We start from the raw sequence: 72,089 nt of genomic DNA, 5'->3' as shown, positions 1-72,089 counted from the left end.
CTGAGAAAATACCAGGTGAAGCTGCTGAGGCACTCAGCCCTCCTGGTGCTCCTCTAAATCTGTCCAGCTGTTCGCTTAAATTAGCTCCTTCTGGGTAACACCTCAGAATTTCAGCTTTGTCACAGTGCTGACGTAACTGCAGGAGGACATTTTCCTGGGAGAGTTTGCAACAGTGGTGAATTCAAGCCAGAGCAAGCAGTGAAAAGAGTTTCCTGGGACTCTTCCATCACAGCTGAAGTGGAGCCTGGCCCAGGCAAGGGGTTAGCAGAGGGAGAACAGCTTAAACACCACGTGGAGCGCTGGGGGGGCTGGGGAAAGCACCATCTCCTGATGAGGGGACCTCCTCCATGTCCCAGTCTTACTTCATGTAACATGAGGGCGGGGATCTCTCTGGTCACAAGCTGGGCATGGTATGGGAGCCTGGTTACATTAGCTCAGAGTCATTCAGCTGTTGCTTGCGGAAAGCCTTCCAGGAACGTGGGTGGTTATCTTTAAAATTGTTTTCATCCAGCAGAGCAAGGCTTTGGTTAAGTTTTGCAAGTGTGGAATACTCCCATAACTTTAAATCGTATCAGGATTTGATTGTGAGTTTAAATATATGTAGTGAACATTTAAGTCCTGTGCAAACAAAGACCAGACATGGGGCCAAGACAATGCGATGCATGAGCAGCCATGTTGTTCCCTCTCCAGTCCAAGAACTGGATTCTTCCACAAAGCCCTCTGTATGGCAGTGATAAAAAGATGAATATTTGACATAGTTGTAAGATGACTCTGACACCCTAGTAAACGTTAAGTGAATTAGTGGTTATGAAAGATACCCTATAACAGGGGTCCTCAAACTGTTTAACCAGGGGGGCGGCGCGCGGATGCAGTGGCAGGCAGTCATCTGTGGCTGCTTGGTTTCCCCCCCCAACCCCCGGCGGGGGGGGGTGGGGTGCGGGGGGTCTGTAAATACCGGGGGCCGGATTGAGGACCCTGGGGGCCGTATCCAGCCCATGGGCCGTAGTTTGAGGACCCCTGCCCTATCACGTGGTTACTTGCAATAGCAATGGGTTGCATGTCATGCCCCAGAAGGCAACCTTCCAGCCTGGTCTTATCCTTTCTGGTACAGATTCATAGGAAGATGTTCAAAAGAATTTGGGCTACTGTTTTGTTTATAGAAAATCTCTACCCTTGCTATATAATGCACTCAATGTGTTGGAGCTACACTTGAAAGAATAGGTCTGGATGATAATATCTCTCCCTTTCTCATCAGACCAAATTGTCACACTGCATTAGTAATCCCCCAAAGGTCAGTGCCGCTACTTGTGGAACAAGCAGTGCTCAGCACCCTGCCTTCGGCTCTGCTGAGCATCCGGGAAGCACCGCTGCAGCTTAGTGGTGGTATAGCAGCTGCCAGTGCCGGTGCACCCGCCTGCTGAGCTCAGGGCCCCACCGGAGAAGTCACACTGGTGTTCACCAGGATGCCAGAGACTAACTGCATAGTCAGGAAAACTGGAGAGACTTTAAATCTCTGCAGGCTGTAGCTCGTACGATATTAATAAAAAGCTCAGATGGGAGAGTTTACCAGCATACGTCCAATTTGAAAATTGAAATAGATGGAATTTCTGCAAATTGGCATATCAGGCTCTTACAACAGCTTTCACAGTCCTTGTCCCTCCTGCAGCATAGCTGGTTCTTATTCCCTGAACTTGATTTGTTAGCATGTCTGCTGTCAAAAGGTCTGTTTCTTATTTTTGTTGAGTTATACCTTAAATGTGTCTTTCCTTGGCTACTTATGTTCTTGTTTCTGCACAGCGGCAGCCAAGCAGGGGCCCAAGTACTCATTCCTGGCCCTCAGATTTATTCCCATCGCTTTGATGGGTTGAGTCTGGTGCTGCCTGTATCACAGAGCACCTGGATGGGCTGATCGCAGACGTTCGCTGGCACTGCAGTCTCAGCTGTGGAAACAATTTTGCTGGCAGTGGAAGCCCAGTTTCGCCTGGGAGGGGCCCATATTTCTTGTTTGAAATGTGTGAAGCCTCATCACAGCTCTGTTATCAGACCTGCTGGAATGTTTTTCCCCTCTCTCTCTTCTTGGTCCACCTTCTCTCACCCCTCGAAATCTTACTTCTGCTTCTTCTCAGAGTCCCTAATGTATCTCTTCTGGCTTCTTTTGCTGTAATCTCTCCCCTCATTTTCTCTTCACGTATTAGCTCTTCTTTCACTGCACTTCTCCACTGCCTCCTCCGTTTTCCTTGCCCCTCCTGTTCATTTCTCAGGAGCCTCCTGTTTTTCTCCCATGTCCCCACCTTCATCCCTTTTCCAGAAGCTCCGTAAATGATGATTCCAGTAATAGGGCATATTCCTTGAAAAGTCAGCTGTCTCGGTCCTCAGAGACTCTGTGAGGTGCAGGTCCGGGTGGTTAATATCGTTAATTTTTTATTACCAAGTGATGCTGGGGACCTGTGGTGCCAAGCATTGCATAGCTGGGCAGTAAAAGACAGCTCTTGCACCAGATGTCTTCACATGCTCCACAGGCATAAAGGGATTACAGCCTCAGTCTTACACATTGGCAACTGAGGCTTACAGAAAATAAGGATAAATGTACTAAGCTGTTTAGGCACGTAAAGTTGCAGATACATATTTTCTCCTCAGCCTGACCTCCTTATGCATGTTAACTGTCTAATGCCATTTAATCTTTTGATTTTGCTGGGTATAGGAATGACACCTATCTAGAAACCACAGAAAACTTCGCTCATGGTGACCAGGGTCAAGGTCAAACAGAAAGTCCAAACCCATCCATATATTTATATGTTCTCACGGGAGAATGAAAGCTCAGCACAATTTTAGGCAAGAAAAGAGAACAGGGGGAGAAAACCCAGTGAAACATTATAGTCTGTGCTCACTGTGCTGTATCTGACTCTGGCTCAAGGGCCTGGACTGAGGAACGAGAGCTGAACACTGCAGTATGGTCCTTGTGTTCTGTGATATTCCAGTACAGCATTCATGAAATGCTGTGTCAGCTTCACGTATGTGTTAAGATGGAAGACTGCAAAGATCTAAGCATCAATATCATGATTCACATTCTTCTCCTTTGTGTCACTCTGATGTTTAGACTTTAGGTAGTATCTTCTAGTTAGCAGGTTTTGATGGGCCACAGGCTTTTCTATCAACATATGGTTATATTGTTTCCTGTTACTTGGAGGTCAGTTGGTGCTTGGCCAAGGAATAAGTGGACCTGTTAAGTTTGAGAGCAGTGAAATGGTTAATATGATAACATTTAACTTGCCAAATCCTTAACATGCAGAAGCAGCGTGCTCAGGAGTTGAGCAGGGCAGTGTGATCTCTCTTAGCTATCATTTCAGGATGCCTGCAGAAGCAGGAGGACTGTGTATCAGTTTACAGTCAGCTTGGTAATCTTGCATGGGGCCTGCTTGTGTCTCTTGTGCTGATTGCTGAATGTAAAATGAACATTGTTAGCCAAGAAAGCAAATAAAGGGAACAATTTCCCAAGGCATTTTACTCTGTTTATTTAACGCCTCTGAACAAACCCCTTTCCACATCCTCTGAACCTACTGGCCACTTCAGATAGCTCCATTTCCTGCTGGGTGAGTTTTTTCTAAAATATTTATTCAGCTCCAGGAAATGATGATTTCCTGAATATTCTGAAACTTCATATTTTTGTTGTATCCCTGTTTACTTAATAGTCTTACTTGTTGTGCAAGTGTGCAATGCACAGCAACACCTCTTGCAACGTAACTGTGAGGAAGGAGTAGAACTAGACGTAGCACATCAAAAACCAGCTTAAGCGAAACTAAATCTGGTTTTGCTAATTTATGCACTAGCGTATTTCCATTAGCATGAGCAGTTACCTCTTATTTATACTGGCCTTAAAGGGTTCAGAAGTAGGCTTTTAAATTTAACCTGCTCTTTAAGGAAAAGTACCTACAAACCCAAACTAGTGAAGGGGAATTAATTAACTTAAAGCTCAAGATTTTATAATTCACAGTTTATATTAATGTCTTTTAGTTTTCTTTAAGCAGCAAACCAGCGGAAAGGACTATATGTTTTCCTCGCCCTACACTGGGACTAAAAATAAGCAAAGCTTATTTTGTTAGGTTGAAGTTAATCTACAGCCAGCACTGCAGTCTGACATGGATTTCACTAAAGAGAGTGAAGTTTGTGCACAGTCTTAATGAAAAGGCCATAGTACTTATGCGCAAGGACAGGAACCAGAAGTAACTACTCTGAAATGAGAAGAGATTTTTTTAAGTAGATCAAATGGGATTGGTCCCAGAGGAAATTCAGGAATTGCATAGCCTTGCCATTAACCCTGGACTGAGCCATGTGTGTCTCCCTGCCATGCTTTTCTTTTCTCCCTTTGTGTCTACTTGTTCTTAACCTTCATCTGCTGACATTATCGGCTGTGACTCCCTTTGGTTTTTTACAGGCAGAATAGATAGTTCACACCTCTACTGAGTCTGAAGAGAAAGGTGATGTGGGCATACTACATTGCCATGCCCCTGAATTACAAGCTCTTACAGCACCCAAGTACAACTTGCCCCATACTTACCTAGAAGTTCTACCCTCACAGAAATTACATCCTTCAATGGCTACCATGTCTCCATTTGGAAAATATTTTGAAGGAGGAACAGACTGAAGATTAGACTTTCCTTTTCTCAGGCATCTGGTTATCTACCTTGCTCCATAAACCAGCCTCTTCCTCTCCTGTGAGTCATGTGTTGCTACTCCTATACTGTCTGTGGTGAGGAGGCTGGTTGCTTTCCCCCACTTTCAAATGCTCTTTTTACACTTTTAAGTATTCTTTTTAGAGTTTCTCTGTTCCCTTCCCTCCCTCCTTCCTTTCTTCCTCCCTCCCTCCCTCCCTTCCTTCCTTCCTTTGTGCTTTATTATGCATCCCATACTCATCCACTATTTTTCCCCATTTCAGGTGGAAACATGCTGATGCTGATGCCTCTATCACCAGACATTGCCAGCATGTCCCTGTCTCTGGCAAAGGCTGAACCCTCTGCAGGCACCAGCCTCTCAAACAACCCCTTGTGAAGCAATGTGTTACCACCGTGCCCCTGTCTGAGAGGCATTCTTGCTTTTGACACCAAATATTTGAGATCCACATTGCTGAGCTGAGTAAACTCTGAGGATGTCCTTTCTGCCGTGTTACCTCCTCCCTGAGTTCATGTTGTGTAACTTTACCACCAGGGTGCAGGACCATGACCGATTTTTGAGTGGGCTTGCATTGTTTTTAATTAATCTCTGATTAATTCACCTTAATTTCTTGTGTGACCTGCTTTGTGTTTTTGCAGGATGACACCTCCCACTCTTCCTCCTGTCTAACATGGTCAGGCAAAGCCACAACACTTTTGCCTTTTTCTTTCCAGGAACCTTTGTCTTCCTACCTTTTCGGCTCCACCATAGCTCTGAAACCAGACCATCAGCTCCAACAGCTTCTTCCCCAGCTTTAACAGAAATTTGCATCATCCTGAGGGATTTGTTATGTCTTAACTCTCTCTAGGCTTGGTGAAGTTTTCAGAGGATGTAGGGGACCCACAAAGAATGTTTTTTACCTCGTAGAGAAGTTTTGGCTACTTGGCCTCTGTTATCACTTCAGCTGCTGGGAATCATTTGCAGCACCATGTTTAAACCTGGAATTTCATGAGAAAAATCTACCCCAGGCTACTATTGTATTTGTAAAGTAAGCTGCTAGGTGCTAAGAAAGCAAGAGAATCACACAAATAAATAGGTTTAAATTAACTCCAGGTCCTATACTAATGCATGATGACATTTACAGCTGCCTTGGCTTACCCTGCCATCTTCTGGTGATACCTGCTGCAAGATCAAAAGTTAGAGGTGAAATGAGATGAAATATTTTATTACTAAGAACACAAGGGTTGGCTTCAGTCCAACAGAACAGTTTCCTTAAATAACCATTTTTAATATACAGCACCATATAAGATTCCTGCAATAAATGTTAGGATTTTAGATTTTGATTTAACTTCTTTCAATAATGTATTTATTTTACTGAATGATACTTCACTAGGCTAAAGAAACATTTCTGGCCTGGCAATGCCTGTCCTGGCAAAGGCAGATAAAAACCCGTGTACCACTTATTCCTCTATCATTATAAAGCAGCCAAGGATATTGAGGCAGTCAGAGCCATTGACTGGCCAAGTATTCAAGACTGTGACTACTCGGTGTCCAAGTCTTTAGATGTTCAGTTACAAACTGCTTCTTAGCCATCCACGACTGGAATATTTGACACTTCCCACAACAAAAAAAACATTGACCTGAGCCCCAATTGTCTCATTGTCGCCCAGCTTAATAACTTCAATGATTTCCTTTTTTTTGGTTGTATTGGGTTTGCATGTCAAATATTGGTAGTAGGGGTGAGCTATAAGGGTGGCTTCTGTGAGAAGCTGCTAGAAGCTTCCCCAATGTCCAAGATGGACCTGCTGCTGGCCAAGGCTGAGGCCATCAGTGATGGTGGTGCCTCTGGGATAACTTATTTAAGGAGCGGAAAAACCTGTGCAACTGCAGCCAAAGAGAGAAGTGAGAATACATGAAAGAAACAACTCTGCAGACACCCAAGTCAGTGCAGAAGGAGGGGCTGGAGGTGCTCCACATGCTGGAGCAGACATTCCCCTTTAGCCTGTGGTGAAGACCACAGTGAGACAGGCTGTCGCCCTGCAGCCCATGGAGGTCCATGTCCATCTGCAGCCCCTGGAGGCCCCACGCCGGAGCAGGTGGGTGCCCGAGGGAGGCTGTGACCCGTGGGCAGCCCACGCCGGAGCAGCTCCTGGCAGGGCCTGTGGCCCCGCGGGGAGAGGAGCCCGGGCTGGGGCAGGTTTGCTGGCGGGGCTGGGGACCCCGGGGGGACCCGGGCTGGAGCCGGCTGTGCCTGAAGGACGGCGCCCATGGGGGGACCCGGCTGGGGCAGGGTGTGAGGACTGCAGCCCGTGGGAAGGACTGGCACTGGAGAAGTTCGAGGAGGACTGTCTGCCGTGGGAGGGACCCCACGCTGGAACACGGGAAGAGTGTGAGGAGTCTTACCCCTGAGGAGGAAGGAGTGGTTGAGATGCATGATGAACTAACTGCAACCCCCATTCTCCGTCCCCCTGTGCTGCTGGTGGGAAGGAGGCAGTGAAAACTGCGAGTAAAGTTAAGCCTGGGAAGCAGGGAGGGGTGGGTGGAAGGTGTTTTAAGATTTGGGTTTATTTCTCATTATCCTGCTCTGATGTGGTTGCTAACAAATTAAGCTAATGCCGCCAAGCGGAGCCTGCCCCGCCCGTGAGGGTCACTGCCGAGCGATCTCTCCCTGCCCTCACCTCGACCCACCGGCCTTGCGTTACATTTTCTCTCCCTGCCCAGCCGAGGAGGGCAGCAATAATGCTGCTTTGGTGGGCACTTGGTGTCCAGCCAAGGTCAACGCACCATGCTGATTTTCCTGCTTCTTTCCATTTCTGTTTGCAGGCTGTCGAGAACTAGGCTGTTTGTCTGCTTGGTTTTGTCCTTTGACTGGCCCCCAATACTCTTTCTTTACATAGACCTCAGCACTGGCCATCCCTTAAGGCTGGAATTGAGCTTGCATATTATTTTTTGACATTTAAAGTGCTGCTGGTTTGGAAAGTCCCCCCACCCACCCAGAGGAAAATCTGGACTTTTTATTGGAAAACCAAAAAATATTCAGTGTTTGGCAAGAAAGGGATTAGTCATGTCTCAAAACTACAGGCCATTCTTTAATGCTCACCAAAAAGGTTCATCTTTTTTTTTGTCTGAAAATGTCTAGTTGCCATAAACAGAGGGTTGGGTTTTTTTTTTTGGTGTTTCCACAAAATGTTGAAAATTTTCATGGAAAGCAGCTGTTGTGGGTAAAAAAAAAATTAGAAAGAGGAATCATATAAAAATACTTTCTTTACTGTTCAGTAGAGAAGTTTTGATGGAAAATTTTGACCAGCCTTGCTGTAAGACCTCTTATGGTGCTGTGTTACAAAAGGGTTAGACTTAGACACTGGCTACTTCACCTATTTCTGTTTATACCTCAGCATGTCAATCTCTTCACTATTCTCAGGTCTGTAATCCACTTTTTTTTTTTTTTTTTAAAACATTTACAGTATTTACTCGCTTGCTTTACTTAAAATGTTTTGCCTACCTTTAGTTTCATTTAATGAACTGGGCATCTTGGTTACAGGTTTGTTGCTAATCTGCCTGATTTCTTCCTGGCTGCCCAACTCTGCTGCATCAGGTTGCTCCCAAGGGCTGCTCTACTGGCATGGCACCAGGTCTTTAGGGCACTTCATTGCTGTAGATCTTTGTGGCTCCTTTGATGTGCCCCAATGGCACAAGGCTCCTTAGTGTCATTGCAGCATCTCTATCCTGGGACTTGGCAGCACATTCAGATTCCTGCTGTCCTTGGTGTTTCGCTACTGAGGAACTTCCATTTTATAGCAAAAAATGTTATTACTCACTAACTGAAGGAGTGCCTACTTGGTCTTATTGCATTATTGCCCATCTTCATTGCGTTCAAGTTGTGTCTGCCGTTCTCTCTGCCTCCTTCTGCCTCAGCTTACGTTACCCGTCCTGCCCTGGGACTGCACAGTACTCCCACAGTAGCAATAATCAGGGCCCTAATTATGGAAAATTGCCCAGGCTAATTCCAGATGATGTTGACTTCTGGTATCCCACAGGGAAAAGCGCCCTGGCGATGCAGGACCATCACTTTTACAGGAATGTGGACTTCAGAAAAACAGAGATGCTTTTGAATTTCTCCATAAAAAGCCAATAACAGTGGTGTGTAGAGAGGGTGTACAGAGTTGTGTCAGTGTCAAAATTGCATATTTTTTTTCTTTAATGCACTGAAGGTGTCCAGGGAAATGGCAAGTTAATTTGGCTGATTGGTGTCATCTCCCCCAAGTGTGTTTACCAGAACCAAGACTAATTAGCTCTCCAGACAGTATGAGAATGCAAACATATTGGCATTTATTTTCCTTCCTCTGACTTGCATCTGATCTCACTCAGTTGCATCTTTGGGCAGTGAGCATGCTAGGAAGTCTGTTGTCAGTCTCTGGAGCTCAGGAGCAGGGGATGCAAGGGGTGCAAGGGAAGGGTGATTCACTGCAATTTGCAAGGTCATGGTGGACAAAGCTGATGCCCACAGTATGCTGCAGTGGCAGGTCTGAGTCTCTGCCACCCATCAGCTGAGGAAGTTTTAATTCTAGCTCAGAAACAAGTGTAAAACCCAATCAAGTCAAGCTACCTATACTCTATACCCCATCTGTACTTCTAAGGCTTTGAAGAAACTGTCACTTTTCTCCCCAGGTAGTCAAAGCCCTAAGCCCACTGTTGCAGACAGAGCAACCAGCTTACGTGGAGCATTGGTTCAGATAAAAGAGGGAATTTCCTGCATGAAACTGGACAGCTACAGGTTATGAGGGCTCTGCCTTTCTCTCCAGCCTTGCCAGGATCCTTGTGTGCAGGCTCAGGCAACATCCAGGCTGAGCAGTGACCCAAAATATTCTGCCTGCAGTGACACTGATCATCGTGGTGCTTGCTTCCTTCCCCTGTGCTCCCTGGAGCACCCGATGCTGCAGGACCCTGTGAATTTTGCAGAGGTGATGGTAATATTTGAAATAAGAATGACCAGATGGTTAGATGTTTCTAATAAACAAGGACATGCTCTTAGCCAGTGCCTGTACCTGTGAAAAGATATTTTTGGCATCTTTTCCTAAATATTGTTCTTAAAACAGGCAGAGAGGCAGAGTTTGATCACAGTGGCACTGGTGCAAGTCCAAAGTACCTGCCGTGAGTGACTGAATTATGCTAGATGCACAGCAGGGTAATGAGATCAGACCCTGATCTGCTGTGACTGCTCTGGTCTGCAGTAGGTGTGTGAGATTCCTGTTTGAAAGTGGCAGGGGCCGCAGGCATAAAGGCTGGTCATGATTATTAGTGTGTTTTGCAGGAGAGGCAACTGTCCATTGAATATCTATTATTAGAAAAGCACAAACCCACCTGGTTTCTGTCTCATTTCAGGGACCGGTGGCACATTGCAGGTGCTTTGCTAGGGTAGCCACAGCAGTGACCTGCTGGAGGCTCTGATGCGCACAGCATGGGGAGCGGGCAGCCAGCCAGAGCATGGCAAAAACTGACACCGTTTCATGCTGCAGCGCCACAAAGAAAAGCTTGATTAAGAAAAGTTCAATTCCTTAATTTTTTTCTGTCTTACGGGAAAGATGGCACAGTCATCTCTACATCAAGAATTCTCATCAGACTGTGTTTCCAAGATATCATACACTTACTTAGTCCTGTTTGACTAGTTAGTGTGTGATAGGTGGATTTTAAATCTCTGCATGCTGAACAAAACAGCTGTTCAATGAAAGTGTACAAGAGATCAGAGCTTGTGAAGACTGTGCTAAAATGCCAACAGACTGTATAGCCTTGCAGCACTTAGAGAAATATTCTTTAAAGGAAACATAAACAGCCCCTCAAAAAAGCAAACTGACCATGGCTGAAAACAAGTCAGCATTGGGATATGCTTATCTGAGGGAGGCATGAGTAGACGGCAGTGAGGATGGTGGAGGATGGACAGACATTGCTGAATATGGATCAAAAGAAATTTTTAGTTTAACTTTGGTAATGGCATTTTAAAATAAAATTTTCCTATGCTGACATTTTCAGAGTTTTCTTTGCTGTGCTTCCTAAGTAGAGAACTTGCATTCTGGTGCACTTAAGAATAAATAACCCCCCAAAAAGATTAATTGATAAAAAGGGAGGTGTTTGTGAGAAATGTATGTTTTTAATCATAGCTTGTGTTCTGGAACAGTCCTTCAACAATTCTGCCTTCTGGCTGTGGATTTCCCCATCCTATCTATGACAGGATCTCCTAATAAATCCCAGGTTTCAAGGTGAAAAGCCTTTCTGTATTTTAGGTGGGCTTGTTTTAAGGGAAAAATGCAGGCAGATTCACCCGATCTCCACATCTGGCTTCTGCCACACCGTCCCATCCTGTTTGAAAAATAATTAACAGCAAAATACATAAGTTTAGCTGAGACAGTGAGGGCTTAGCGTTTGAGCCTGCCTTTGACGTCCTGTTGGGGCTAATGAGAGAGGGTATTCAGAGCTCTCAGTTGTGGTTTGGGGCTGTGGCAGGCACATACCACAGTCCTTATGCCTGTTTGATGGCTGGAAAATTATGACTACCTAGAAGGTCAAAGGCTCAGCTTTAAAAAATAAACAGAACTGGAAAATGGAGTTTCTGTAGCATCCGGGCATGCCAGGTAGACACAGCAAGGGACTGGTGAGGCCCAGGCACTTCGTGCTGCCTGCTGCCCGTGCAGCGTGGGCTGAGAGCCTGCAGCCCCCGGTGGTGCGGGAATGCAGGCACGGACAGCATCTGACACCCAGCCTGGAGGGGGAAGCCATCGCCTCTTTGCTGGGCTGACACAAGCAGCAGATAGGATGGGAGGTGGATTTGGCATGGCCCCTGCCAAGTGTGAGCTGAGGTCTCCACTTGGGCTGGTTGTGTCTGGGACCAGGAAATTGTGAGCAAGGTTTAGGGAGCAAATACTTTGATGACATGCAGGGTTGCACCTAAGGAAAGTCCTATTATAAGGACTTGAAATCAAAATGTTAACCTGTCAGACAAACACTGAAAAACTAGGTAATAATTCTAACTTTTCATTCCTTTCCCCCTTCTGAAATAAATTATTATGAAATTTACATTCAGTAGATCAGTAACTGAAAGAACTTTTTCAAAACGGGATTTAAATGCCCAGATAAATCTGGTAGGACATTAACCTTCTGAAGTATACAAGATACTCCTTGGCATGCTGTTTGTTACTTAACACAACCATTAAAAGGTGGTTTATCTGTGGAAGGGGAGGGGGAGATTAATGAGACCAGCAGAAACAACGAATGAACTGACCATGATGAGATGCACTGGCAGAGTGAGCTACTGTGGCAAACAGTTTTGTAAAAACAAGAAATATTAAAGCTGGATCTCTGGGGAGGATCAAAGTGTTATGGCTATAGACAAGGTTTCTGCTACAGGGGCTGCAACGGGCTCTTTCCATGGGAATGGGAAATGAGCTTTTTATAGGACCCATGGAAGTCCTGTAGGACTCAGAGCTTCAGGGTACCTGTACGATCCTAAGGTATGACATCTCTCTAATGCTGGGCATGATACTTTGGCAAACTACTAAGCATGTTTGTTTCAAATGTAGACTCAGCCTTTTCCGAAGTTTCTTGGGATTTCTGAATGACTCACGTTCGACAGAGCATCAGAGCCTTTGGACACACTTGAAAAAGACTGAATACAGGAACGGAGCACTGGCCTGAATAAAGTTAACTTAGTTAAACAAATTTAATTTGCATGAAATAGACTTTAGAAGATATTTTAGTGACACCAGTGCATAGCTGTGAATATGCATGGGTGAACACCGGAGTCTTCCAGAAATGTGAGCAGGAGTATGACAGAGCCAAAGTGCTCAGGGAGAAGGAGTGGAGGAGCTGGGGGTAGCTTAGCTCCACTAAGCTCCTGTTTCCTAACTGATTTTGGACACAAGGCTAAAATTACTGTTAACTCCTCAGAAGCACCGGCACCTGGAGGTGAGCAGTGTCAAGACATAAGTGGGTGCTGCATGTATTCAGTGCTGTGGTGCTGCCTGTACCCCACTAGCTGTGCAGCCGCTCTACCTCTGGTTTGAATGACATAGGCTTCAACGCTCTGAGATCAGATCTATCCCCAACACCAGGTTATTTAATTTTGGGCATGATTATTTGTGTTATAAAACCCACTATGGCACCATGTTACAATCTGCTTGCAAGAGAGAGGTTGAGACCCCATGGTGAGGTCAGCTGAGTGACTGCTTTAAATTTTTTTGCAGGAGGAAGCTAATAAATGTGACAAATGTGGTTAATCCAAAAAGAAACTTTGAACGTAAAAGTGGAGAATCATTTTTTTTTGAAACACAATTGTACCGTGAATATTTTCAAAACAAGATGTTTCACTGAATCAGGACACAGGGAAAAGGCTTTTCTTTCCAAAATTAGAATAAAAAATTCATACTGGGTCAGATGTAATGGTTTGGGCTGACCCAAAAGGGAATGTGCCAATTCAGCTTATACTAATGCTTTTTTTCCCAGCTAGATCACGATTGCCCAGCTCTGCCTATGGCTGGTCTGTTCCTCCCAGGTGAGGACCTGGGGGAGCTCAAGGATGGCCAGCAAGGACTTGGATGCCTGACCCTATTGTGAGGGCTCTGATGATGCCTTCAGAATTGTCCCAGGCATCACTAGGCTGTCCCTGTCCCAAGTTGCCTTTAACAGCACAGGTAAAAAGTGCTGAATGTCTAGAAAATGGTTACAGCTGCATGTTGGCCAGTCCTTAGAGGCACTGATACAGAAACCCCTCCTCTCAGCGGCCATCCTTGACCTCCTACATTCCCCTCGCTCCCTGGGAGGGTTCCTCTGTAGCTGCCAAGTCTTGAGTTAGCTCTGGGCACACGGGGCCAGGGTAAAAGAGTGTTAGGACATGGCGGAGAGGCTGGGAGGCATCCTCCTCCGGAGAGCAGACAGGAGAGTAGAAGGGATGACAAAAATCTGGCTTGATTCCCAATAGAGTGTACTGGGTGTTGGGGATGCTGTGCCATACTCTGCGGGAGAGAGGAAGGACTTTGTTGCCTCAGTGTTTACATGTTATACCAATGAAATAAAGCTGAAGTCCTAGGAAAAACAAGTGCGGGCATGATTCTGCAGGAGGAGTGTATGGTAGCAGATATAGGAAGCACCATGCTGGGCCGTACTAAAGGTCTCTCAGGTAACAAATTTTTGGCTGTGGTCAACAGTGGCTGAGTGTCTATGGTGAGGGTCCAAGCATACATGCCGCTTGCCCGAGTGCTGTCTCAGCATCCAACAATTGGCAGCTTGGGGGCTTCCTGAGACAGAAGCGGCTGTAGTACACTGAACCACTTTCAGTGGATTTTTACTTCTTCAGTCTCCCCTTGAGCCCATGTTCGGTCTTAGCATCCATGGTTTAAGTGCCCACTGTGCAAAACCAATCTCTTTCACTAGTTTTGATCCAACCACCGACTGCAAGTTCCACAGTGTGCACTGGAAGAGGCAGTGAATGGGCATTTCCTACTCACCCTTTCCATGCTACTCTTGATCACTTGATTTTTGACTATATTAAATCCTTTCCTCCACTCCCTGGTCTTCTGTTTTCCAGGCTGAAGCATTCTAGGGCATTCAGCTGTTCCTTGTGTGCAAACCACTCTGTACCTTTGACCCTTCTTGCTGCTTTTCTCTGAACCTCCTCCAGATTCCACTATATCTTTTTTAAGATGTGGGGGTGGAAGAACAACCAGGACTGTACAAAGTGTTCATGATGCAAGACCATCATGGCTTTATATGATGGGAAATGCTGCTGAGTTGGCTTTTGGCTCAGCTGCACCAGTCTGAATGATACTGCAAAGAGAGATGGACAAAGGAGCAGTGTTGGGGACAGACCATCTGGGAAAGGGCAAAGTGCTCCCCAACAGTGTGGGAGCCATGTGCCCGGGAGGCCCCATTAACCTGGTGGGCAGAGCTACCACAGACTGGTCCTGGAGGAGAAGAGGAGGAGAAAACAGTCATGAGGCATCTGTTCCTTCTCCTCAGAAAAGCTAAAAGCCCTCCAGCTTGTAAGCTGTGATGTGCAGTTCCCCATCAATGGCTGGGTGCTCTGTGCAGGAGCAAGGGAGATAGGACACAGAATGGGCTGTTTGCCAATGGGCACGGGCTCAGACAGGGCTGGTTTGATAAAAGCAACAGACTGAGGAGGGGTAAAGACCTCAGAGATGTCTGGAGGCAATAGAGGACAACCGCTTGTCAAGTAAGTGGTCTATTACGGTCTGGTGCTGGAGCCTAAGAAAGGGACATTTATACAGGCCACCCAGGAAACAAGTCTTCTGCTGGGATTATGTCTTTTCCAGTAAATGGAAAACAAAAAGAAGGGGGTGGTGGGGTGGTGGGGGTGGAGGGATTGGGGTTGGGGGTGGAGGTAAAGAAAAAGAAATGGATGCAAACAGGGTCCCAGTTGCCAGGTACTTCATTGCTGGAACTGTTCATGCCACTGCAGTTAGTGGTCCATATTCTGTGTATAAGCAGAACTGAAGATAGCTCTGGAAACCTGTCTTGTTTGAGGTGTCTCTGCTGTAAGCAGCAATCTCTGCTATAATACCAGGTTAAGGAACAGAATTGCATTTTAACCTCATTTATTCCCCCCAGCACGTGAAACACATGTTGAGGAGCTAGAAATCACTCGTCCATTGGATGCAAAGTCTTGGTAGTTGCCTATGAATAAATGCTGTTAAAGTCTACCTAATTTTAAAATGAGTGAGGTTTTTGAAGGATAGACACCAAGTATTTGCCCCTAAGCTTGAGACCTAAGGACACTGGGTCTCAGCTGCTGCTGTTCCAGCTGTGTCATCTCTGCCTTCAGCAAAAGCTACACCGATATATCCAGCCAGGGAGATGCCCCCCCCCCCCCCCCCCCCCCATTTCATCCGCGCTGCATTTGCTTTACAGTATATGGTTTGCCAACAGCTTTCGCTCTGTGTTTGTGGCTCAGTTTATCACAAGCAGAGCCAACGCAGGCGGTTCTAAGGGTGGGGCCGTGTGCTGCAACTTCAGTGTGTACAATTTCTGTTTCAGATTAAAAAGAGATTAATTTCTGCTTTTCTGTGTTTTGTTTTGCAGATGGCAGGTAGCTCTTATTTACTTGAAGATGTTTTTTACATCTTCTGTTGGAGTGTTTGGAATAGGGTAGGTGGTATGAAGGAGAAGTGGGAAGAGTTAATCCAAGTAGGAGAAGTTTTGACTGCAGCTGTGTGAAAAATGGGCCAGAAAGTGTTTTATACATTTATCTTTGTTTCAACAAAGCCTATTTCTTTTTCATAGTTCAAGTACATGAGAGGGGGTAGTCAACCTGAAATAGTTTATTTAATCCAAAATAGAACATCTTGGTTTTGGCCTGCTTAATCCTAATAAAAGAAATAAATAAGAAGAGTCAGTTTCTAACTGAAAACATCTTCTCAAGACCAATTTGAGAACATTTCAGTTTGAGAATGGTGAAAGAATACATATTGGCTGTAAAAAAAGAAGACGAAAAAATATATTATTATTTCTGATCAGAAAAATCTTGTTTAAAAATAAGAAAAAACTACCTGGGGAGAGAGATGGACAGAGAAGTTCACTTTCTGGTGCTCACAGTTAGCTCAAAGGCAAGGCTTGCTGAGCAGGAGCCTTTCCTGTGTGGAAGATCCAGAGATGTGCTCAGTGAGACAGCTTCCCCAGCCATGTCACCTGCAGCTCACAGATTTGGTGTTCTTGAGGAGCTGGGGCCTTTCAATCTGCCTTTGGTGCTCCCCGATGCATGATCTGACTGATTTGAGGATGTCTTGGCAGTACCACCCCACCACAGTGGCAAAGAGGCCGCCCAGGGTCCTGGGGATCTCTTTCTCGAGCCTATGGTTTAGGTAACCCTGTCCTGCATCACCTTGGTGTTTTCCTGCTAGGCATAAAGCTCTCACCTGGGGAAATCTGCTGGGTTTGGCTGTTTGGTGGCGGAGCAGGGCCACAGACCCTGTGTGCATTCTGCTGCCATCAGCCCGGTGCAGGCACCAAGGCTTGGGCGGCCGAGCTGCCTTGGACAATTATTGCAGCATGGAAGCCAGATGAAATCTTGATTGAATCTAGCTCATAAAGAGTAACTCACTGAAAAGTCCTTGAGTTACTTGCACACATTTTTCTAATAAATGAGCCATGCAAATACTTAACCCTATTATTGCTTCTTAAGAGGAAGACATTAATAGTTCATCTTTAATAGTACACTTACTGAAAGGTTATCTGCAGTACATTAAAGTTCATAATGAACAATTTAAAATCAAATAAATAATCAAAGGAGGCCAAATAGGGCAGGTGAGAGTGGGAATAACGCACCAATAAACTTTCAGATTAAACATTTGGAGTGGGGGAACAAGCTTTTTCCTGCAAACAGAGTCTTGAGAAAACCTGCAGGCATCCCTGCATTTACAGGCAGGTTTCTGTCGGGGCTCAGACCCATTCCCTGGGAGCTCACAGCAGCCTGCTGGATTTGCTGACACCTTGGGTGCTGTGGCAGCTCTGCTGGGCACCTTGGACCCTGTGGTCCAAAAATCTGGGAAAAAAACTCAATTAATTGTTCTGGAATAAATCAGTTCCACATCTTTTTAATTTATTTCCTTTTGAAGGATAACCTGTGGCAGTCTTGCCTCTCTAGTTCAGAGGAGAAACTTTCTATTTAGTATCAGAATTTGCATGCAGTGTGGAAAATCCTCTTTCACCAACTGTTTCCACAATGGAGGCAGCAATGCAAAACCATGCCCTGGGCTTCTTACTGATTGTTGGGCAGTGCCGGTGTGTGGAATGTGCTCATGCACTGGTGGAAAGTGCAAACAAAAGGTTGTCTGAGAGCCTGGGCATTGCTGGCGGGAAACAAGGAGGCAAACTGGGCAGCATCTGCCATTCACAAGAGATGCAAACTGCCACCATCAGTTCATCCCTTTTCTGTCTTTTCATGGTGCACTCAGTGTGTTTTCCTGCTCACCCAGCCCCTGTTTCTTCCCATCTATTACAATCTACCATCCAGTAAAGCACTTTCCCTGTTTCTCTTCCCCCCTCTGTCTCTGCCCTGGGTGGCTTTCCCTCTCCCCATGAAGGCAGGTGGTGAGAGCCTGCTTGCTGCTGCCTGCTTCAGCTGCAGGGAGGGATGTTCTGCCCGGCACTGGGTGAGTGGGGCAGGAGAGGAGCACAGGCGCTGTTGCCCAAACCTCACCCCTGCTTGAGGCTGCCGCAGGAAGGTTTCCACAGTAGCTGGGAGTGGGGGGAAGGCAGGCAAGCAGCTGCTTTTACAGGTCCCAGACTCCTGCGTAAGTGTTGTGTGTCTGTAGCTGGGCATGAAGCTTGGGGAGTCCTGGAGTCACATACTTCCCTTCTCCTGCTCCCTTGCTGCTTATCTTCTGCCTTCCCAATTTAGGAGACACTGACTTAGGATCTCCCCCAGCTTAAAAGAAAAAAGGAAAAAAGATTGTTCTGGCTTTTGAGGCATGCGATGTAGTGTGGGAGCAGAAAACCCTTGGCGCGGCGGTCGCAGAAAGCAGAGCTGTTTGCTGAGTCAGGTCCTTGATGAGCTGGCAGCTCCGCATCGGCCGTCTGGTATTCATTGTCGGCAACTTGCAGTCTCAACTTCCTACATCATCTCTTAATCCTCTAAAAGATGTGTTTCTCTGACTCAGAGCTGAGCGCGCTCTCGCTCCCCGTCCGCTGAACATGTGCCTTTCCATGCAGTCACAAAGCACCGGGCTGACCTGGCCCATGGCACCGCTGCTGTCACTCCTGGGTGATGCCTGTCTGTCCTGTGTTTGGACCATCCACCACTGGCCTTCCTCTGGGTGGTGGGCAGATGTCTGCAGTCCATACCTGTCCCTGTGGCTGGAAAGTTTTTCCTACTGGATAAAGTATATTCCCTCTGTGCTCTTGCTGCTGTATGCAGCGTGGCATGGCGGCATGGTTTCTTTGTGCTGTACTATTCCCACCAGTCTTGTCTTCTTCAGACTAAACAGTACCAGGCCTTCAGTCTTTCCTCCAGAATAATTTTTTCTTGACCTCCTTGCTTTCCCCTTGGGCTTTCTCTGCTTGCTCAAGATTCAGCGTGCTAGAAGACATAGTTATTCCTTTAATGATCAGTGTTTTCTCAGGGACCCAGGAGATTTCATTGCAGGTGGTAAAAAACCTTTACATTTGAGCCAGATCGAGCTTCCTTGTTACAAAATATTGCTGTTTGCCACCATGTTCTTGGCCTGGCCTGTAATTTTGGGTGGTGGCTGCATACGCAAAAGTAAATTAATGGAACTGGCACTAACCAGCATGAAAAAATAAGAGGGCAATGAGTTCTTGAGAAATAAATGATGTTTCTAAATCAGTATAATATCTTGGTCATTGTTTAAGAACTAGCAGATCTTCGTAGACTAGAAGGTTACATGACAGACCTTCAGTTAATGTAAATAGGTACAGCTCTGTGGTCGAGTTACGCTGATTTACATCAGTGGAAAATTTGTCCCTGTGCTGACATTTGGGGGCCTTTAAAGGAAGACTATCCAGTTTAAAAATAACGGTTGTTTGATTATTTTTTTTTCTTTAAATGAATGTTAATGTCCCAAGAAACATAATCGAAAGACAGCAGGGAAAATTTTTCTTTCAGGTTTTTAATGTTTGCTTGTTTGCTGGTGTGTTCAAACTGAGCCTTTCACATCTCTGGTTATTGTTATTCACTGCATCCAGATACAGAGCATTATTATTTGTGCAGGTCTCCCTGTACCTGGAGGAAGGAAAAGCCTCTTTAAAATGGAGAAGGCAAGAAAAGAGCCCTAAAGCTGCATGAGAGATTCAGGAGAAGTGCAATGATTGAAACGTATTTAACTAACTTTATTTTTAAAACTGACTTTAGGTGGGGAACCTGCGGAGAAATTACGAAACTGTCATCATCCTTGAGGACATGTTCAAACATGCCTTCTTCTCACAGGCCACTTACTGCTGCTCTAATCATTGGAGTTCAAGGTTATTCTGAAGAGAGGAATTAAAAGGAAGGTTCATTTAAATACTGCTATGGATAAATAAATGCTATTAGCTTCCCCATTCCCTGAGGTGTATTTTTAAATCAAAATACTGCTACTGTACTCTTTGCTGGTCCTAATTCAACCATACACTAAGTAGAAATAATGCTATTTGCACTTACAGACTTGCACAAGCAGTAGAAATGCTGTATGAATATTAGCTACAAAAATTAGAATGGGGTCATTTTTATTGCTAATTAAATAATCACTTTATGCAAAAGCAGTGTAAAATATGTTTAGTAAAAGCAATTACCACATTTAATAAACAGTTTTGTTAGAGGTCTCTTCCACTGAACTAGAATTAATTTGAAGTCCTTTAAGTCCTTTCCCTATATTTTCTCACAGTACAATGCAGCAGTTAATTAGTGGCACAGTTGACTGATTTTATTGTACTCTAACTTAAAAGAAAGTTATGGAATTGTAAAGTAGAAAAGTGTGCGTGTCTATATATTGCTACGGTAGCTATCATTGAGATTATAACACTTAGATGTCAAGAAAATCAATTAGGAATAAGCACTGAGGAGAGTGATTTCCAGCGATGTCTGGGTCTTTTTTTCTGTTTTCTCTATGTGGGAGCACACAACAAAGTTGTTCATTGCTTTTCCTTCTCCCACCCTGTTGTTATAAACTGTTGTGTGAAATCCTGTTCGGACATTCTCCTTTTCCCGTGGCATTTCAATGAGAGTAATTGATCTCCTGGCCTTCTCTGAGGCGGACTGAGCTAGCAGAGCAGGCTCTCCTCATGTTATTTCAGGAGAATTATTTATGGCGAAAGAGCTAAGGAAATAGGGTTATTACTAAGGACTTGGGAACAGAGGAAGATGAACAGAACTGGAGGTTGTAAATTAAATAAAGAATGGGACCGAAGAAAAAAAACAACCATGGCAAGTCACGGGATCCGGTTCTGCTCTTGCTTCACACCAGTTTGCTCTACTGACCTAAACAGCTCTGAGGCGAGCTTCAGAGTCTGTGTTGTTACTGTACATAATAGATCTGAGCAAAAAAATAGATCTGGGGGAAAAAAAATAAATAAATTGCAAAATACATGTGCATCCCAGGACAGAACCCCAGCTCAGGGTAAATGAGATAAATACCAGAGTTCAACAGAGCTGATTTGAGCTTTCGGAGGGTCTGGTGTGTTTCATTTTTCTCGCGTTATGAATAATAGCTAATTATGCAAACTGTTACTAAACTTGTTTCGCCATTTGGTGTACGGCTTGCTATTTTTTTGAGGGAAAAAGTACTGTATGTATTTAGCTCAATCCAATACAGAAATACCCCTCAGATTGTCTCCATTTGCTGGATTTATGCTGTCACAGAGTGAACGCAAATCTCAGTTTGGTGTTCAGGTGTTTTGAAATAAATCACTGAACTGCATCCTTCATATCTTGCTTCTCTGACTCACTGCACAGCGGACACCCTAATTCAGCAAAGTGGCTTTTTCAGCCTGATGCTCTTCGTTGTCTTGTGGGCAGGGCAGATGAACAGACACTTTTGAGGAGAAATCTTGGAAGTTACAACTAATTTCATGTCAGTCTTTTCTTGAATGTTTTGGAAACCTGCTGTAATTTGCTGTATCTTTTATAAATCATCCAAATGATCATTGAATGGGAAACCGCAAGAGCAAGTAATCCAGCCACAAATTAACGATGAAACATAACGAACTGCCACTTATCTGTGCAATTGATATTTTCATCTGAAGGGTCCCTTCTGTTCAAATGTCTGGCTGAATTGCTTCTCCAGGATTTCTTTCAATTATTTGAATCTCTTGTTGGCCAAATAATTTTTGCTTCCCGTAGCATTTCAGATAAATGAGATTGTACCAAGAGAAAAGCAGAGCTAACACCATTCCAGTGGAGAATTTCTTGGCTCCGCAACTTGTCTTTTCTCACTTCAGAGACTCTTGAAGTAACAGAACATATAATATAGCCGTTTAATGTGTGCATTGTTTCCAGCCTTCTGTCTAATGGCAATGCTGTAAATTGAACTAACCGTTCGGTCATGTTTTAATAATTAACACTTTAACACAAAAGAGTCTTTTTGGTATCCTGTCATTGAGTGAAGTTTCATAGGTGATTTAAAAAGTCTGTTTTGTCAATCTGCTCTTTTGCAGATTGTTGCAAGGAAAGAGATTCTAAATTAAACCTAACGGGCCGTAGTTTTTTTTTAAAAGGGCCTCAGCCTAGACTTAATTTGTTCCTGTAATACCATGATATGATATGTGTGATTTTACTGCCTCTCTGTAGTAATGGCTTTGCAACAGTTGCTGTTCCTGTTGTAGCTGAAGGAAAAGCTTTGCCTCAGGTCGCGTTCCTGGTGCTGGAGGCACAGCCTCTGCTGCCAGGTGGGATGGCTGCCCGGGGTACAGCCAGAGACACCCCCTACCCCCTCCTGATCTAATGGGAAACAGGTTGGTTTGGTAGATTTGCCAGACGTGTTGGTGTAAGGAGTTGGTTCACCAAGGTGTGACCTGATCCACTGGCTATAAGTTGCATTTCGCAGGGTATGACCAGGACACGTTCAACAGGCAGGATGCCAGTGTAAACCTTGGGGCACTTGCCTAGCACCTTCTTGCAGGAGGTGTGTTTTGGGGTAGCAAAGGCATTCATACCCTGAAATCATTCAGCAGTGCTTGATCTAAAGATACATTCACATCACTACCTATCGGGCACATACCTGAAGTACCAAAATTCAGAGGCTATTCTTAGCTTCATATCCACGGTCAGCTGAGGGAAAACATGCTCCAGTGCTTATTTGCATTCTGGAAAGTGAGAGAATCTGCTGTATAAACAGGGAGAATCTTTCCCAACGTAAACACCTGCCACAGGAGGTCTGGATACTCCCCTCCTCGTGCTTGCTTCTGCGATTGACCAGAAGTAACGTTTCTTTGCTCCCTGTGTGACCATGAGGTATAGAAAGGATACTTTGTGTGTGGCACCTGCTACAGACAGCTTTCCATTGCCACCTTCTGTGTCCTTCCTCTTCCCTGTTTTCTTACCCCAGAGCTACAAGAGACACTTCGGCGTAGGTAGGTTTATGGTCCACAGTCAAGTGCTCTGCAGAGAGAGATAACCTTGGCTAGTTTTGGACAGAGTACTGAGTTCTGGAAGCAGTCTAGGAGGGTGCCAATGGATGGGGAAACCAGCCTGTGCAAGGCTCCGTGCTGCTGCTTCTGGTGGGTTATGGTGGTAGTTGAGCCACTAGTCCTGAGGAGGACCCAGGGCTGTCCCAACAAAGTGTAGCTGGTGACTCAGATGAAATAGGTGATTTGATGACAAAATGGGAGGTAAAATAAAATCCTGCCTGGGAGAATGGCATACTGCTCACTGGTGTTCTACCAGAGAAATAACAGTTTGCAAAGATTTAATACAGAAGAAAACTATCTACAGGGACCACACCCACAATATGAACCTAAATTGCCAAATAACCCGCTCTCTTTATGAAATAAATACATAACCACAATGCCGCAATGAAATGGAAAAAGCAATTTTGCCCAGAGAATATTGTTCCTAAAGGCACACAGGGCAAAGCTCAGAGCCCACCACACCCAAAAGTCAGGACAACAGCGAGAAATCAAATGCCAAAAAAATAATGCAATCTTGTAAAAATACCCCAACACACACACACACACACACAAATTACTTCTCTCTTTCCTGCCTTCCCTCACTTCGTTCTGTTTCTCATCCTAAGCAGATTTCCAGATAGCTCTTTAGCTGTATGGAATTTGTGAATACAAATCCAGATCCTGGACATGTACAGCACCCCTGCTTGTCAAAACCCGCCCCAATCCCTCAGCAAGTAGCTCAGCACCCAGCACCCAGCACATAGCCAGTACTCAGGGTACTGAGTGCTTTGAAGGAGTAGTGTAGACTTGCATGCTTTGTTCAGCTGAAACTCTAACAAAATGATCTGCTCTCAGCCAGCCCTCTTGCATTGCTTCTGGCTGCTCACCCGCTTCTGCCAACATCTTTCTCTTGTAATCATGGAATAGTAGGTTTATTTTTTTTTCCCAGCTAGCCAGGATTTTTCTTGATCTGAGGTTATGTTACTGGTGTTTTTAGCATGTAAACAGTCAAAATATGCTTGATGGCTGGGACTTCTAGAGGTGTTCTCCACTGGCCTAATTCTGCATGTATTAAGACAGCAATGAAATTCTTATCAGCTTCATCAGGAGTGGAGTTGAGATAGCAATGAATTCTACTGGAAATCCCAGTAGAAAAAATGTGTTGGCAACATTTTTTTTCCCCTTTCCTTCATAATCTGAAATAAAACTGACACTCCTGTCCCTCTTCTTTTTCATAGCCAGTCATGAAGGTAGAGTGGGTCTGTTGCTATTCCAGTATGCTTCAGTGGACATACGACCACACCTATCTTATGCATTTAGTGTTAGTATCACATTTTTAATGCTTTTATGCCCTTAATTAAGAGGTTATTTTAAAACAGGGGCAGTCTTTTTTCCTTTTTTCTTTTTTTAATATGAGTTTTGTCAGGAGGCTGAACTCTGTGTAAAGGCAGCGAACACAGATGGATACTCTCACTTGGGTTATTTTGCTCGGGGCCATTAATGGAGGAAGTTTGTGAGCAATGGTGGCATCGAGGCTACCACAGCCAACATCCATGCCTTAGGGGAGAGATCCTGCTGAATGGGCTGGGCAGAAGGAGCCAGGCATCCCTCTGAAGGGGCTGACACATGGACAAAAATGTTGATGCAATATTGCTTAATGCCATTTAGGAGGAGGAACGAGGCACCAGGGATCTTCTCTATGTGTTGCACTGAACACAGCCTTCTCCAAGGGAAGTTTGTAAGAGGAAGGAGGACAACTGACTGACACCTTTCCTCAAAACCAAAACATTTTGCTTTGGCATCCATTCCAGTGAAGAGTGGCATCTTCCAGAGCAACAAGACAGTTGTAATAATGAATGAGGCTCCAAAGTCTCAAATTCTGCTCCCGCCTGGCCAGTGTCCCAGCACTGTGATCCCCAGGTAGCAAAAATCATGAGTCAGCTCACTCCCTCTTCCCAGCAGCCCACTCAAGCGCAGTCAGGTCATGTTTTCAAGTTTTCCTCTGCAAACAGGAGGGATGGAAACTTCTCCTGCAGGAATGAAAGTTGAGGTTTGTGTTCAGTCTCTCCGTTCCAAGCTGGGACTCGAATACCAGCTTTACATCTGTGAAATGTTGGATAAATCAGGAGAGCTGGCAGCAATGGGGAGTGTTTTTATGCTGGTTTTTGTGGGGATGGAGTCCAAACTACACCCCAGGATCTGAACGCTTGTGGGTTTGAAATTCACCCTCCCACTTTTGAAGTTCTTTCTACTCTGAAATAAATTTTGAAAATAAGAAAATAGTATAAAGTGTATCTAAATGGCATAGCACAATGCCATGAACAGAGAGTTAAAACCTGCCCAGGACTTTTTAGCAAAATTCACTAAGTGTAAGGTGGGAAGTAGGTTTTCTTGAACTACTGGATACTTCTTTCTCTTACCCTGAAAAGTAACACTGAATGAAATAAAAAATAGGCTTTGGATGCAGACAACAAGCTGATTAGGAGGCTAGCAAGAAGTAAAGTTGTATGAATGCTCACAGGCAGGTTAAGTTAGATTTTGTGGCACACTGTGCTAATGAAGCTGCCTAGTTTCCCAGATTTGAGCAGGCCTGTCTAGAGGTAGTTCAGGTATCTTTGTCAGCAGAAAGAAAAAGCAAGGATGGGTGCAGGGAGGCTGAAATGCATCACTTTCCTTTCCTTGGCAGGGGCAGTCTGCAATCCACTGTTCCCTGAATATTCCTGTCTTTGACTTTTAAATGGAAAGGTGATTGTGTGGTTTCCTTTTTAACATAATTTTTTAAAGAGAGAAATGAGGGAGTGAGACTCAATGCAAAACCTGTGCACCTCGGAATGAATGAGTAACGGAAGAGCACCATCGCTGCGGCCACATGTGGCATTGTTTACTCATGTCACTGTAAATGATTAATATTGAAAAGCTGCATTTGAACAAGTGAGATTGATGAGAGCTTTACAGGCTATTTTTGTGTAATTTAAAACAGTGCCTATACTGGACGGTAAAAAGAAGAGTGAAGACGAGACCGCCAGTGCTGTCAGCTTTTCTCCCTCCTGATTCAGGCTTTGGCCGTGCCCTGCCTCTGCTATAGAAAGCCAAGACTTCAGATGAAGGATGGAAGGAGAAAAACAGAAGGCTGGGGGAAGATCTTGGTCTTGACCACACTGGCAGATGTGGAGATATTTGAGCTCACTCTTCCACATTAACGCTGGAGCTTGTAGTATGAGGAAAGTTTTGTGGTGGTGGGTGCAGAGACACTTGAGCTGGCTGCATGTGTGCTGGGGGGAGAAGGGGAGTGCCCAGATGTAATTTAGCCATTTGTCCAGGTCCAAACTAGAAAGTTCACAAGTGTTGACACTGTCTTCTACACAGTGTCCAGGCTACTGAGGTAAGTTCCATCATGGACACCAGCCTGTTAAAGAGGTAGGTGCTATGCTGTGTCCAGGGGTCTCTACTAATGCACCTCTCTGTACTCCAGTTCTTCATAACTTGCAGGTATGTTTTTAAGGTCGCTTAAATCTGAAAGCCCAGTTTTCATATAGTTATTTGAAGCAAAAGACAGGTTACAGGTAAAGGTCTTCTATAGCCCAGCAACAATTTCTAGGGAGATAAAAGGAGCTGTTCCTTAAGCATCTGTTAATAATTTGTATGAGACATGTCAAAAGGCAATCAAGAAACTTATCATGGATTACTTCAACCAGAGGGCCATTTGCTGCTGATCTCCTGTGGCCAATAACAAATTTCCTTAGTGTTTCTATAAATAATGATGTTCTCCCCTCAAGACAGGTAGTCCTGTATCCAGTACAAGGTCACTTTATATTGGTCTCAAGTCTGCTGAATGAGAAAGTGTTACAGACCCCAAAAAGCACAGTTGCTGAGGTACCAGAGATCACAGTCAATTTAAATTTCCTTTATACTAATGAAATAGGGCATTGACCAAAAATCTGCACACTTGGAACTTTAATAAGGACAATTATCCAAAGCTTAAAGCATTTGCTGGCATAAATGACTGAGCATATGCATTTTAAGTGGGAAGGCGCTAAGAAAAAATCAGGAATTTTTCAAGAATATCTTGCTAGTTTTTCCAAGTCCCATGATTCCATCAACGAAAAAGGGTTATGTAGAAAAACAACAGTAAAAAAATTCCTTAGCTAAACAGAGGAACAATAAAACACTAAAGAATATACCAAGAACAAAAAAAGATCTGATCCCAAGGGTTGTTAAAAAAGATAAGGTATTTTTTTAGCCTGTTAAGAGCCATGGTAAAAGTTAAGTTCTAGATACATATGATAAAATCATGAGTGCTGATACCAAAATGCAAAAAAGACTGGCAAATACTTTTATTTGTATTTATCTGTGCCTGTCTGAAATGCTGGATTGTGGGATTGGAATTTTATTAGCTGTAACAAAAAGGGATATGAACAATTTGCTAAAATTAACACTTATCTCATGCCATGGAGATGTAAATTCATTACCTGAGGAATTATCTAAAGCATTATTATTAATTTCTAGCATAACTTTGAGGATGAGTAGCTTCTGAAGTCTTGCTGTATAGTCATTGTCATTTTGTTACCTGTAAGTGAACCAAAAGACTACAGAACACTAGCTGTTCCCCAAAATGCTGTGGTTAAAATGTTCCAATTGGGGGGGGGGGGGGGGGGGGGAAGGAAAAAAAGAAAAAAAGAAAAAAAAAATCAAACCTCAAAACTCAGGCTTTGGTCAGTGAACATAAGGCCCATCAAGGGAGATTTTTCACAGAAGGGTGGTTAAATACTGGTGCAAGTTGCCCTGAGAGGTTGTGGCATCTCTGGTCTTGGAGGTGTTCAAAGCCTGACTGCACTGAGCAACCTGATCCAGCTGGACCTGTTGTGAGCAGGTTGGGCTAGATGGCTTTCAGCAATCCAACCTAAATTATTCTGAGTCAGTGGTTAAACTGATTGTTCTGTTGTTTAAACCTACAGAAACGCAGAGAGAAACAAAATGAATGACAAATGAATTTTAAAATAAGATCCAGTATAGAAAGGGAAAACTTTATTAACTGTGGTTTCTTAAATCTGTAATATCCCTTTAGCATACTTTCTATATTCTCTCCATAGTGAAGGTAATCAAATATGGGACTAAAATATTGGATGAGACAGGAAACAGTGCTGCTTGGGGTCTTTTAAAATCAGCAAATCCATCCCTAATGTAGCTGCTGGCAGAAAACATAAATCATGGAATCATAGAACCATAGAATTGTTTAGGTTGGAAAAGACCTTTAAGATCACCAAGTCCAACTGTTAACTGCCAAGTCTACCACTAAACCATGTCCCTAAACACCACATCTACACATCTTTTAAATACCTTCAGGGATGGTGACTCAACCACTTCCCTGGGCAGCCTGTTCCAATGCTTGACAACCCTTTTGGTGAAGAAGTTTTTCCTAATATCCAGTCTAAACCTCCCCTGGTGCAACTTGAGGCCATTTCCTTTCATCCTATCACTTGTTACTTGAGAGAAGAGACCGACCCCCACCTGCCTACACCCCCCTTTCAGGCAGCTGTAGAGGGCTATAAAGTCTCTCCTGAGCCTCCTCCTCTCCAGGCTGCACAGCCCCAGTTCCCTCAGCCGCTCCTCACCAGACTTGTGCTCCAGACCCTTCCCCAGCTCCGCTGCCCGTCTCTGGACACGCTCCAGCACCTCAGTGTCTGTCTTGCAGTGAGGGGCCCAACACTGAACACAGGGTTCGAGGCGTGGCCTCACCACTGCCCAGCACATGGGGACAATCTCTTCCCTGGTCCTGCTGGCCACACTGTTCCTGATACAAGCCAGGATGCCATTGGCCGCCTTGGCCACCTGGGCACACTGCTGGCTCCTGTCCAGCCGGCTGTCAACCGGCATACCCAGGCCCTTTTCCACCAGGCAGCTTCCAGCCGCTCTGCCCCAAGCCTGTGGCATTGCATAGGCTTGTTGTGACCCAAGTGCAGGACCCAGTGCTGAGCCTTGTTGAACCTCATAAAAACTAATCTCAGCCCATGGAGCCATGATCTGTTCTTGGTTGCACTGGGTCTGTGCTGGGTGCCTCTGTACTTTGGATACCTCTTTAATTCTTCCTGCTCATCCCCTATTCTGACGACCTTGCAGGAACTGGACTGTGTAGCCCTCACAATGTTGAAGTTTGACACCTTGCATATTTACCTATTTTGCTCAAAAATGCTGCAGTCCAGCATGGTAGAATGAGATGCACCATTGTCAATCACACAAACACTGTCTGAAGACAAAGGAAAGGGAATAGAAGATTATTCCTGTATTGAAATATTAGTCTTATTTTTGTACATGTGACTGCTTTCTTATCACTCAGAGAGTCTATACCTTTACAAGACTGTGATGGGACCAGCTTGACCTTATCTCCAGGCTTGGGCAGGGAGGTCAAGGTAATCTATTCTATCTTAAATACAAGCTTACTTGGCATTTGGGGTACCTACATACTTCAGCTAGTAACACAGCATGCATGTTAAACCAATTGCTTTGGCTTTGAAATGACACACTAAATACGGGGTTATCTTCATGAGATGTGACTCAAGGAATTTAATGGCAATCTCTGACCATGGTGACAATTCTCTTGGTTTGAAGAGGTAAGTATTTGTCTGTCACCAGAGGTGACTGAAGATTTCTGAGCAGATGGATGTTGCAGAGTGTACCGTTAGCACTCTAGACCTTGCCCATAGTGAAATCTGCTAATTTCAATCTCAGATTCATAAAGCTACCTAGCAAACTAACCCAGAGTATTGGTTTTCTGGATTGCTGCTACCTGACAGTTTTTAAGGTGATTGTCTTGTCATAGCAGTAAGATAACCCTTCTGAACAAGACGGATGTGTTGGCACACTGTCTGAGTGAAAACACTCCTGGAAATATTTACACCAGACCCTCCAAGTCAGGTTCAATGGATTTGTTTCCCTTTGGTTAAATAAAAATAGTCTATCTCTTCTCAAGAAAAGCAGCACTGGGCAGAAATCTGTAGTGTATAAAGCAAAAACATGCAGGTCAAGCCCATCTTTGTTCTGTATCAGCTAGTATTAACTAACGAATACTTCAGCAGTGAAAATTTCCATACATTATTAAACTGAACCAGACTGAACTTGTGGTTTAGGCACAAAGTGTCTGAAGCCCATCAAGCACATTACAACCGCTTCAGCTAGTCAAGACCTTCTGTATTTTGTTGATCAGTCTGCCTTTGATTTAGATAAAGGCTAAACTGATTTGGGGTTCTTGTTCCATTTCATAAGAGCACACAGATTAGGAGAATATATGTGGCATTATTTGATCTGTTCAAACTCAGAGATTTGAAAAATCAGCTGGAACATTTTCTGAGAAGACTTACTTCTTGGCTCTGTTAGATTTCCAGTATTTTGGGCTTTATCTTCGCTTCTCCAAGAAAATAACTTTCACCATGCAAGAATGCAAGCCCTCATCTTTTTTCCTAAGGACTGTGTCTTGATATGTTTGCTATATACTACCACAGTTTCTCAAGGAGTAACGTGATAGTTTTCAGCAAAGGACAGCTATCCAAGCTTTGCCCAAATACGGCATTTGGAGAAGTAAGCTGTACAACGTTTCTCTAAATGAGACAAAGATAATCAGAATGCAATTAGCTGGCCTTCTTAAGCTTCCCTGAAAATTTCACAGACCGTTCAGATCAATATGATCTTCTTCAGCAATCTGCTTATTAGAGTACAATGGGATAAAGCCCTGCAAATTAAATCTGGCCAGGGATATCAACAGCAACCAGAAAAGCTTTTGTAGGTATGTTGGTGATAAAAGAAAGACTATGGAAAATGTGGGCCCTCTCCGCAAGGAAACAAGAGACCTGGTTACTGGGGTCATGGAGAAGGCTGAGGTACCTAATGATTTTTTGCCTCAGTCTTCACTGGCAAGTGCTCCAGCCATACTGCTCAAGTTGCAGGAGGACTGGGAGAATGAAGACCATCGCTACAGGAGATGATCAAGTTTGAGACCATCTAGAGGAATCTGAAGGTGCGCAAATCCATGGGGCCTGAGGAGATGCATCCACAAGTCCTGAAGTAACTGGCAGGTTAAGTTTCTAAGCCACTGTCCATCATATTTGAGAAGTCATGGCAGTCTGGTGAAGTTCCGACTGACTAGAAAAGGAGAAACATAACCCCCATTTTTAAAAAGAGAAATAAGGAAGACCCAGGAAACTACAGCTGGCAGTCTCACCACAGTGCCCAGCAAGATCATGGAGTAGATCCTCCTGGAAACTATGCTAAGGAAATGCATAGAAAATAAAGAGATGATTGGTGACAGCCAACGTGACTTCAGTAAAAGCAAATTGGGCCTGACAAATTTGGTGCTTCCTATGATGTGGTTACAGCATTGGCAAATGGGGGAAGAGCAACTGATGTCATCTATCTGGACTCGTGCAAAGGATTTGACACTGTCCCACATGACATCCTTGTCTTTAGATGGTTACACTCAAAGAGTTGCAGTCAACAGCTCAATGTCCAAGTGGAGACTGATGATCAGTGGGGTTCCTCAGGGGTTGGTACTGGGACGGGTGATGATTAACATCTTTGTCAGCATTATGGACAGTAGGATTGAGTGCACCCTCAGCAAGTTTGCTGAAGACACCAAGTTGTGTGGTGCGGTTGACACACTGGAGAGAAGGGATGCCATCCAGAGGGATCTTGACAGGCTTGAGAGGTAGGCCCATGCGAACTTCATGAAGTTCAACAAGACCAAGTGCAAGGTCTTGCATATGTGTCAGAGAAATCCCAAGCAGAAATGCAGGCTGGGTGGAGATTGGATTGAGAATAGCCCTGAGGAGAAGGACTTGGAGGTGTTGGTGGACAAGGAACTCAACATGACCTGGCAATGTGCACTTGCGGCCCAGAAAGCCAGCCAGATCCTGGGCTGCATTGAAAGAAGCGTGGCCAGCAGGTCAAGAGAGGTGATTCTTCCCCTCTACTCTGCTTTTGCGAGACCCCCACCTGGAGTACCGTGTTCAGCTCTGGGGCTCCCAAAATAGGAAGGACATGGACCTGTTGCAGTGAGTGCAGAGGAGGGCCATGAATATGATCGGAGGGCTGGAGCACACCTCCTATGAGGAAAGGCTGAGAGAGTTGGGGTTGTTCAGCCTGGAGAAGAGAAGGCTCTGGGGAGGCCTTATAGCAGCCTGCCAGTGCCTGAAGGGGGCCTACAGGAAAGCTGGGGAGGGGCTTTGTACAAGGGCATGTAGCGATGGGACAAGGGGAATGGTTCTAAACTGAAAGAGGGAAGGTTTTTGCATTTGCATGACTCAAAGTGGAAAAATGAGTTATAGAACATAAACTCAAGCTCTTCTAACATGAGATTTCTTTAGTTTGATAACACAGGACGTGATGTTTTCAGAGGAACTGGGCAAAAGTGACCTTGTCTGACTGTAGAGTAGGAGCTTATTCACCAACAAAACAATGCAGAGATTTTGGTGACTGCATCTTTCTCAAGCTGCTGATTTAATTCCTGCATTTCACAACTATTGCTTTAAGCACCAGTGAGAGAGTGGCATTTCTAAAACACTGATTCCCAACTGCCTGGGTTTCTTCATTGTACTCTGTTGACAAATACCTACAATGAACTCTAGGAACAATTTTACATAGACTATTACACCGAAATATCTTGAAAAAACAAATGTTTGTTTCTTACATGTTTCTCCCCTTGTGTTTTTTCATTGCCATCATGTCCCCTTTCCTGTTTAGATGTGTGGCCACTGGATGATTTTCAAAGGCTCCAGGGTTTAGGACTTTGGTCCAGAATCCTACTGATGATGGAGGGCTCAAAGGAAGAATACCAGCAGCTTTGCCTTTTTACAGAAGGTATTTCAGCAAAACAAATGGGAACTTGAGTTTTCTGGAGTTTGTCAATAAACCTCTAGATGAAACTGAAGAATTATGTTTGTACTTCAGGTCAGATCTGCTGAGAAATGCCTGCGAACACCAGTACATTGGAGAAATGTATTCAAGAACATTTCATCCTTGTGAAAATATTACTCTGTTACAACTGCCAAGGTCACTGAGACCCTGAGTGATCTGCTGGTCATGAAAGTTAAAGATGCCTGGCGGCTACTATAATTAAGTTATGAGTGCTAGGAGAGCAGGGGAAACAGTTTTCCCACAAATATTTATTCGAATTTCGAAGTGACTTTAGACATGTCCATGCTCAGAAGTCCTCTGAGTTCTGGGGTGTTTTTTTCTTCCTCAAAACATTTAGGTTCTGAAGGTGGATGTGAGTGCCCAGGCCATCCCAGTTTCCGCAGCCTTTTCCTTCAGCACAACTGAAGAACAGAAGCAATGCCTCAGATTTGCATCAAACGCAGTAAGCCTTTTAGATTTTTGTAACTATCTGTTTGCATTTCATGGGCAAAATCTAGGCTATTGCCTGGGTGAACTAACAGACAGATAGAACAAGAAATGGATTTTAAATTCTCACCAGGGCTTTTCTGTGGATGAACCACCAAAATAAAACAACGAAATTTTGATAAACTGCCTTGATAATCAACAGCTACTCGTTTTCATATCAATGGATGTCTTAGGAGAAAAGCTTTAAAATTCATATTGCCCATCCGTTTGGAAATGCTTTTTTTTGTTTGCTTTAAGTTTTGCTTTTTGGATTTTGGTTAATTTTCCTTTTTTCCTACTGAAATGCTGAGTTAGCAAGTTCACAGGTAGGTGCATGCAATATCCAAAACCCTTCTGTTTCTAGACCCCAGCATAAAGTGGAAAAGACATCTTACACTACTTCTTTGATGGTTGTGATTACATGAAAATCCACAACACTGTGTGTCAGGGAAATCAGGAGAGATGGCCACAAAACACGGAGTGCACACATGTGGGAAACTGAAGTGCAAGGGATGGTGATATGATAGGTTTTGTATGGCATATAGTATTGCTGTGCCTCCAGACTAGGTGTTTAACAATATTCTATTGTCTTTTTAAATGGAGAGATATAGAGGTTAAAAATATGTATACAACAATAAATGGCAAAAACTCTCCAACTGTGTCTCATGTGCTATTTTAACACATACTATATAAAGAACATTCAGCATCTTAAAGTACAATTAACCTGCAGCTAGATGAGGGATTAAACATGACTATTCTCAACTTGAATGACCCTTTCCCCTAAGCTGAGCTGCCCATTTAGTGCCCTTAATAAATACAGGGATAATTTAAACCATGTGGCTGCAAATTGAAAACATAGGCTTTTGAACTATGCATTTTCTTTCTCATGTTGGAACTCCTCCCTGGAGATAGACTCAAGTCCCATGATCTTGTAAAAGACAAATCTGTGTATCTTTTTTATTAAGTGTTTCATGATATATATTTTTTCAGCTCCATTGCAGTGGATGCATCTGAAAGATGTATTCCGTTGACAGTACACAATACCCTCAAAGACTCTTGATCCATTTATCAACTCAAACTAATAAAAAGAGGATAATATTTCTATGAAAAAGAATGGGCTTTAAAAGCAGCTTGACAGCTTGGTGGAATACATCAATTAAGTATACAGAGAAATCGGAGGAAAAATGGGGATCTTACTTTCTTTGCTAGCATTAGAATTAATAAAAAATATTTAATCTGTCCTTCAACAGGAAAAAAATAGAGTTCATTCCCAGCTTGCATACCTTGTGGTTTGAGCTGAAGAATGTTACACTCAAGTCTATATTCAACTACTGGTTTAAATTATAGCCTTTAGAAAATAATCTACCATTCACTTTAATTAATATCAACAATCACAGAGTCAGTTGGAAAAAAACCCAACACAACACAACATGCTAATGTGAAATTAAAATTGTTTCTGTCCATTTTTTCCCCCTGAAAAACATCAAAGAGTCTCATCTATTGGCAACTTTGGTACTCTGTAACCTTAAGCTTCTTTCATGTTGATCCAAGGAAGGTTCACAACCAGTTTTCTCTAGTCAGTGGCCCATGAGACACATCTGGCCCCATCATTTCATCTGCGGTCAGGAGAGACACAAAGTGCTCTGCTAGACTATTTTACCACAAACGCTCTTTAGTGCCTTCTTCCCCTGAGACAAAATCCTTGGGTTTGTCTTTCCTACCGCTGTTTTGCAATTTATCCCCATGGAAAAAGTAGTGGCTGAGGTTCCTCTCCAGCACTGGGCCAGAGAAGGCAGCTGTCAGGATTCAATCTCAGATCCTGTTGGGTGCCTTGGCCAGGCCTTCTCCTGTTTAAACTGGCAATGCCGAGGCAAAGGATTCTGTCCTACTGACAGAATAATCTTGCCTTCAGCTGAAAGGCCCAGGTGTCACTGAAAACAGGGTGGTAGCAAACCAAAAAAGCAAAGGAGGATGTTTTGCTCTGCAGATCTTACGTGCGAGGACTTGTATGCAGCTGAAATGGTTCGACATTACATAGCGGAGAACAAATCTGGCCTCTGAGGAGTTTGGTGGGCAGGTTTGCAAATTCTGACTGAGTGTGGTGTTATGTTTTTCTGCTAGGCTGGTGCCAGTGATCATTTGTATTAGTTAGAAACTTGTCTTCCCATTGTCAGCCTGGAATCTGTGCACAGCCCTTGGATCAACAAAGCCTCTTCTACTGATGATTTGCTGGAACAAACTGAGTAGTATTAGGGCACAGTATACAAAGGGTTTATGGTAAACTGTTCAGTTTTGGTTCATAAGGTAAAGCAGTTGCAGAGACAACATTTTATGAACTATATTCCCCCTGAACAGCAACATTCATTTCTTTTTTGTTATTCTGTCACACTACCATCAGCTCTATAAAGCTCTGCAACACACAAATCTGCAGCATAGTCTGCTGAAATGTAGCCAATTGATGGTAATTAGACAAGCTGAGAAGATTTTTTCAGCTGTTGTTCTATCATCTGACAGTATATGGAATATATTGGGACTGTACAGTTGTCTCAGTACTATGGGTTCTAACTCTGTATCATTAGAACAAGTTGTGCCGGTGTATTTCTTACATTTCTTTGCATCTTCTCTTTTGTGAGGGTGTAGGATGAAAAAGGAGAAGTCTCTGCCTTCAAATCTTGCGAACAATTTGTGCAGGATCTGATGCATCAGGTTTCCATCTCTGCAGTGCCCAGAGGCTCTGCAGAGTGGTGCAAGTACCAGTTCTGTTCACCCTTGGGAAATGAGCAATTGGGGTGTTCGGTATTGCTTGTCTGGTTCACTGTACAGTACCACAAGTTCAGTAAGAAATCTGCCGCTAGTGTGTCAGCTTTCTGAATCTGCTTTTTGAGTTTTTAGAGGGTGGTGGGGAAGAGGTTGACTGATATTCCTAAATAATATTATTTTGTCACAAGGTTCAAAAATGATAACTAGAAATTTTGCTTGACTAACCAGGAATGCAGTTTATATATATATATATATATATATATATATATATATTTATCCCCATGCTTTATTGCTTAAAGTTTTATGACTGTACATTGATGTGCGGTAACTTCTGTGAATGTTCCTTGCTTTATGCATTGTCCTCCAGTTCCATTCCCAATACCAGTAGATTACATTTTTCCTCAAGAAGGAAAGCAAAAAAGAGGTAAATGCATGAAGTGGCTCAGCCCTGCAGCCCCTTGGTTCATACTTTCATGTCTCTAACAGAAGCGTGGCCCCATGTATTTTGCTGGCAAGTGGGATCTCTGCTCACATGCTAGAGTTACATCACCTCCATGGCATCAGGAAAACTTTGGTATATGATAGCAAGGGACAGGAAGGTTCAATTACTTCTGTCAGAAAGGCTGCCAAAGGAAAAAAAGCAATGTTGCATACTCTTAGGTTACACATATGATACGGATCATTCTAGATGTGGTTCAGCGCTTTGCTGAATGGGGCACTTTCCGAGTTTCTAAAATTGCAAGTTTTCTCTGGGTGCTTTCTCTTGCATTTGTCGTTCTTCCACTTCAGTGCTGTTTGTGTACCTGAGGAATACCTACTGTTTAATAAATATAAAGAGATGTTAATGACTGCAGTTGATTGAGCATCATCTGCTAGTTACTGAAGTTTAGGTTAATATTTCTATTAAATCCTCCAACTTTGAAATGGATGTTTGTCTTGATTTAGTTTATTCCTTATGGTATCAAAACGTGGTGACAGCTTAAAAAAGAAAAATAACATACTGCTTCAGGGAGCAAAACCAGAGTACAGCATTTTTAATGGTTTTAATTATATTACAGCACTGTTGGTCTTTTTTCTAAGTATTCACTCCTCATATTTTTCTTTTGTTAGTAGCCAGTTGACAAGGGGAAGCTCTTATTCCCTCTTCATATTATTATGTTCGGCTTTGCAAATTCCAGTTGGAAACATTTTGTTTATCAGAGCTATATGAAGAGTTGTTAAGTGTGTCTTCATTAGCTTCAGCTTTTAAAAGATGCATTTGGTTAAAACAAAAGCATATCACTCCTCTTTTTCTGTGCTCCCACATTGATTCTCCTGGTACAAACTCCTTGCCGCTGTGTAGGGGAGAGAGGTAACATCAGGATCCGTGCGAGGAAATCCTGTGGAGTGAAACATTTCTGTTTATGAGCAGTGGTAATAATGAAACAGCTGAGCGAGAGCTGGAGCAGCCTGACACTCGTGGTTGGCACCTCTGCTTTCAGGGCTTACGTGCTGCACTCCAGTGCCAATGCCTGTAGGATAATGCTTCCACCCTGACCACACTGGGCCAGGCAGCATCTTCTGGCCTGAGACCCTGGCTAAATAGAGGGCAGGGAGAAGCAGTCTGGGCAGGACCCTGTCTGGGGCAGGGGGTCCACATGCATGAACTTGTGCACAGGGTGGTTCTTCAAAAGGAAAACAGTGGTATAAAATCACAGCTCTGAGGGAAAATTTTGAGTCTGGGTGAAACTTCCAGTCAGCCCCTGTTGGGACCTTCAAAGTCTTCTGTCCCTGCAGCCTGCAGAAACTCCCCATGTGCTTCAGGCCCAGGGAAACCTGGCAAATACTCAGTACAACCAACAGTCCTGCCAATGTATTTGTGGCAGGGAACTGACAAGAAGAGGAGGGTTTTTTTTGTCTGGTTTTGGCTGAAATCAGCCTAGAACCAAACGAGAGGGGAGGATGGGGAGAATTAGTTTGCCCTTTGCCAGGAAACCCTGCCATTTTGCCACCTCCAGCATGAAAAATTGCTCTATGGCTGAAATCCTGCCAGGGAAGTGCCAAGTAAAGTGCAAATTATGTATCAGGGTTTGTGTGGAGAGGCCTTGTATTTAAAGATGTTATCTCTTCATCTTATCTTTATTTCCTGCATTTACTGCAGTTGAACGCTTGAAAGAGAAAAGAAATGCAGGCCTCCGTCTTCACAGCTGGTAAATCTGTCCTTATTATGCTTCTGTTCCTTGTGACTGTTTTCTGATTTGGAGCTCAACAGCCATATGTGGCTTTTAAATATTCTTTAAAAACATCCATGTATACTTTTAATGTGCTTAATCCTCATGATTGTATCAACATACAACAAACTTCTACCTTTGGATCGCAATAACCGTGGGGTAGGCTTCCAGGAAACTGGAGACATGCCACCACTGGAAGTTTCCACCATTGACCTGTTAAATCTTAAAGAATTATCCTGAATCACTTCAGCTTGCCCCAGTGCAAGGAAACAGACTAGATGATCTCTTGAGATCCACTGTATCCCTTCACTCTGTGATCTTATTGAGGATTTTCTAGTGGCAGTATAGTGTTCGTTATTATTTTCTGCTGTGCCAAGTACCACAGCAACCTTTGTGAAATGAAGCTTCTATTTTAATAAGCAGACACCCTGATGGGAACCCAAAAGGCAGCACGAAGAGGTTTAGAAAACATAAGCTACAAGGAAAGGTTGAGAGAATGGGGTTTTTCTGGAGGAGAAGAGACAAAGGGGGACGTGATACATTTTCCAGAATGCAAAGGCTGTAACAGAAAGCACAGAGATTAAAATTGTTCCCTGTGGCTTTTAGGAAAAGGTCAACAGGAATTTAGCTTAATTTGCAGCAAGGAAGATTTGGGTTCCATGTTACAAAGCAACTTCCCAGCTATGAGGGTGATGAAACACAGCCTGCTTAGGGAGGCTGTGCCTCTCTCCTCTGCTCGCCTTCAGGTGCAGGTGAGAATAACGTCTGTCATGGTCATATCCTCCTTATTGCCCTGGGAGGGAGGCAGATCAGATGAAGCTGATCCTCTTCCAGTCTTTTGTCTATGAAATAACTGGGAGCTGTGGGCAAATTGCTACCACTGCTGACTCCAGCCAGGCTGGCTTTGAACTGGTGTTTGTGAGAGGTGAAGTCCTCCAAAGTGCTGCTTTCAGCCACCCCAGTCCTGCTGGCCTGGGTGTCCCGGTGGGTGGGGCATCTGAGCATCCTCATGGCCGTGGGTCCCACCCAGGTCCCTGTGCACCCCATTTGGGCTGATTGCTGGATGCTGCATTGTGCCTAAGTTACCTATTTCAACTGTGGCTACCCGGCTGAGCTGTAGCCAGCCTTCATGTCTTGAATGAAGCAACATCTTGTCCAGGGATCAGGTAAATGCTCAAAGTGACAGCTTCAAGCACTGGAAGTGAAAGGGGATATGGATGAAGTGAAACCTGACAAAACACCCAGTCTGCTCTCAGCTCAGCAGCACACAGCTTGGTGTAGCCTGCCTGAAAGCCTCATCCAGCAGCTCTACCAGCCAGCATCCACCACAATGCTTAGTGAGACAATCTCTGGTCTCCTGGCTGGGGGACACCAGGAGTCCCTGGGATGCAGACTGCTGAGGCTGACAGGGCATTTCAGGGGAGGGTTGTATATGCTTGCTCTGTTCTCTACCCTGAGGAGTGCATCTGGCCACTTTCAGAGATGGGATACTAAGCTAGAAAGGGCTTTAGTGTAACCCGAGTATAACTACACTTCATTCTCACCCTGCTCATGTTGAGGATCCTTATTTCTCAGGGGAAGTACTACAGAAGAGCAAAACAAGAGTGTTTTCCTGTCTGGGAGAGACTGGTTCCTCCCCACCTGGTTCCTTCCTGCCATGTTTTTGATTCTCACTTCACCCACCTGTGATGCTAAGGTGAAGTGGTACAGCAAGCAGCGCAGGACATGGGCAGCCAGCTCTTCCTCATACCGATAGGAAATTCCTCCTGGCTTCCCTAGGAGGAGAGTGAAAGCCATCATCGTGCTGCTTTGGCCAGCTTTCTCACTTTTGTCATTAAAACTTACTGGAAACACAGCTTATGTACAGATACTAGTGCTTGTGAATCTAGGAATTATTTCTTCTAATGACCACTTAAGGAAAATACTTGTAACACTGAAAAGCTGAATTCCCATCTTCCCTGCAGTAATAAAAGCATCATAAATAGATTTCCTAGTCAGGCACTACCCTATCTACGGCAATGAACTCCCTGCAAGTGTTCAAATCCCAATAAACTATTCAGTCTGGAAAATGGATTCCACTAAATACTTGTTAGTAACAATGATCGAGGAATCCAGCTTGATGCCAGCCTCCAATATGCAGGTCTCTGGCACAGCAGCACCCTGTACCATGCTCCCAGCATGCAAACAGATGTTGGACTATGTGCAGAAAGCCTGAATTAAAACCGTGGGAGCTCAGATGCTCATCTGGGAGTTAAATGGTGCCCAGGTGTTTGTAGGTCCCAGGGACTTTTTTTCCTCAGCGTTACCCAGTTTAGCTGGGAGCTGAATTTCACCCCAAATGATGGCCCAGCATGATCTGTTTGAACTGCAGCAGCAGCAAAGCAGGACAAGTAACCCTCTGAGGAGGCTGTCCCAGGGGGCAAATGTGCCTAACCTCTGGAAGCAGTTGCTGGCACCCAAATAAAGGATTTGAAAGAGGGATATGAGCAGGCAGCAGCGCCTGAAAAGAACAAGGTCCAGGCAGGGGACTGGGGGGGTGGAAGAGGCATGGAGGGAACGCCAGGCTCCATAATGTCTCTGTTGAGAATACTGATGGTAGCACATCCACTACGGAGCCTGCGTGGAGCTGATCTCAAAGGGGTCTTTGTTACAAGGGTTTTGCAAAACAGCTGTGTATTTTTAAAGTTTTCATTATTAAAATATTTTGCAAAGACTTCTTGCAAAACTGCCCTGTTCTGTAGAAAGAGGCTTGGCAGGCCAGGATGCTGAAATGCCAGACCCAGGTTTCAGCAGGTCCTGCAGCAGCTGACACAGAGCGTAGTGGCTAATGACTCTGAGCCATGCCAGCTCTGAATGAAAACTAGAGCTAATTTTAAGCTAATTCTATGCTGAATGTTCCTATTGGTCTGGCCACAGGGAGCCGTCTACAGATCATTTTAATCTGGTGATTTTCTTTAATGTTTTTATGTCTCATTTTAGAATAGAGCACGTCCTGCTTTGCAAGTTCAAAATTTATTCTGAATTAATTCACAAACTAGGCAGTTTGTAAGACCTAACTACAGCTAATGACCGATGCTGCCAGTATTTATAATCTGAAGGATATTTCTTTCTTGCATTCCTTTGCACACTTTGACCTACCTCCTGCAGTAAAAGCACATTTTTTAGTAGTTCAGTTCAACTTCAAATGGGAAATGAAATCAGAAACCAAACCAGAATACTTTCTGCATTTTATCAAACGTGATTTGCGATACATAGTTAACTTCCCTCAGTTTCATATCTACACTTCTGTAACTTTTTTAACTCCGTCTCCTCTCTCCTCCCCACACCCTGACAGCTCTGGTTCATTTCACTTCTAAAATTTTCCAAACTTGTAATGTCAAAACGCAAATTGTAGCCCATGCAACAGCTTTCCAATCCTGACAGCCATGGGGGACAAGGTTTTCAAAAGAGGCCAGCTTCACTGTTGGGACAAGACCAGACCCTTTGTATGCTGTAACAGGAACTTACAAAAAAACTATAACAACAATAATAACGAGAAAGTTTGGGTCAGTTCCACTCCCCAGCTACACCCTTGTGGCTCCTGGATATTTATTCCCTGTTCTGTTCCCGAGTTAAGTCCTGAAAGCCTTAAGGTGCCCATGTAACTTCAGACGGAGCATTTTGATGAGCAGGCTACCCTTGCCAAGATTTGGTCCTCTGATTTAACGTGGATACTCTGCTACCATCTTCTCAGTAAAGGGTGTCTCCGAATGGAGAGGCTTTGCCACTGCAGACTGCACTGGAGAAGGAGACATCCCAGCCACTTCTGCCTCCGCTCGGTCCCTCCTGTGCATGTGACCTGCCATTCCTCTGGAATTGTTTCAAGCCACAGAATCAACAAAACTAGTTCACAAAGTCTTTGACTGAATTTATCCCCTCCTGTTTTCAATAACACAGCAGGAACAGAACATTATCAAAACCTGGTTCCAGACCATTCCTGAGCCCTAATTCTGATTACCACTGGGATGGCTTTGGGAGTTGACTTGGAACTGCTTTGTGGGCTGGAAAGATGGCATTGGTCTTTCTCCTTTGTCACTCTTCCTTTGGAGATGACAGCAATGTGCTCCATCCTGCTATGGCTACTACTGTGCTCACAGCTGAGCAGCTGCATGGACACCTCCTGCATCACCTTAGGCCCCACAAACATGGGGGTGGCAGGTTGTGTACTGGTATACGGCAGAGCAAAAGCCCCTTCCCATGTCATTCCTATCTCCTACAAAGAGATGCTTTGAAGTTTGGAGGGCTCCATTTTTGCCATGTGTCCAGGCTCCTGACACCCTTCATACCATCCCCCTGGCCAGATGCTTTTAGAAGCACTCTCCTGCTCTGTCTCCTCCAGCCCACAAATATAATCTTGTGAGTCTAGCAACATGTGAGCCTTGCTGCATGTTGATTTTCCAAGATTTTCCAGGGTCTTTATCAGGCCATCCCTTGTTCTTTATACCTGAATTTCTTTCAAGTGTTGTTCTACTGCCTCGGAGCTCTCCTGGCAATATTTCTAGAGGACTCCCACTGGGACACCATCCTCCTCCATCTCATTCACGTATGAGTTTTCCAGAGGCTCAGAGTTCTTGGTTGGTTGATATTCCAGTCTATAGTTTATATTCCCCAAAGACAGTGTCTTTTGCAGCTCAGCTGTTTCCTTTGGTTTCTCAACGTGAGAAAGCAGTCTTCCACCGTAACTATTACCAGGTAATGCTTTACTCCCTGTGGGCTTCCCATAGACTAAAGTTATGTTTGTGTCTTGAATCAATATCTTTAGGGTTACTTCTCTGAATGAGCTTCTCCTCTAGATCCCCAGGTACCACTGTGAATGCTCATACAAGAAAACATTCACTCTGTGTATCTGTTACTCCCTTTCTGAGATTTAGAAAAGGGTGCCTTTTTCTGCTATTGTTTCCCTCATGCTGCTTAGAAAGCGTGGTCATTTCATGCATGTGTGGGATTTGGTCATGCTCCTCAATACATGTTGCTTACTATGGGACTTCGCATGACACTACAGGCAAGTGTCAAGGCTGGCTTGAGCTCATATACAAGGAATAAACCCGATAACCTGGTGGATTTACTACCTTTAATTTTCTTCTTTTCTTGGTACAAGCAAGTACTTGCTATAAGCAGTTTTCTCACTGACATTGGTAGCTGCATTCACCTGATTTTTGTAGTGGGACTAGACTGGGCCTTTACCGTGAGTCAGGCTAAAATGACCAGTTATGTCTTCCATGTTCTCCTGTCCACAAAGCTCTTCTAGTCCTGTATTGCACCACCGGCAAAGTTCACATTCGGCTGCTGTGACCTCAAAGAAGTGGTTTCAAGGCAGGCAGAGTGTATCTTGACCCTGAGAGAGTGCAATGACAAACTAGACCTGAAGCAGTGCTGGCATGGCAGTCAGGAGCAATAATTTTGCCCCAGCAAAGTGCAGGTTACTCGAGGTAATTTTACTCTGATTTAGGTGACCACACAGTGAAGATGCGGCAGCAGGGAATTGCTACCTGAATACTTCAGTCCCTGGAGGGTTTCCACAGCTAATGCTACCAAATCTACTCCTCCTGCTATTACCCAGGCTACCTGCAGTGTATGTACCCATTTGGGATTCACTCCATCAAGGATAACCCTGCTTTGGTTCAGCCTCAGCTTTTGAACGCTGAGTCAGGAATGAATTTGCTGTGAGGCACTAAGGCTCCCGCTGTGCATTGTGCTCTTTATGCCCCTAAACCTCCAGGGGAGCACCCCAGCATAGCACCTTCCTGCTGCATCCAATCCCTCTCAAAATGCTCTTTTGCAGCTGTCTTAACAGCCTGGGGAGAAGGGAATATGTTTTCAGCAGGGAGCCACCTGTCAGGGACCTGTTTCAAATGTCTCTTTGGGACTCAGCCCTGGGAAGAAATATGGCCTTTGAAAATGTTAAAGGAGTTTGAGGTCCTCCTTCTTGCACAACCCTGTAAGCCAAAACACCTTGCCACTTCAAGCTGCAAGATGTGCTAAAGGCGGCTCCTTTCTCCCTGCCCGGATCCAGCTTCTCTTTCTCAGCTTTAACCCCGCAGCCCCTCGGAGCTGGTAGCACTTCTTGTGGAGTTGCCTCTTCCAGCTCTCCATTTAATCTGATGGAAGAGAAAGCAGCTCCCTCCAGAGAGGCCTCTCAAGGAGGCACCTTGTCCCCCCAGGAGCCCGGGGAGCCACGGTGGGGTGGGAGCAGTGTGTGCCCACACCACATCACTCCCCTCGCCTGCCTTTGTTCGGGCTGTGCTGACTGCGGGCACCGAGGTGGTGGGCAGCTTGCCACTCTCCAGATGGACTTCCTGCCTCTAGCTTTCTTCTGCTTTTTTGTTGGTTTTCTTTTTTTCTTTTCCTTGCTGCAGGCTAAATCCTGATCCCAGGGATGTCGGTGGCAAAACTCTCATCTGTTTCTCGGGAACCTGGATTTGGCCCTATATAAATGAGTCAGGTAAAATGGCAAACGGGTTGTAGCAGAATATTTGCACCAAGGCAGATAGGTGAAAACTTGAATCATCTTGTGTAATTTTGGCTGCTGTAGCAGCTGAACTAACACCGAATCTCCTGAATGCTGACTGAATTATCCACGCTCTTAAGATTGTGCTGAAGCACCCAAATACATCTTTTCCCCTCAGAGTTTGTATGCAGCCTGACGTGTTAAGGTCAAGATCCACGCTCCAGAGAGAAGCAGATGGTCTCCTGAGTGATGTGTTTTCACTCACTGAGCATGAATATGAAAAAGCCTTCTTATTTTCCAAGCATATGAAAGTCAGTAATGTAGAACAGTCTCAGGGAATCTTAATATGTGAATAAACATGTGTGTTGCAAGGGTTTATTTTGGTCTTTGTGCTCACTATGGATTCCTAAGATTAAATGATACCCGAACACTATATATCATTGTTTTTATTAACTTGGTTCAAATGTAAGAGCCATGCCAAAAGGCTGTTTCAATTCGTGCAGATTTAGAATAATTCTGACCTTCATAATGAACTAAACAAAAGGAACTCTGGGGTCAGTAAATGTTCACTTTGCAGCAGTCTCTATATATTATAAATACCAAATACATCAGGGATATTCTGAAGTGGTTATGGTGTAGCAGAGCTATATTACTGAGGGAATGGGATGAAGACAATTGCTGAAACTCTCTGTATAACAAATTATGTTGAGTTTTAAAGCCTGATCCTGCTCTCTCACTGTATCATGCAGCCTTTAGCAAGAAACCTCAGGCAAAGGCACCAGCTAAGGACTCTCTCCATCCTTTATGGCCCACAGAGCACAGCACACCAAGTCCAAGAATGTTGCCATGCTCATCCGTCCCTATGCCAGCTTCGTCGTCAGGCAGTTTGAAGGTCTGTGCCCTTTGTGGCCTTTCTTCCCCCATCCCCCACCCATACAGGTAGGGAGAAACCAGTGGGACCCCTCACCCCATCACCTGCCATGTTAGGACCGTGACAGACACATTGTTTGGTCCTGCCATGGGCAGAGTCAGCTGGGTGGTTTCTCTGAGCCCAGGCTGCATAAAGATGCCAGTATCTGCTCCTTTCTCCCCAAACAGTTGTGTTTAAGAGGGCAGGGAGGAAAGTCAAAATGTTTTTAATAACCAACACAACATCTGGAGTGCCTGTTTCACATCTTATTGAGCCAGTGGGAAAAGACCCATGGATTTCAGGGACATTTGGATTAGGGTCTGAAATTGCTTTTACATCTAAGAGGAGTACAAAGTAGAAAATCAGGGAAAAGGCTCTTAAGCATTTTCCCCCCTAATCCTTCACCTGTACCAGCTGTTGGAAAACATCTCGCCAAACATCCTCTCTCATCATGCTCACTACAGAAATTTCCTGAGCTTGTCCAGCCAACCAAAACATTAATTTCTACTAAGACACACACAACCCCCCACCTTTCTCGCCAGCTCAAGTAACATTAAATGTTTTATTCAAACAGAAAAACACGGAGATTCAGAGCTGAGGCTGCTGCTTCTCTATGAGCTCTGTGTATTTTTAATGTTTCTGGCTAAAGATGTGAGGTGAGGAAGAAGTGGAAGTGAGAACGGTGAATTCCATGTTGAAAGAGTCATATGCAGGTTTTTAACAGCATTTCTGAGTGCACCTGAAGAATTTGCAGTTGCATCCGTTTTGTGTGCAGAAAATTGCATAATTGTGCAACTTCTTTGTGCACAACAAAGAAGTAACTGCAAATGGCTGTATAAAATGTCATTTCTCTGTTCGTTTACCCACTTGCCAAATGCAAATAGATGTGCCTGCAAGTTCTGCAAAAGGGCCGTGTGGGAGTCTGTGTTGAAAATATGCCCTTTCATGGTCTTTAGATGTTTCCTCAGTTTGTTCTTGTCTTCTTATTCCCCCCGCCCCCCCCCCCCCCCCCCCAACATCTAAGCCACGTAACAAGGGTAAAAGAAACCCTCTAACAGTCTGAGGCACCCCCATAATCAGTTCATTGGTTCTTAAAAACATTAAAGCCCAGAAATGAATGCTGCAAGAAACTTTATCTGGGAGCTGACTGACTGATGGATGAAACAAACCATAATGGTAGGCATTTAAAAACCCAGCTGTCTGTGCCACGCTCACACTCTTGAGTGTGAGCAGAATGTATTGTACCTCCTCTGAAAAGTCTTACAGCACAGTCGTTCCTTTATGAATTTTGATAACTGGGTTGCACACCATGCATTTTAAATCCCCCAGGACACTAACCCACTGTTTGTCTGCAATTTTTTTAATGTGGCTTTTTTTTTTTTTTTTTTGGTTTAGAGTGGGGTAAATGTATATCGTTGCCAGCATACACTAACACTGTTGGATGAAAATTGATGTTGAAACACCTGCTTTTAACCTCTTCAGACTAAAAACTTATTTGTTTCTTGAGAAAATAGGTTCCCAGAGATTTTGTTTGCCCAGTATATGCACTGTAATAGAAGCCACAATGTATGGGGTTAGCAGAGGGATCTCACTGGTCATATGTTTTTTTTTATTCTAATTCTGACTCACTTGTTGATTTGGGGGAAATGTTTTTGCCAAGTAAGATTTATTTCACCCCATTACTAATCAAATGAGCTTAGCCCAGTCATTATGGCAGCAGCTTGGCACAACAGAGTATTAAACATGCCTGCCAGGCTTGCAATGTCCCTGTGCAGATCCTCAGACCCTTTAGCACTGACCCCAGCTCCCAGTATCACAAAAAAGGGGACCTGGGTGTTAAAGGATGGGACTCCCAGAAGCCAGTGTGATGAAGGAGATGGTACGTTGTGAGAGACTCAAAGAAAGGGTTGTGTTTCGGACCCTTCCACTGCAGAATTCTCCTGCTCCGAGGTAATTTCTGAGAGGCAATTCTGAGGTTTAGAAACTCTGGTTTGAGTGTCCCCTGGGGAAGCCTCCTTGGATGTATCCATCTGATCCCATTTATAAGACGGAGGGACCATTTTTCTGCTGTTAGCTGGGCTCAGCCACATCTCAGATACTCCAGCAAGCCTTTCAAAAGCCTACAGTGATGGACATGCCATGGTTCAGTTGTTCCTGTGTGACCCCACTTTAACATTAGGAAAGTGTTTCCTGATCTCTAACTTCGGTCTTCCTTCCTTTAATCTATGCCCATCTCTTGTTATCCCATGTGTCATGGCAGAAAGTCCTTTCTTCTCAAGCAACCCTATTATTTTATTATTCTTCTCCTGCATTATGTTTGTAGACCTTTAATAAGCCTGACTTAGTACAACTCAATCATACCTTTCTTGGAGAACAGTGCCTCAGACTGCACACAGATATTCACATTCACTTTGTAGAGCTGAAAATTGATTATGTGGTGTAATTCTGCTTGTGCATTGCCAGTCTGGGGCCACCCTATTGTGCAACAACACAACGTTGCTGCTCAGCCTGTGATCCACTACAGCCTCTAGACGTTTTTCTGCAGATAGCTCTCCAGGCAGCTGTTCTGCATCCTGCAATATATAGCCAGTTATTCCTGGTGAGGTGCAGAATCTATAAGCTTGTCTCTAGAGTAGCATGTTTTTCTGTTAGACCTGAAAAACACTGGTTTGCCAAGATCATTTTGAATTCTAATCCTGTCCTCCAAACTCCTGACAGTCCCTCCCTGCTGGCTGCCATCTGTATATCCTCTCTGTTCCATCGTCTGGGGCATGAATAAAAATATTGAACACGACTAAACCTGGGAAAGGCTGTGCTGCACCTAACCCATATGTCCTTCTGCTTTGACTGGCAATACAGTATTCTCCCAGTACAGCTTTCCTGTACCACCATGTCTTCCTCTGGATTACACCTCCCAAAGCTGACTTCAATGACTGTTTTCATCACTAGGAACAAAAGCCAGACTAAAATGAAAGGACGTTATTTAACTCCTTTCCTTACTCTGTGTTTGTGTTTACTATTATTAAATAATTATTTGTTGTAATAACAAATTCTGAGAGGAATAATCTGATAGGTGCATAATTTATTTGGAGGTAGACGTGACATTAGCCCTTTCCTACTCTCCTGCCATAGCCAAGACAACCTCTTTCTGCAAACGGTGCAGAACAGTGTGTCACATTAACAGTAATGCAAATACATTAACACAAAACTTCCAGATGTATTTGAGATATTTAAATAGATTTTTTGGGATCCTTACCTATTTATTTCTTGATATATTCTCTTGGGACTTGTGATCCTGACATCCCCTATTATTTTCTGCTGTTACTCCTCCTCCATGCTGTCCCACAGTCGTTCTGCTGCAATCTGCTCCCAGGGGCTCTCTGAGCAGGTAACAAACATCATGTTTCAGTGCTGGAGGTTTCTGTCACTTCTCTAAAAGCACTGTCAAACTAACTTTCCTGGTCTGAAGGATCAAAGTAGCTCTGTGCTATGACACCAGTTGTGCAATTTTTCCCATTTCATTGCCTCCCCCCCAAAAAACCCTCCTCCTCAGGTTGATCTCTTATGGTCTCAACCTTAGGGCAAATAAGAGCATTTTAGTCTATAACATAGTATGATTTTCAGAGCCCCCTGTGCCTCCCTGTCTCTGGGGGAGAGGCAGGGGAGTGGATAACCCTCCCAGTAATGATGACAGCAAAGAGAGGCTGAGCATGGGGCTTGATAACTCCTTGTCTGCAGAGGGAAGCTCGAATTTTGGGCTTGTTAAATTGCCCTGTCATTATAAAAGCACAGCAGTGGCTCGGATCTAAAACCTACCCAGGCAGATTAGGAATGTGTCAGATGCTGAACCCCTCAAAAGTGCTAATACCTTGCTGCCCTTTTATGTGGTTTAAGTCCTGCATTTGTTTTGGAGCCAGCAGGCAGTGCCAGGAAAGAAGACGAAGCAACCTTTGCCAGTCCTTCCTTTGTAAACCTTCACTGCGCAGTGGGAAGCAGGAGAATTTACTTTAACTACAGCCAAGTCAGTGGTTTAATCTTTGTAAACATGTCTTAAGTGCTCTGCCTCTTATCTTTATGCCATGGCTTTTGTACCAAAAAGAATGGATAAAAAGCTGTTCAGCCAGAAATATCACAGTTCTGACATGAAACTGGTCATCAATCACTTTTCTGTCGAGCTCTGTGTGTGCATGTGTGTGTGTCAGTGAGCCTGTATGTGTTTGTGCTCCTGTGTTGAATCAGCTACTGGTGGCCTACAGTGCAAACACAGGCTGCTCCTGCAAGTGCCAGCACACTTTAAAAAAAAAAAAAAAAAGAAAGAAAGCAAGCAAGCAATGATTAAATAGCTAAAAGGAAAAAAAAATCCTCATACAATGGAATCTGAATTCTTCTGGATTGTCTGGAAATCTTTCAAGGAAATGACTTGTGGACACCAAGGATGCTGCAAGCTAAACTCAAGAGTAGAAAATGATCTAGTACTCTGTACGTGTGCATGTGTGTGTGTGTGCATAAATCAGATACATGTTTTAAAATTTCTTTTAAAAAATGAAGTCATCATGCAAGTCCTGTTTGCTACCTTTTTCAGCCTTTGTGGACTAGATTAGCGTTGTGGATGCTGATGGTGTACTAAAAGCCAATGCGAGAAATAGCTGTCTGAAGGCTTGGCTTTTCATCTAAGACCTTCGGAAAAATATTTCCTCCCTATGACATTCAGATACATGTTCATATTTAATTTTCATGGAGCAAGATAGCCTCTCATATCATAGATCTCCCCTCACCACAACACAAAGAATGCAACATAGAATATATGGAAGTTTGAGGCACAAAATAATACCACTTATTGCATGTAGCACTGAGTAAGGGGACTCCTAAAGTGAAACTGAGTGCGACATGTGATGCTGGTGGGCCAGAAAAAGCTAACAGCATAACCCTTAGATACAGGGTGAGCTCCAGGACCCGCTGGAGCTGCATGAGGCAGTTACATTTACCCCATCTTTCTGTGCTATGCAGATGCAGGCACCCAGGGGACGTTTTGGTGGGTGCTGGGTTTACAAACCTTTTCTTCAAGTGCATCATCCTTTTTAAGCCTTTTTGTTATACTGATAACAATAAAGGGCAAACCGGGTACACTGTGCATTAAAACCATGTTACCCAGCTTTGTGGAGTACCTGCAGCCAGATTGTTTTGGCTTTGAAATCAGAGGGGATCCCTTTGTGCAAATGAGGAGCCTGTGCATCTTCTGAATCCCTGCTGAAGGAGGGAGGGTACTACGTGATGGTGACATGCTGTGGGCTGCTGAAGGTGCTTTTTCTATTAAAGTCTGTAAAACATTGTGGGACTGGTTTCCAGAGGGGCCAGCAGGAAGTTTCCTCAGTATGTAGTCAGCTGTGAAAAGAGGCAAAGAAGACGGATAGATAGATACAGATATAGATATAGATATAGATATAGATATGTGTTTCTAAATAAAACTAGAAAAAAACCTCTATTGCACAGGAAGGGTGACCTGGAGGAGGATCCTCGATGTCCTTGCTGGCAAGCCAAAGCAGTGAGGGGAAATCAAGAGTGGGAAGACAACTGGGCTTTGAGAGAAGCTGGGGTTGTATTTCTAGAGGGTTGATGGGCACCGCAGTGCTCAAGCATCTTGGAGGTGCAGTCTTGAGCTGGAGAAAACATTCTTTGGGGGCACCACTGGGCCACGTGTCTGCTCAGCCAGACTCACCACGCAAGCGAGGCGCTGGGCTGACATAGCTCAGTTCTTCCCAGACCTACCAGGTCTGGGTCTCGTTTGTTTGGGTATCTGCGCATCATGGTGATGTGTGCTCCACAGAGGTACTATGTGCTGCATGAGGATAATCTGGATGCATGCTTTAGACACCAGGAGAAGATTTGGCAGACCACTAGAGAGAATCATGGGCTGTTTTCTTGATGTTTTTTGTTGTCAAGTTTTTTACCTTTTGGGTACCCTAATTTTTTTAAATAGTCCAAATTTTCTGTACTAAACCAATATGAGAGAAAGGCTACCATTGCAAATGCTACAGACAACTTCAGTGCTATGTCCAGCTAGGAAATCTCCTACATTAGGTCTTGTCTTTACTATAGCAGAAAGACTGATTATGAAATGAACAATTAGGAATGGCTTGGGTATAACTGATGACAGTGGGATTATATTTATTGTTATCTCCAAACAGAATGAAGTCCAAGCCAATAAAAGATTCATTGTGACTTGAAGAGAAAATTTCATTTTAACTGAAAACAATGCTGGGAGGACTTTATTAACAAGAAAATCTGAATGATGATTGATGACCATTGGAAAATACTTAAGTGGATGCCCAAAAAAGCCACACCCAAGAAATAAATATGCAATCATTAAGTGGCCTGCCTCAGAAGGGAAGTAAAATTTCTTCTGCATATGTGTACTTAGACCCCAAGAGAAAACGCAAAAAGCACTTAATGACAGCCCATATAAAATGGAAGGAAGGTTTTGGAGAAAATTGATAAAAGGAGCAACAGGTCACAAGGAGAGCCATGACAAGAAGAGCTGAGGAAGGCTGCCAGTTGAGGAGTATTTTGTTATATGTTTGTTTGGGATTTTATTTAAGTATTTCCAGAACATAAAGGATACTAACAACGACATGAATTACAAGATGGAAATGGTAAAACTGCCAATAAGAAAAAAAGTTAAAAAGAGGCTTATTCTGTAATATTTTTGTCCTTTATCCAGGGCAGGGAAAAAAACCTAATCATTTATTCATGTCAACCGACAGAGATCGCATGGTTTTTGTTCTAGTTGTAACTAATGTGGAGGTTAAACAGCAATAAAGTCTAGCAAAGATCTGAGTAACCTGTATCCAGGAGGCTGAAAAAAAAAAGCTAGCCAAAGAAAATAAATCTTAGCACACTGGGGAAGTTCCAGATGCCTGGGAGAAAGCTAGCACAATAAATGAATGACCAGGATAGTTTGTAGACCTCTCAGCCTGATGGTGATTCTGGGGATTTGAATTGGTACTGCAAAACATTTTTATCAGGCAACAAGGGCGATGCAGGGGCATCAACAACAGAGCATGTGGGGCAGATGCACCAAAGGTGGGCAAACCTCTGGTCTCAAAATACTCTTGCAAAGGGTTATGTTCATCATCTAAAGGTGTTTCTGATATATATGTGTTTCTGTTCGTAGCAGGAGAGAGAGTTGGAGGGAAAGGAATCAGATGGAAGTTAGAGATCTTACACTGATGTTGATGTTCCTGAGACTATTCACAAACAAAGCACAAAAATATGCTGGACTGGAAAATGCACCTGATAGAGAAAGATCTAAAGGTCCCATCAAATCAGAAAGTGCATTGGTTACAACCTATAGCCATCTATATGTTAATGGCAGACTGGAGAGACTGTTTCAGTCTGGCAGATAGAGACACAAAACAAGATCCTGTGGCTGCGGTTGGAAATAAAATTTTAATTAAAAGTAATTGACTGTAAGAAAGTACTTCATCATTGGAACAACTTACAATGGTTAAAGAATGTTTATACTGGAAGTTTTTCCAGAAAGATCAGTCGTGTTCCAACCATTGCCTTTGGACTTAAAGCAGGAGCTGATCTGAGTAAGTCCTGTAGTCCAGGCAAAAAGGACGTTGGCTTGAAGGTCTGATACAAGTCCTGTCCTTAAAATCTATCACCTGCAGAGAAACAAAAGCAGCGCTACATGCTGAGGGACCTGCTCTACGTCAGGTACCTAACAGAGGAGGCCCCACTCCCTGTGAAATAAGCAATTTCTGAATTGAGAAGATGTTTCATTCAAGACAGTGAAAGTCATTTTTAGGGCTAGTGTAACAGCTTGGCAGTTCAAAAAAACCACAGTATAGTAATCTAATGATAAAATCAGTAAACAGTGCAGTGGGAGAAGAGAAGTGATTCATTGTCTTCAAAATTTTCTTTAGCGCATCACTTTCAAATATTTCCTTGGACTGGAAGAGATACTCTTCATTGCATAGATTTGATTCAGCCATATGAGAAAAAAAGGGTAGGGGAAGAAATATTAGAGTGGGTTTGCTTTGTTCCTTTTCGAGTCATTGTATCTTGCTGCAAAAATACCACTGAACAAGTTGCCAGTATCATCAGTTCCCAATAGCAAGATTTCACCCCCTTTTGCCCAAATCTAAGGAAAAAAAAATTAGAATCTTTAAAAAGCAAGAAGCACTACATAAGGTAAGACAGTTAAGAGAAAGTCCATCAGAACCGCCATCTCCAACGTCTTTTCACTAAACCAGCTCAAACTTGAATGAAACCAGCAGTTGGGGACATCTGCAGGCTGTTGAAGATGGTGCAAAGGTTGATGAAAATCTCTGTGGTCTCTGCAACTCGTAGATACCAGCCAAATACAAACAACAGCTTTTTCTTTTGTGACATACATAGTGTTGTGGCTTGAGTCACTCTGAGCACTACTGTTGAGTTATTTTATCTTCTTCTTTTTGTAGATTCAAGTGGAGAAATAGGCTTAAAGAGCTTTTGAGTCAGAGCCTGTCTTGCCTGTCTTGCATGCTCTCGTAGCTTTCTGTCCTTGGCCCTTTCTTCACTCTCATTACTTGTCATGCAGAGACATGGGTGCAGACGGGGTCAGACCTCAATTGGCTGTAGGTTGCTGTGACCATAGGCAGCCTCAGTGCTGTTTTCAAGAACCACCAGAGCCTTGGGTGATTATTTGGGAGCTTAAAGTACACTCAAGTCCAAGCTGCACTAGCAACATTAATGGCAGAGCTGATCTGGGATCTTAAACCTAGCTCTACAGTCCAGTCACACCTTTGGTTTTTGAGGAAATCCAATCAGCCCAAATAATCCCTTTTCCTAGTACTTGATTCCATATTTTCTCAGCAAAATTGTTGAATGGGCATAAAATAAAACCAAGCCATGCCTCTGCAAGTGATCTGTTGTAGGGGCTGCCAAACGCAGCATCCTGATCGAGGTGAGGCAGTCACAGCTCCATACCCCTAGATCCGTACTGCAGAGGGGCTGAACACATATCCACCACAGGCATATGTCCACACCTGTACAAGATGCACATGCACATGTGGCTGGCCACACAGATCAACACAGATCAAACACAGGCAGCTCAAACGGGTTAATCCTGTTCAACTCTCTGGAGGTTCAGGATGAAGGTCTGTGAGTGGGAAATGCACACATGCATGTAATGTGGGTCTTTGGACTGTCAGTCTGCCTAGCAGCTGACCCTGGATCCCAGTTTCCCCAGGCACTGGCACCTGGGCATGCAAACCCCTGTGGCAGTGGCCCCACTCCAGGTACCTGCGGTACAGACCCGTTGCATACACATATACAGGCACACACACACACAGATTTTTTAGTTGTCCTCCATGTCCCTTGGTCCCTCCAGTAGCTGACTTGCAGAACCCTGGGTCCACCCAAGGTGTGGCCCAAACCTACAGGCACCTCAATATCTGGCTCCGAAGTCTCTTATCCTACTCCCCAGCTGGTCTGGCTTGGAATTTGATTGTGAACACACACTGACATATGCACCTACACAATACACACACACACTTCAGTCTCTTGTGTCACATGTCCCTCTGACCCTTCTTCTGCTCCAGTGGCTGGACTCAGACTCCACACACTGACAGATGCTGAATGGGGTCCCTTTCCCAGGAGAAGAGTTAGAAACAGCATTTAATCAGGAGACAGGACAGACTGTGCTGATCAGGTGCAGGGCATGGTCAGATAAGTGGAATGACCAGCTGCCTGTTTGCACATGACTGGCCCCTTTTCCACTTTTACCCCCTTCTCCCTCTATTGTCACACTCTTTTTCCTTCCCAGACCCACCTGGTATCTCCCTTTCCTGACCTTTGGTTCATTCCCTAAATGTCCCATACTAAGTCTCATGCAACCCTGAAATGCCCTTCCCCAGCACCCTGTTCCCCCCCAGACAGCAACCCCCGCAGCCCGTCAGATGCTCCAGAGACCCTCTCATGCTGACTCACTTCTGTGGGTCTCACCCACTGTCCATGGGGCTGATGCTTTCCTGCAATGGCCCTGGGAGGAGCTGGTTCAGGATGCTTTGTTTTGTCTGATAAGGTTATTGGGGTCTGCAGCCTGTCATTGGTATTACGTGCTTTGTCATGGTTGTGGAGATAAGACTCTAAACACAGAAACCAGTAATGAGAATCCACTTGGCTACCTCAGTGGCTAGTGGTGCAGCGTCAGTGCCCAGTCACAGTGAAGAGCAGGGAAGAAAGCAAGCTGAACTTCTGAAGCACCACTGGAGAAATCTGTTAGAAAAAATCACTATAGCACATAGACCACCATTAGTCATCTCTGTGTCGGTACCCTCTCACAGAGTAATGTTCAATTTGCTGCAGTTTTGCCTCTCTGAAAATTTTACATAATGCCAAGATTCCTGATGCGTGGCAAGTCCTTTAGCTGTTTTACACTAGTGAACATCAGGACAGGCAGTGACACCTTCCATGTCACAGAAAGTGCAATCCTGACTCTGCCTGCAGTATGCAACTCCCATTAATGCCAACAGAGCTCATTCACCGCTTCCCCTGAAATTTCTCTTTATTTTTTAAATGAGCAGGAGGGAGTTTAGAGAGAAAAGGAAAATATTAATTTTCTTCTCATTAGGCCTGGATGGATACCACTAACACATTTCCTAAGTGTCCCCACCCATCTAAAACATTTAACTTGTTTCACCCAAGTGCACATTTCGCAGATACCTCAGTGACAGAGTTTGCTGGCAGGGTATCTCACAGAGACAACAGACGTTAACAGCAGGTGATATTACATTTGCAGATTAACAGACAAGTGCAGCTCATAAATAGAGATTATCAAGCTCAACATTATTTCAAGCTTGAGAAGTGTGCCCGTGTGGACCTCATAAGATTCAAAAAGGCCATGTGCAAGGTCATGCACATGGGTCAAGGCAACCCCTGGTATCAATACAGGCTGGGGGATGAAGGGATTGAAAGCAGACCTGCTGAGAGGGGCTTGAGGCTACTGGTGGATAAAAAGCTGGACATGAGCCAACAATGTGCACTTGCAGCCCAGAAAGCCAACTGTATCCTAGGCTGCATCACAAAAAGCATGGCCAGCAGGTCGAGGGAGGTGATTCTGCCCCTCTACTCTGCTCTTGTGAGACGCCACCTTTAGTACTGTGTTCAGTCATGGAATCCTCAGCACAGGAAAGACAGGACCTGTTGGAACAAGTCTAAAGGAGGGCCACAAAAATGGTCCTATGAAGAAAGGCTGAGAGAGCTGGGGTTATTCAGCCCAGAGAAGAGAAGGTTCTGAGAAGACCTTATTACAGCCTTTCAGTACTTAAAGGGGGCTTATAAGGAAGATGGGGACAGACATTTTAGCAGGACCTGTTGTGATAGGACAAGGGGTAATGCTTTTAAACTAAAAGAAGGTAGATTTAGACTAGATATATGGAAGAAATTTTTAAATGAGGGAACAGGTTGCCCAGAGAGGTGGTAGATGCCCCATCCCTGGAAACATTCAAGGTCAGGTTGGATGGGGCTCTGAGCAACCTGATCTAGTTGGAGACATCCCTGCTTATTGCAGGGGAGTTGGGCTAGATGACCTTTAAAGGTCCCTTCGAACCCAAACTACTCTATGATTCTGTGATGATTCTACGTTTCTATGCTCAAGACTAAGCATTCTGAAAATCTGTTCATTAAAAATTAGGTCATAACCGGCAGAGGCAGCAATGAGATGCCTGGCCACGCTGAGGTCGAAAAGGACTTTGAGGCCTTTTGGTGAAAGGTTGAGTGCCATGCCTGGCTCAGGAAGCTGATTTAGCATCCATCTCACTACAGCAAAACTGTGTCTTGGCTGAAAAAAGGAAAAGAAGGTATGATACTGATAGGCTTTTCATCTATTTGATGTGCATAGAGTCCTGTAAGTATTCTGCCAATTTGCCACCATCCCCAGTAGTCCCTTGTTACCATAACTGATAATGAAGGATGATGCCATGACAGCACTGCCTGTACCAATGGGCTTCTTTATCCTAGGGTAGGCTGGGCCCCAGCACTTCTGTCAGTCTAGCTGTGACTGATCCAAGCTCCCTCTCTTTTTTCCCTTATAAACTAGCAGAAATACTCCAGGCTTCAACACTAAAACCTTTGTGCGGAAAGGTGAGAGACTTGGCTTTAACTCAGTCTGACCAGAGCAAGCATCCCAAAACTGTGTGGGTTCTTCACCAAGATGCTCCATGTGCCATCTTTGATATCACCATAAACTTCCACCACTGAAGGAGGTCATATTGAAGTCTTCTGGTCTCACCTGTCTTGACTCCCTTAACAGCTGCTTTCTCAAGCAGAACCGTGGTGCTGAAACAGAGCAAGAAAGGTTTCATAAGGCTGATTAATCAGAGGCACTTCTTTCATCCTCAACTTCTTCACATCAGTCAATAGGCTCCTTCTCTATTGCTTTTTTATTTGATGATTCTCTGAATTTTTAGGTGGCTCAGGCAGTATTTAGTGTTTTCCTTGGCATACAAATTCCCAGAGGCTAATAATTCCCCAAGAGAAAAAGGAAGCCCGCATTCTTAGCTGAAGCAGGAGTATCTAACAAGTCAACGAGCCCACATCAAAAGGCAGATAATCTGCAAAAGACAGATAATCTGCAAGTGACTATTGTTTTGTTTAACCTCCTAATTTTTCAGTGATGAATCTCAGTGTTTGGAATTGGCTTTTTTTTTTTTTTTTTTTTTTTTTTTTTTTCAATTCTTAGCCCCACTCTCTCCACCTCTTTCCCACTTTGGTCACAGAAGGAGTTGTTGAGATGGTCTTAATCTAAGCACTAGCCATAACCCAGCAGAATTCCCAGTTTGCTCTTTCTAGATGTTTGTAGCAGTTATTAATATTTACCTTTCCTGCAGTGGTTTTGGAGGACTAACAGATGGTTTTGGAGTACTGTATTTACAGATATTCCAAGGGTGGAGTACTTGTGTTATTTCACTAATGTGCTTGGCCTCTCTAGTGGCCACTTTAGAGCTTCTAATCTGTGGATGAAATGGAGCCCAAAATCATGCATAATTTTTACCACATAGTTCCACAATACATCAGGAGCTGGACTTCCCCTTTACTACATGCCAGTTAAGAACTACACTCTCATCATCTTTTCCACCTATTTCCCCTTCTGATGTAGCCAGCATGTTGGAATCCTTCATAAAAACATGTCATTTATACTTATGCAACATAAGGATTTGCTATTGCAGACAACTTGCTTAGAGTTTACTGGCACCAACAAGAGCAAAGCATACAATGGTAAATGGAAGCTAATTTCTTGAGCCAGCTTGATGATGAGGGTCTTTGTATTTGCTGTTTCCTAACTGAAAATTATATGGAAGGTTCTGCAGGTATCAGCATTTTGCTATAATCATTTCCATATAGCCAAATAGAGGAATTCAAGATTTTGGTTTCTGCACCTGAATTTGCAGGATTTTAGAGCAAACTGAAAGACCTCTGAACAATATCCTTCTACATTTACATCTTGAAGTGTAAAGCTCTTGAGGGTGGTGACTCATAAAGCATTTATTCCTTCCTCAGAGGTCCAACTAGCAAATGGAAACAAGGTCTGCAATTCCAGTGAGGAAGCTGGCATGAGGGGTGGGGGGGTGTCACGGCCTACACCACATTACATGATGATGGATTGATGGGACCACATCAATGGACCTTGAGAGCTGTGTGGCGCTCTGGGTAAGAGGAGATGGCAGGAACAGAGGAACATCGTTAGCTAACCCACCCATGGGGCAAAAGAGACCTCAAAACTAAGGACAACAGCCTGGAGGTGTCTGGGGGCTCACAGCTGAAGCCAGCAGATGAACGTGGCTTCCTGATGAGAAATCTTCAGCCAGTGGAAAGTCATCAAAGCCTCCGTCTGCTCCTGCACTTAAATCAAAGTCACAAGGTGTCACGCCGTAACACAAACAGAAATAAAGTCCAGCTCACCTGCAAGTTATATATATAAAAAGCAAGGCAGGCCTTGCTAATGCCATGTAGTTCCCTTTGCAGCTCCTGATTGTTTTTTAAGTCTGGAAGAAATTACCCAAATCTAGATGTGTTATAAGCTGAAGCCAGAGCACCTGTCTTTGCCTTTTCTGTCACCAGCTCCATGATAACTCCAGTGGTAAAATCAGTCAAAGGAGTAAGAAGGAGCAGTTAGCATTTCCTCCACAGATGCTAAAAGCAGCACCAAATGATGTGCATGAATCATCACATCTACTCTTATACAAGCTAGGATAAAAGTGTAGGAGTCATGCAAACTGGGATAAGCCATCAGGCTCTGGGACATAATACATCTCCTAAAGTTAAGCAGAGAGTGTTCCATGAGCAAGTCATTGCATAGTGACACATCGTGTGGGGTTTGCAACTGTCTTCAAAGCATCTGCACTAACAACTGCCAGAGGCAGAACACCAGATTGCAGAAGGCATTTGACTAACCTGCAATGGCAATTCCTATCTCACTACAGGTTATATTCTACTCCCATTTCAGGTTTTCTTTCAGAGGGCTGTCAGGGTGTATTCATGTCCCTGCTATGAGCATGTATCAACAATGTCACTCAAAGGCAAGAAGTTTACATCCAGTGTTAGGTTTGCCGGGTAATGAAATTGTCCTTTTAATGCTTGTTTAATCAGAGTGATGTCTCTGGTGCTGTAATTCATGTGTGATACGATGATGTCTTACTTCCACAGATTATATGAGTATCTTTGTGTTTAATGCACTCACACTTCTTGTGTTGTGCAGTAACACAAGTTACTGCTCCTTTTGTTTTGCCTCCTGCAACAATACTCAGAAGACCATATTCTTAAGAGTAGCAATTAGCACATTGCAGTGGTACAAACATCAATTAATCCCCATGGTGATGAGATCCCAAAGGCAAAGCGTGTGCTAATAAACTGAACAATGCCAGGAAACATTTCTGGGCACTGAGACTCAGTCATCTATATTGCTAACGTGTCATAGCCCTTCCAGGCACATACTCAGCCCAGCCCAACCACCACTATCTCAAACACTTCTCAGTTTGGGAGTTAGCGTGGGACACTGACTATTCCCCCCAAGCAGTTTGGATGTGGTCACCTGCCTCTGAAGATCTGCACAGTGAAAGTGCAGTGCAGCCCATCCTTTGCTCAGTGTCCTTATTTCTATATGACAGTTAATTTACCAGTGTTGATAGCTGAATTTCTCCTATCTCATGCTCACATCTTATCTTCATTCCCTGTACTCCTGCATTTCCTATTCTTACCAGCCCTCTCTTCTGCTTTACCACATTAACAAAGCACGCTGCTGATGGGTTGGCAAGGTTAGCCATCATTCTTTATGTGCTCCCATAGGCAAGGTGTTAAGGGCTGCAGGACTGACAGAAGGTGCTGGGTGTTACATTTTCTCATGTCCACCTTCACTCAGAGTCAGGCACTACATCTGCTGGACAAAGAGTGGGATCTTAAATAGCCAGCAATCTGAGAGGGGTGAAAGACTGATGAGGGGGAAAGTACTAGAGAAGAGCGGGGTCAGTCCCCTTCACAGAGCCAGAGCTGTGTGCCTTTGGATGCTCCCTCCAGTGCAAATGGATGCTGTCTGCCATTTTCTGTGATTACATTCTTAAACCAGCCTTTTCTTAGGAGCCATCAGGTGCAGAGGAGACTTTCCAGGCAGGCTAACAAATGCTTTCTGGGTTCAGGAGGAGCAGGGGGATTAGGAAACATGCTTATGTTTACAACCTTGCAGTGGAAATAGGTTGCCCTTTTCTTTGCCTAAATGATTTGTGGACGAAGCCACAAATTAGCCACTGCAGAGACTTATACAGTTTCCTCTGACTAAGCCTCATCCACCCTGCATGCCTTACCACAGCTCCCCCTCGCAAGTGCTCCATAGGGGCTCTGGCACAGAGGGCCAGACCAAGGTCAGGATACCTTTGAAATGATTAAAACAGGGCCTAAATTAAGCTCATGCAGCATAGAAACACTGTGGTGTCCCCATGCAGATGTCCCTCTCTCCCCAGCAGCTCCCTTGTGTCGTCTATTGCTGCATGACATGCAGCAGCATAAGCAGAGGCTTCCTCCACCTCAGCATACACCATATTGGCGCCTCCTTCCCTTTACAGGTGGCTGCAGGTTTCCTGCTGCCTATGTTCAACCTCCCACAGATGGAAGCAGTAAGAGGTAGCTTATCTACGTTGTCATACGCAGGAAGGATTGAAGATTGCAATTTTTTAGCACTGCATGCTAGCAGGTCTACAACAGGTTTGCTGGCTTTATGGTTGCAGTTTTCATCCTCCTGTGAGAAGATGCATGTGCTTCCTGCAGGAGGAAAAGGCTTTTCTCACTTTATCACCTCACTGTCATGGATCTCCGTCCACCACTCACTAGTTTGTGGAAAAAAAACGAAGTCTTCAGCATTGCTTCTGTCCATCAAGAGAAAGGGTTGAGCTGGCACTCCGCCATGCTTGGCAAGTGTGGGTTGATACAAACTGTCTGAGGTTTTTTATAGCACCTATCACTGGAGTATCAAAGTGCTGGAATGTTGTTAGTCATGTTCGACTCCCCATTGATCTTATCACCGAAGGCCAATCCGACCAGAGACCATTGGTCTCCCATGTGGTATTGCTTAGAGAGTTTGTTTCATCAGATGGGCTGATCTGTAGCCAGTGCTGGGATAGTCTTTAACACTGGGGTCAGATTGCAGGCTTTAATTAGTACTGATGATAAACACACTGTTTGTACCAGCTTTTTGCAAGATGACTTTAGTGCTGTTTATAGACTTGTTTTCTTAAATTGATTTGTTTCATGTAGTGAACCTGCCAGTGCTTAAGGAGGTCTATGGACAATGCAAGTCTTGAAATTGAGGTAAAAAAGTCCTGAGACAGGTGGAACTCTTGTAGGAAAAGGATTAATAAGAGGCCTGTGATGTTTAGAAATAGCTGACTCTGCCATTCAGAGTTGACTTACAGTTTTGTCCATGATCTATATAATAGTTATATTAGACCTTTTAAATTTCAATATATTTTTATGCTTTGGCACTCTCCAGACACATTGAAATAAATCTTGTGGGTTTTTGCATGTTGCAACAACTGGGTGCGTGCTACTGTGGTCAGTTTTAATAGGTATTAATACAGTGAGTAGCAAGCAAATTATAACTGTTTCACATTAGACATAATTTTACAGCAGACAATTTTATAAGGAGAATGGAATGAATCAAATACAGTAATTTGTATTAAAATATCTTTTACATTCCCTGTGTTCCAGTGGAACCGATGACAAGCCTAGAGAAGCATGCTAGGACAAACAGACCAGAAAATTAAATTCTTTTAGCTTTCATATGCCACAGCAGGAATAATTTGCTGCTTTGCTTTTTTTTTTTTTTTTTTTTTTTTTCCCCCTTCCCTTCCTCAGCCTTTATTTTCATTTTCCTTTTTGGAGAGAGGATTACAATGTAATCATACATTTCTAAATCCTATCAAAAATACTTCTTTTTTTTTCAGTTTCATAGAATTGTGATGTGGTTTAGGTTTGTTTGGGTAGACTCTAACATGGTATGTGTGATAGATGGCATTTACTAGCATGTGAAGAAAGCCAAATGGTTAAAGTCAAGGTTGCAATCTCAGGACTCTGGGTCTTTGGGGAATGTTTATTCTCTCAGTTAAGCATTTACATATATTTGCCAGATGTCCAAGATCAGACTGCGTTTTTGACATGTAACCCATGCTAACGGAGTTGTGCTCAAGCTCTAGCTACCCCTGAAAGCAGAGCACTTCAACACGGGGAGCGCCTCTGGGCTGAGGCATTGGCAGCTTTGAGCTCACTGTGGCCCGTTAGTCAAGAGCTGCCTGCAAAGGCTCTGAAGGGCTTCATGGCTGCTGGCAACAGTCGAGCCTTCAAAGTCAAGTCTTCCTTAGGATAAAGTGAAACTCCTTCAGCCTGATTTTAGGTGCCCATAGATTTAGTGTCTTATCTGAGTCACTCACCTAGCTATAATCAAGGCAGAGAGAGATACATCTGTAAGGGTGCCATTCACCCCAGACCTCTGTAGGTATTCAAGACCAGAGGGAAGATTGGTGCCTGCCTGTCCATCAACTACAAGGAGATCCCAAACAAAGGGCTTGGCTAGATGTCTAACATTTAGATAGCTGCACTATAGGCCCAAGCTGTTGGTGGGCTGTTGCTGGGGTACAGTCAACCATCTACATGGGAAGCATGGAGTGATGGAGGTCACCATGGCGTGTAGGTTTTGGTTTTTTAGCCCTTTACTTGGAGCAGATACAGCTGGTTCACGTCGCTGAGCCAGTCATAAATCAGAACAATTACTGCCTTCTTCACCAGATCTTTACCACTTATAAAATAAGGGCTATCAAAATATTTGTGATGGTTGTTACACAAGGCTGATGCATGATTATTAGTCAGTGTATGCAAAGAGCTGTGCAATTCGTGTGGAGCCTTTCTTTGGTTTAGGGATTTCCATTGCATTCATCCCTTGCTCCAAAGTCCTGACCTCAGAAACACTTCTGCATTTCCCTTTTTTATGTGAGGAGTTTCACTGATGAGCTAAGCTCTGATACCACTCACTGCATGGTTACTTATTCCTACTCTGTTTATAAACCAGGAACATTTCTCAGAAGTTCAAAAGCTTGAGGCACTGTATACACTTATGTGAGAAAACAGGTATATTCCTATTTGAAGTGTCCTTATATCTTGGTAATAGAAATAGAAAATATTTTGCTTTCAACTAGTAGAAGGTTTGTAAATATATAATAATAAGAAAAAATTACTAGAACTTTTTTCTTCCCCCTTTCCTGTTTATTAATAGTCATTAATGCTGTTTCTCTGGAGAAGAGTTTAATTTTTGTACTACTGGTACTGGTGATATCTAGAGCTAAGTGGTGGGAAAGCTTAAAAAAAGATGTCACATTTCTTTTTCATAGGTGTTTTGTGTTTTTTTTCAGATGGTCTGCTACGTTGTTCTGCATGCCTAACTTTGAGATACTGAAACCCAGCAAAAAGAAGTTTTACTGACCGTTTTTTTTTCTTTTTTCAAAAACTTGTTTTCTCATCAGTGTCACAACATGGTCAATTTTTGAGATTTCATCAGATGTATGTATGGCAATGAGACTTTTTTGTTACTGAAGCCTCAGTTTATACAATCATGTCATTACATGGAGGCTTGCATTTCAGGAGAAAAAAGTTGTGTGTGGACACAGGACCTAGAAACTACACTCTGACTTTAGACTACATAAAAGCAACCTCAGCTGTGCTTCAAAAGAAAATAGCTTGGTTTTCCAGCCAGTCTCATTAGGGGGGAGGGAGGTCATAATTTTTTAAGTTCCTGAGGCTGTCAAAGCTCAAGCTAATATCAGGCTGCATTGCTGTTAACTTCCTCATTAGTCTTGTGTTACCCTAGGTCTGGGAACTGCTTACAGGAATTGATGCTTTCAGCTTGTGGTAGAAATTGAAGCTGCTTTCATTTGGCATATCTCCTTAGGAACCAAAATAGAAACAGCTCCCCGAGGAGGGATGAGGAGGCAGAGTGTGCTGCTGCCCCCAGAGCCTTTCACAATCCGACTGCGAACACCCTGGGGGAGCAGCCGCCCTCCCGTGCACCTGGATGGGAAGGAGAGAAGGTGTCCCTGCACTTCGGAGCCAGCCAGCTTTCCCTCTTCTTCTTTCTGCCACACGTATGCAGTTCAGCTGCTCGCTGCAGTTTCTGTACATGAGTGCAGCCATAGAGTGGTCACACAGTTCTGCTGGTCCGCGACATTATTTCATGGTCGTTAAAAGTTGTTGCTTGTGTATTAACATTTTACACTAGATTTTTAAGGGGGCAAAACAACCTGTTTCTTTACAGTGAAATGGAAGGCTCAGATCTTTAACTGCATGCTATGACCCCTCAGGGAGAATGACAGGGGTAGAGAGGCAGCCACAGGTCTCCAGCAGGGTCATACTTGTGTGTAGGAAGGCTGTGCCCCCATCCCAGCCGTGCCAGAGTACTCTGCCTGAGCAACATATCTCCTTCACCACACCATACTTGTAAAACAGCTATAATAACTTCTGCACATCTGTCTACCCCATGCAGAATTGTGGACTGTCACGGCTGCAGAACGTTACTAATATGTCAAGACCCATATAAATAAATGTCAGGCCGAGCTACCTGGGGACTCTCCTTGCAAGTCAGGTGAGTACAACATGGCCTTGAGGCTTTTCCCTGTGTCATCTTGTGAGACCCTCTCCTTTTCCAAAGAGCAGGAAAATCCGCTGTTCTCTTGATCCTTTCAACATTTTCTTCTTTCAGACAGTCTCAGCTTGGTTTGGTCTGTTCATGCTCTAACTTTAAGCCTTCAGCCAGTCCCCGACTGTCTCCTGTGCTGAAAAAGCACCATGCATCACTAATATATTGTTTTCAATATGGCTCATTTTACATGTACATTACGCCATAACGAACAGTTAATAATAGCTAACAGTCATATGTAGAATTCACATGAGTGGTTAAAAACAGATGCCCTCCAGCCCCCATATTTGAGCGCTAGGAGTGCTTACCTCTATGAATTGTATGAAAAGCAGGAACAGCTGTAGCAAAGTCAGCACCATTCTGCCAATGCCTTCTAGTGTCACCTGTGAGAGAGTCAGCAGCCTTCTGCAGGGGTCCTCACACCTTTTAACCAGGGGGCCGGCGCGTGGATGCAGTGGCAGGCAGTCATCTGCGGCTGCTTGGTTTCCCCCCCCAACCCCCGGCGGGGGGGGCGGGGGGGTCTGTAAATACCGGGGGCCGGACTGGGGACCCTGGGGGGCCGTATCCAGCCCACGGGCCGTAGTTTGAGGACCCCTGATATAAGGTCACTCCAGTCAAAGACTAGCTGAAAGGCCAAGCAGAAGCACCACAGAAGTCATCTAGTGTTGCCTTCCCTGCCTCTTGGCAGCATTCAGGAAAAAGACAGTTCACCTTTGGCTAGATTCTTCTCCCTTCTGATGTGGTAATCTCTTTGGATCTGCTTATTTTTAGTCTAGGCAGATGTTGAGGAGGAATCTGTGATGAATTCACACTCTTCATCTGAGTGAGCTTTCCAGGTACATTCCCTTTGATGTTTATGCAGAGGGTGAGACTCTCATGGCTGGAAAAATGTCGCTACGTTTTCTGTGTATATAGTGCATTCATCAAAAGATGTGAAGAAGGCATTGAAATGCTGGTGGACTTCCTGGCTAGAGTAGACATAGAAGAGCAACACAGACCTATCTGCATCCATGAGATCTGCATAAAAATACCAAGCCGTTCCAGCCATTCTGAAAAAACAAATGTACAATGTGTAACACTATTCACAGTCACAGCCTTAAAGCTCTCTGCCATGATGATGACAGCAATGAATATCATGCTAAAATTTAACAACTTGGAAAGAAAAATCAACCCATGCTTACAAAACAGTTACATGAAAACTCCCTAAAAATATTTGGCATCGTGGCTGTAGCCATCCCTTGTCTAGAGGGGTAGCCGCGTTCCAGCAGCCCCAGGGCTGATATGCCCCTCGTTCCCACCTAAGTAGCTGATGAAATAACTGAACTGTGTAACACTGAGTAGCATTCTGTAGAAGGCTGCCTGAATTTGACCATAAGGTCTATCACTATGAAACAAGGTCTTAGGAGGCAGTCTTTCAAAGAGCCCTGTGCTTCAGCACCATGGCGTGCACAGAAGAATGAAACATACATAGACAGAGCTGATTAAAGAGGTGACCACTCTTGACAGTTTTCCAGGACCCCAAGTCAACAGGGCACTTCTTGGGCTGGTTTATCAGAGAGGTATCCAGCAGGCAGCTGGAAAGAGGGAGCAGCCCGTATTCCCAACATTTGCCCAGGATCTCTGTGGATCTGACACCACCTGTGGAGCAAAGCTGTTGTGTTTGCAAACAGCCCGTCAACAGAGATGCTGCCAGATGAAAAATCTTTGCTGACCATCCCACATGTTGCACTGGACATGCTCATCGCCAGCTCTCTCATGTAGATATTTCAACACTACTAATGTAGACATTCCAACATGTAGATGTCCTTACACCACCAATGCTGCCCAAGCCCATTTTCTAGGTGATATCCAGAGCTGTCCAGAGGGCCAGTGCCACCTTCTTGTGTCCTTCAAGACCCACTTGAATCTTTTTTCAAGTATTTTGGGGAACATGGGACTGGATGGGTTTATCTGGATTTTCAGGTCAACACCCCTGCAGTTGTGGACAGCATGCTATCAGTTTAATGAAAAATGCCCAGGATAGCTTCCCCCATGCGACCCCTCAGGTCATTCCCCATCCCACTATAACAAACTCAGTCTGTGCACCATCCAAGAAAAGCAAGGCTGGAAATGGCACATATTCCTTACAACTGATGCTCATTTGGAAGAAGCTGATTGTCCACATGATCAAGCAGAGCCCTGGGCAGAGCAGATTGTGCAGCCCCTGGTGTCCAACACTGCACTGGACAGTGCTGGTGTAGGGGAGAGGGGCTCCCACCTCCCACCACAGTACTTCCATTACTGATTTCTAACTATTTCAGCATAAAAATGTATTTGTTTGTTTCTGATTTGCTGAGATGATTTCTTGATACAAAGTGCTGTATCTTAAGGTATCTGCTTTTTAAAGGTGTCTTTAATTACATAAGGTTCCCGAGAAATTAAAAGTAACAATTTAAGTAAGATGTGATTGGTTGTTTCTAGGAATAAAAATTATGGCTTTTGACATTTCTTTCATGTTTCCTCCTTTTCAGTGGAGATTCTGCTGTTACCTTGTTCCACTGGAGATTCTTTCTGAGTTTTGAATTCCTCCCTCTGCCTCTCCCCCTTCTCATGGACCGTTTTTCTGTTTTCTACCAAAAACGCAAACAGCAGTGAAGTTTCACAGGATATACCCAACCAGACCTGAATGAATTCTTGATAGCCCACATGCACAGGGGCAGACTTTCTCCACATGCAATGATACTTCTTTGCAAGTTCTTCAGAGTCACAATAAAATGATGCTATATGGGACATGCTGACAGGCTCATATGTCTGATTAGTTCTTTGGCTAAGAACTTCCCCTTTTCAGGACATTCAAGAGCCCTTGGTCCATGAATGCCTTTGGTTTCCTGCATCTCCAAGGTGCTATCTGTATAGTGGTGAGTTCCTACAGCTGCTGCTCTAAGTGCTCACATAAAACCTCTGCTAGACTGAGTGCAAGTCAAAGCAGCCCCTGAGCAGGCTTAACTCATTCAGCAGCGTGCTGGGGAACAGCTCTCAATGTTTGTCTTTACAGCTTGGCTTTTCCTGCACTCAGTCTATACAGTCTGCAACTTTCACGTATTCCCCCTGGCTCCATGTGGACCATGATTTGATTGATCACTGATCCATGCAGACCTCCTGGAAATAGCCTTCAATCCTATGTGCTTAGAGAAAAAGACATCTAAAAGAAGCCACAAGTTCCTGGGCTGTGAGAGGACACACAGGGAGAAAGAGTCCACTACAGAAAGAGCCCATCCTTGTGCAAAAGCCTGTCCCACCTCACAGCCAGGGATGCAGGAGGAGACATGGCTTTACATGAGGTGAACAACCCCTGCCCCAGGGCCCTTTAGAGTCCCTGGCTTTGCACGTCTCCACACATTGTCCCCACGTGCAGCCACAAGTGTCAGCAGTAGCAGAGGGTCCTCCAGCCTTGGTTATACTTTGGAGCTACATTTCTTAATTGTTTCTTAAGTTCATCTTAGGCAAATGCCATTTGAGCATAATTTTATTTTCACAGGGGACAGATTAAACCAATAATAATTATAATGACACATATTAGGTACAGCTGTTCTATTTTGTTCCCCTAAGCAGGCCTGCAGCGTTGTTTTCTAATGGAAGCCCTGATCCTACAAATCTGAGTAAATTTTAGACATGGTAATATTTCCTTTGGAGCTGGTTGAAGCTGCACAAACGTGCAAAGCTGAGCCTTACTACAAGTATTTTCAGGATTGAGCCCATAGTTTGAATGCCCTGGTTTAGCTTAGTTTTTCCCCATACTTCAGAAAAAAAGAAATTACCAAACATTACCACAAACAGGGCCAAGGAATCCCCCGTTACTTTTCCTGACCAAATTTTGATGAATATGTAATGGTAGTCATGGCAGTAAAATGGCCTTTCTCACTTTGGAAATACTCTTGCAAAAGTCTGTTTATCATTGTTTGTGTCTCGTCTTAATGTTGTACAAATCTGAAAGGCTCTGTGTTTTAAAATTTAACAGGAATGAAGTTTTGGAGTTTTTTTTCCCTAAAACTAGAACCCAGTAGGTTACCTAAAATACAGAAACAAACATGAGGTAACTTCCCAGTCAATCTCCTTAATATGTAGCTGAACATGGTGAATTTATATGCTGTGGAGTAAGTGGCAGACTCCTCTCCATTTTTCCATTTATATGTATAATACATAAAAAGTAACAGAACCCAAAACAAGAAAATGGAAATGAAGAGAAACTGAGGGCTACCACAGGAACCTATAGGAAATTCTTTATCTCCTTACAATTAAATGTATTTCCATTAATAAATATGATATAACTTAAAGTATTAAAAATATTTTTAAATAGTCTGAGTTTCTGCACATCTAAATGCCTTTTTTTTTTTTCATGCAACAGGAATAATAATTGCTTCACAAAGGAGCTGTGACATTGGACTTTATAAATCATGCAGAGGTCCTCACACAGCACGTATAATATAAAACATTCTACAGTAAGTGATTAATCTTTACTTTAATCAAGCCTGAAGACTAAATAATTTAAGTTTCTAATAGCTCAAGAAATTTTCAGGATGTTCCATAGACATTTCAGGACATGACCCTCAGCTGGATAACAGAGCTGTAGCTCACTGAGTCTTGTCTAGTGGTTGATGATGACTTCTATTATTTTTCCACATTTGTGATTTTTTAATTCAATTTTCATATTTTCCTGTCATTGCATTGTTTTCTTTTTGTTAGCTTCTGCCTCCTCTGACTATGATGGAAAAAAGCAGTGAGCTATTGTGGGCACTGACAAATGGGGACGGGGGGAGGCAAATTAATTCTGCACAGGGCATTTGGCACTCTCCAAATTTTGCAGATTTGTCTTTCCCACTTCACAACATTCCCACTTAACAACATTAAAACATATTTGCATTTAATATAGGGGGAAAGCAGAGGAGAAAGTGAAGCAGATCGTGCTGTGACCTTAATAGATAGCGAAAAGGAAAAGGAAAAAAACAGTATTTCAATGCATGATGTAGCTGGAGGCCAAAGCCTCTGGCTGTTGTTACAAGAACAGTGTTAAAAATATTATTAACAGGAGATGAGACAGATGATGGAACTGGGAAGAACAATTAAAGGGAAAACGACCATTCCTCTATTAGACTTAGTCACATACAGGCACAGAATGGTTAGTGTCGCAGTTCTACAGCTGAACAGCAAGAAACTAGCTGTTGGATCACTGTGGGTACATCAACAGCAAAACAAAAAAAAGTGGCTAAATAGCGCAAAATATACTGTGAAAACAGGAAGGAAGATCATGTAGGTGGAACCATATGGCATAAGCTTCTACAGTAACTATAGAACATTCCTCTTCCGAGAATGAAGAAATAGAGCTTGATATAGAAATGTTTTCCCATGCATTCAAAGTACTTGCTTAATATAGAACCTAGAGGGAATCAAACTTGAGATTGTTGCTGGTATCTGTATCTTTGATGGAGGTTTTTGGGCCACAGTCATTGAGGAGCATGAGCAGGGATGAAAAATCAATGATAAGTAGATTAACTATGTGCCCAACTAGAATAAACGCAAAGGAAAACCATCCTGTTGGGCTAATGGGACCAAACTCTGTTTTTTCTGCTCATTTTCTCCTGAAACATAGCATAACTTTCCGGAGGAGAAATTGTATAAAAATTGATCTCTTTTCTTCTTTCTTTGTCAGGAGAGGCTAGGGAGGCAGCAATTCCATGCCATTTTATTTGTGGAGGAGTCCTGAAACAGTCAGCTTGCAATAGAGAGGACAGGAGAAGACTTAAGAAGGGTATGTATGTTGGGTGAGAAAACACAGATGGTCACAGGCAAGAATGGAGAAGCATGAACCCTGTGAAACTCTGTGAAGATACTGTGTGGAGGTTTCCTGGAGTATTGGGGTTGCAAAGCCTAGGATGTAGCCCTGAGGAGATACGATGCAGAAATTATTTTCTGCTGGTTTGAGTGCTTTCAGCATTGAAGTCCTGATTTTGGGTGTTAGTTGAGGTGGAACAAACTGAATCCCTGTGCGGTCGCAAGGAAATGCTTGGGAAACTCACCTTGGGCAAGAGAGAGGGTTCGATTCATGAAGGACATGCAGGAAGGAGAAGGGTGAGACAAGACAGCAGCTCAAAAAAGCAAGGATCTGGAGAGAGTAAAAGAAAAAAGGGAATGATAAGAAATCGGATAACATTGTTACTGTAATTTCATTTTGGACTTTCATTTCCTAGAAGGGACAGAGGAGATAATTTACACTGAACTGCCTCAGTAATAGGTAACTGGGACACTAGCCTCAGGCTGGCAATGGGTTAAAGGATTGGAGAGCTTTAACAGGGAATGCCAATGTTGGTACAAGTGGTGTGTAGGCTAGAAAATGGATTGAAGTAGCAGAATACA

General features: G+C 43.9%; 1 long non-coding RNA gene across 1 annotated transcript; it reads right to left on the bottom strand.

Annotated features, from left to right (window-relative positions):
* Nucleotides 1–36,149: 36,149 nt before the first annotated feature.
* Nucleotides 36,150–56,917, bottom strand: LOC308058789. Its single transcript, XR_013925967.1, has 2 exons — nucleotides 39,771–56,917; nucleotides 36,150–37,256 (listed from the first exon to the last, which is right to left on the bottom strand). It is a non-coding gene; the product is annotated as an uncharacterized lncRNA (long non-coding RNA).
* Between the last annotated feature and the right edge of the window lie 15,172 nt (nucleotides 56,918–72,089).

The sequence above is a fragment of the Falco punctatus genome (genome assembly GCF_963210335.1).
Source record: "Falco punctatus genome assembly, chromosome: 2".
Taxonomy (NCBI): Eukaryota; Metazoa; Chordata; class Aves; order Falconiformes; family Falconidae; genus Falco; species Falco punctatus.
Note: the sequence above shows the minus strand (reverse complement) of the source record. Positions and strands in the feature narration are given on the sequence as shown.